Genomic DNA, 72,089 nt, shown 5'->3' with positions numbered 1-72,089 from the left:
CGTCAGTAGTGACCGACGAATTGGGATATCACTTAGAGAGCCCTATCATCTTCGTGTAAACTAAAACAAGCCAATGGAATTGGCGTGCGATATTTGCATAATGCGCACCGCCCCCGACAGGTGTATATAAATAGGAAGCAGATGCAATCGCACTCTGTTTTTCGCTGAGGAGACAACTGGTGTCCGCACTACAGCGAGGGTACAGAAACTGTGGCGACGGGACGTACGTCTCCGTTCCCTCCTTCAGGGAACGAGGGTTACATACGTAACCGAGACGTTCCCTTTCAGTCGGTCACGTTCGACGTACGTCAGTAGTGACCGACGAATTGGGATCCCAACTAAAGCGCCACAGTTACGAAACCCCTTCCAGTGCCCAGCACAAGCTCAGCCGCCCATAGCACCGGCTGGCGGTGAAGGGGGCGAGCTTACACCGAGAGAGTCTACTGCTGTCTAACCACTACCCACTAAGTAAACTAGACACACTGGGGAAGCGAACCCGTAAGGGACGCTGCGGAGACCACTACCTACCCAATGGGGGAGGAGTTTATGTGGGAAATACACACATGGACTGGCCCGGGGGGGCAGTACGCATATGGAGTCCCTGGGATGGCTCCACCTGGTTAGGGGGAGACTCATCTGACAGGTGACAGCAGAGCTGGCTCTGCTGAGGGAAAGACACGGACTCGGCCCGTAGGGAGTTTTAAACCGTGGAAAATACACATATGGGACCGCTCACGTAGAGGGGTCACGACATATGGGCCCCAGCCAACAGACAGCGTCAGCGACGGATGTAGGCCTGGCATCAGACACTCCGCAATGTCCAAGCCGAAGGGGGAGGCGGAGGAACTCGACAGGGTTCGCCAGCGGGGAACACGACTGGAGTGAAAGTATGCACGTATCCGGCCAGTGGCGGGAATGGCATTGCAAGCCGACACTTAGAGCGGGTACAACACGTCTACCGACTAGTGGATGCGAGTACACGCGAGGATACCGGCTCTACACGTAGGCTATAAAACCTAGCGAACGTGTTAGGTGTCGCCCAGCCCGCAGCTCTACAGATATCTGTCAGCGAGGCGCCATGAGCCAGCGCCCAGGAAGAGGCCACCCCTCTGGTGGAGTGGGCTCTCAACCCGAGCGGGCAAGGCACGCCCTGGGATTCGTACGCCAAGGCGATGGCATCCACTATCCAGTGGGCCATCCTCTGCTTGGAGACAGCCTTTCCCTTCTGCTGGCCTCCGTAACAGATGAAGAGCTGATCTGAGGTCCTGAAGCTTCGCGTTCTATCCACGTAAACGCGCAGAGCGCGGACGGGACAGAGCAAAGCTAGGGCTGGGTCTGCCTCCTCCGAGGGCAGCGCTTGCAGGTTCACTACCTGATCTCTGAAGGGAGTGGTAGGAACCTTGGGCACGTATCCAGGCCGGGGTCTCAGGATGACGTGAGAAGCACCGGGCCCGAATTCTAGGCACGTTTCGTCGACCGAAAATGCATGCAGATCCCCTACCCTCTTCAGGGAAGCCAATGCAACCAGAAGAACCATCTTAAGAGACATTAGTTTCAGGTCGACTGATTGCAAAGGTTCGAAGGGATGGCCCCGGAGAGCTGTGAGAACCAGGGTCAAATCCCAAGAGGGTACGGAGGAAGGGCGAGGAGGATTCAGTCTCCTGGCCCCCCTCAGGAATCTGACGATCAGATCGTGTTTCCCCAGGGACTTACCCTCAACTGCATGGTGATGTGCGGCAATAGCGGCAACATACACCTTGAGGGTGGAGGGAGACAGCCTTCGCTCCAACCCATCTTGCAGAAAGGAAAGCACGGATCCGACCGAACATGATCGGGGGTCCTCTCGGTGAGAGGCACACCATTCGACGAACAGGTTCCACTTCAACGCGTAGAGATTCCTAGTGGAAGGAGCTCTAGCGGAAGTGATGGTGTCTACGACCGCTTGCGGGAGATCACTCAGAACCTCCGCATCCCGTCCAGGGACCACACGTGGAGGTTCCACAGATCGGGACGCGGGTGCCACAGGGTGCCCCGTCTCTGAGTCAGGGGGTCCTTCCTCAGAGGAATTGGCCAGGGAGGTGCTGTCGCGAGGAGAATGAGGTCTGAGAATCAGGTCCGAGTGGGCCAGTACGGAGCCACTAACAGAACCTGCTCCCCGTCCTCCCTGACCTTGCACATGAGTTGTGCGAGAAGACTCACTGGGGGAAACGCATGTTTGCGCAGACCCGGGGGCCAGCTGTGTGCCAGGGCATCCGTGCCGAGCGTGCCGCCGGTCAGGGAATAAAACCACTGGCGGAGGGCAGTTTCCGGGGAGGCAAACAGGACTACCTGGGCCTCGCCGAAACGCTGCCAAATCAGCTGGACCGCCTGGGGGTGGAGCCGCCACTCGCCCGCAAGTAGATGCTGCCGTGACAGCTCGTCGGCTGCACGGTTGAGCACACCTGAGACACGAGTGGCCCGAAGGGACCTCAGATCCTTCTGACTCCACAACAAGAGATGGCGGGCGAGTTGCAACATGCGACGGAAGCGTAGACCACCTTGACGGTAGGTGTACGCAACGGCCGCAGTGCTTAGTGAGCGGACTAGAACGTGCTTGCCTGACAACAGCTCCTTGAAGCGGGCCAGCGCAAGACGAACCGCTAGCAACTCGAGGCAATTGGTATGCCAATGCAGCTGAGGCCCCGTCCAAAGACCTGTCACTGCATGCCCGTTGTACGTGGCCCCCCCATCCCGTGGCAGAGACATCTGTGGAGACCACAGCGTGCCTGGACACTCGTTCGAGGGGTACTCCGGCCCACAGGAACGAAGGGTCCAACCACCGGACAAGGGTGCGACGGCAGCTCGGTGTCCCGGGGACACGGAGCGTGCCGCACTGCCACGCCCATCTCGGGACCCGGCCGCGGAGCCAGTGTTGAAGCGGTCTCATATGAAGCAATCCGAGCGGCGTTACCGCGGCTGCAGATGCCATATGCCCCAGGAGCTTCTGAAAATCTTTCAGTGGAGCCGCTGTCCTGCACTTGAGCGAGCTCAGGCAGTTCAACACCGACTGGACGCGCACCTCGGTGAGACGCGCAGTCCTAGCGACCGAGTCTAGCTCGAGACCGAAACAAGAGATCCTCTACCCGGGGGCGAATTTGCTCTTGTCCCAGTTGACCTGAAGACCCAACCGGCTGGGAGCTACAACCATGTCGGGTAGGACTTTGTACTGACATGCCCGACCCTCGAACACAGACCGACCTAGGAAGGGTCTGTGTCGAGGCAGAATCGAGACATGAAAGTACGCGTCCTTCAGGTCTATTGCTGCAAACCAATCCTGGGGACGGTCCAGGATTGGCCGTAGCCCACCGCCCTTTTTCGGTACAATGAAGTAGGGGCTGTAGAACCCTGACTTCATATCGGCTGGAGGGACCGGCTTGATTGTATCCTTCGCCAGGAGGACAGCAACCTCCACCCGGAGAACAGGTGCACTGTCCAACGACACCTGAGTGAAGTGGACAGCCCTGAAGACCGGGGGACGCCGGGCGAACTGAATCGCATAGCCGAGTCTGATAGTACGAGTGAGCCCACTGGACAGGCTGGGGAGTGCTATCCACGCTTCCAGACACTGAGCCAGCGGGACCAAAGGCACCACAGACGCACCGGGGGTGGGGCAGCAAGGCAGAGAGGGACCCGACTCGGACGGCTTGAGGGCGGCCCGGAGTGGGGTCGGACTCTGCGAGGCAGCAGTGTGCATGGGAGACGGCGCACGGGACGCAGTCTGCACCATCACACTGCCACCTGCTGGCGAATGGGGAGGGAGCTGTCAGCGGCGAGGCGGAGTCTGGCACACTGGCAGACACCCCCTGTTGTGACCTGGAGTTTGAGGAAACTGCTCTTTTTGTGGCAAAGTGGGTACCGCTGGACTCCGGAGAGCCAGCGGCGGTAGATGGACAGCCGCCACAAAATCCCCCCCGGCCCTCCTCCGGGGGTGGGAGAGCAGATGGAATACTCTCCCAAAGGGCAGGAACCTTCCGCTCCAGGTCGCCCGTCTCAGGGCCGAGTTTTCCCCGACCGCTTGCCACCTGGCTGGCAGAGACGGGCTGGGCACCACGTCCGCGCCCGGCACCCTGCTGTTTGGCTGGTGTAGGCTGCTGCTTTGCCAACTTAGCAGGGGCGGAGGAAGACGCAGGCGGGCGCCCTCGGCGACAAGCGGGCTGAGGCTGAGCCACGGGCGGCTGGGTGGAGGCAGCAGCGGACCGCCGTGGCATGACATGTCTGATAGCCTCAGCCGGCTTCTGTGCAGCGGAGGACTGTTGGGCACAGCTCTCCACCGGGTCGCCGAAAAGGCCGACCGGAGACACGGGGGAATCCAGGAACCGATGTTTGTCGGTCTCCCTCATGTCTGCCAAGGTCAGCCAGAGGTGGCGTTGCTGGGCTACCAGAGTAGACATTGCCTGGCCAACAGAACGCGCTGTCACCTTCGTTGCCCGGAGGGCAAGGTCAGTGGCAGCGCGCAGCTCCCCAAGCAGCTGTTGGTCAGGACCTTCCTGGGGCATATGCGACAGCGCTTTTGCCTGATAGACCTGCAAAAGGGCCATCGCGTGCAGGGCAGAGGCAGCCTGCCCACAGGCACTGTAAGCTTTCTCAGTCAGACCGGCTGAGAATTCACAGGCCTGGGACGGGAGACGCGGCTCACCGCGCCAGCCAGCGGCCGTTGGACACAACTGCGTCGCAACAGACCGCTCGACTGGCGGGATCTTCGCGTACCCCCTGGCTAGCCCGCCGTCCAGGGAGGTGAAGGCGGACGAGGGACCAGGCCCTGTACGAGCCCCATGCGGAGCTTGCCAAGACCTGGTCACCTCATCGTGTACTTCCGGGAAGAAAGGCATTGGGGCGGGACGCTGGATTTGACCAGCGCGACCCCCGCCAAGTACCAATCGTCCAACCGAGATGGGCCGGGACAGGGTGGAGGGTTCCACTCAAGCCCGACGCACAAGGCGGCCCGGGAGAGCACAGCCGTGAGCTCGGGATCCGACTCGGGCAACGCTACCGTCCCGGGCGGCAGCGCGTCCGAATCCTCCCCCGAGGACTCAGGCTCACCTTCCGATGCAGCGATCGACATCCGATCCGCCGCCAGCACACCAAAGGTAACGGCTGGACAGTCCGTAGAGGGCCCAGCGGAAACCAACGGTGGCACGATGGGTTGCGGTGCTGATGAGGCGGCAGGGGCCCGAGGAGCGTTTCCGCTCGGCGGGGAAGCCCTGACCGTAATCCTCCGGTCACCCTTCCTATACAGCGCCGTACCGTCATTCTGGTTCCCGGGGCCGGAAAAAACGGTCGTACGCGGCATAGGAGAGGGGACCCCCGCTTCCTGAGACTTCAGGAAGGAGAGTCTCGACCTCAGCATCGCGATAGTCATGTTCCCGCAATGGGAACATGAACCATCCACAAAAGCTGCTTCAGCTTGCAGAATGCCCAAACACGAGATTGTGCCCATCAGCAGGGACCAGGGAACGACCGCACCCATTAACGCACAGACGAAATGACATACTGTCAGGGTTCGTCTGTAAAGCTCTTTTAGAAGGGGAAGTCAACTCACTCGTGCTGAAGCACCCAGGGAGCGACGCGATGTGTCAGGTACACCACTCCCTGACACACCGAGGAACCGGCCCAAATCGCTACACACGCACACACTATTTGTGTTGCTGTGAAAACAGCAGTTTTCGAGCTTATAGCTCAGCTCCTCGGAGACTCGCGACCTCGCTGAACGTGCCCTTTCACCAGCACTGAAAGCTCGCTGTAAATCCTCTTCTGAGGCAATGTTTTAGAATAAAACCCACGAAGAAAGGAGTCTTCTAAAACAGGACACCAGTGAATGGCTCCGAAGCGAAAGACAGAGTGCGATTGCATCTGCTTCCTATTTATATACACCTGTCGGGGGCGGTGCGCATTATGCAAATATCGCACGCCAATTCCATTGGCTTGTTTTAGTTTACACGAAGATGATAGGGCTCTCTAAGCGATATCCCAATTCGTCGGTCACTACTGACGTACGTCGAACGTGACCGACTGAAAGGGAACTGTTATTTCAAATTGTTATAATATTTCACAATATTACTGTTTTTACTGTATTTATTTATCAAATAAATGCAGCCTTGGTGAGCATATGAGGATTCTTTCAAAAATGTTTTTAAAAAAAAAACTGAAAATGTACAATCACAAAATGGACTGGCAACTCCTGATTCCCAAGAACATGTAAAATGTAAAACTCGAACTTACAACCCGAATTCCGCAAATGTCGGGATGTTTTTTTAAATTTGAATAAAATGAAAACTAAAAGACTTTCAAATCACATGAGACAATATTTCAGAGAAATCAGAGAAATATTACACTTTTATCCACTAAATGAGCTTATTTCATATTTGATGCCTGCTACAGGTCTCAAAAAAGTTGGCACGGGGGCAACAAATGGCTGAAAAAGCAAGAAATTTTGAAAAGATTCAGCTGGGAGAACATCTAGCAGCTAATTCAGTTAAATGATATCAGGTCTGTAACATGATTAGCTATAAAAGGGATGTCTTAGAGAGGCAGAGTCTCTCAGAAGTAAAGATGGGCAGAGGCTCTCCAATCTGTGAAAGAGTGTGTAAAAAGATTGTGGAATACTTTAAAAAATGTTCCTCAACGTCAAATTGCAAAGGCTTTGCAAATCTCATCATCTACAGTGCATAACATCATCAAAAGATTCGGAAAAACTGGAGAAATTTCTGTGCATAAGCAACGTGGGGCCCCCAGGAATACTTCCAGAGATCACTGCTGGTAAACACAATCCGCCGTACCATCTACAGATGCCAACTAAAGCTCTATCATGCAAAAAGAAAGCCATATGTGAACATGGTCTAGAAGCGCCGTTGTGTCCTCTGGGCTAAGGCTAATTTAAAATCGACTGTTTTAAAGTGGGAAAGTGTTCTATGGTCAGACGAGTCCAAATTTGACATTCTTGTTGGAAACCACAGACGCTGTGTCCTCCGGGCTAAAGAGGAGGGAGACCTTCCAGCGTGTCATCAGCATTCAGTTCTAAAGCCTGCATCTCTGATGGTATGGGGGTGTATAAGTGCATACGGTATGGGCAGCTTGCATGTTTTGGGAGGCACTTTAAATGCTGAAAGGTATATAAAAGTTTCAAAGCAACATATGCTCCCCTCCAGACGATGTCTATTTCAGGGAAGGTCTTGTGTATTTCAGCAGGACAATGCAAAACCACATACTGCATCTATTACAACAGCATGGCTTCGTCGTAGAAGAGTCAGGGTGCTGAATTGGCCAAATTTGAACCAAATTTCAAAACCAAAACTCCAGAAACCTCGAGGCCCAGACGTCTTCACGCTATTTTGAAAAGAAGAGGAGATGCTACACCATGGTAAACATGCCCCGTCCCAACTATTTTGAGACCTGTAGCAGGCATCAAATTGGAAATGAGCTCATTTTGTGCATAAAATTGTAAAATTTCTCAGTTTAAACATTATGTTATCAATGTTCTATTGTGAATAAAATATTGGCTCATGTGATTTGAAAGTCTTTTAGTTTTCATTTTATTCAAATTTAAAAAACGTCCCAACATTTCTGGAATTTTGGTTGTATATAACAAATATAATAATTGATTTTTAGAACCTAATGCTAAATTTGATAAAGCATATAAAACATCTTGAAGGTCTATTGTCAGCTATAAGGAAACCTGAGAAGAAGTTCAAAGCAGGATCAGTTGAATGTGGTAACACTGACAGCACAAGTCCTCAGACAGATCATAAAAGGAGATGTGGTCGCAAGTCAGAGATCAATGACAGGGACGAGTGGACATTTTACAGGACAGTCGCTAAATGCCACCAAAGTGCAGCTTCAAAATTGCCACTGAATTGAAGCAGCACCTCTCTGACCTGAACTCAAAAACTATATGTTGTGAGCTTTACAAAGCTATAATTTATGGCAAAGCTGTTTTCAAGAACCCATTCGAGGTCAGTGTGCAAAACCTGGACCCTTGGATAATGGGAAACAATGAAATTTTGTGATGAGTCATCTCTCGCGCTATTTACTGCACAGTACATACACTTGAAGAAAACCTCCAATCTCCAATGTCTTTATGACCTCATATATTATAGCTTTGTTCAGACTGTCAGTCCAAATCCAATTTTTGTGCATATCCGATTGGAATCTGTTTTTTTTTTTTTTTTATTTTTTATTTTTTTTTAGCAACTATGAACAGCAAAAACACTTGCACAATTTTTATGAATCTGTTTTGGGCTTTATTCATATGTGGTTTGAAATCCTATTCAAATCGCATTTCTGGAAATCCATTTCAGTCTGACTGCTCTAATTGGATTTTGTGTGGTTTATGTCACTTTCTCACACCACATAAAACGTAAACATGTCAGACATTGTTATAGGAAACATAGAAAAGTTGCAGCAGAATCTTGTTGCGAAGTGCTGGTCGAGCAGAAAATTACAATATAATGGACATAGGTTGAATTTAAAGATTTACGGAGATGACAGCATGAAACAAAACTACGCATACCAGCATGCTACATTTCTGTCGCTGCCTCAGAAGACGTAGACCCTGTTTCCACCTGGTATTAAGATGCATTTTGGTCAATCAGATCACAAGCGGACAACACTAAATACAAGTGTAAATAGGCCTTTATGAGCTCAAACATTATGAGCATGTCCACTTTCAACCACTTCCAGAGGTAGCCAAAAATGCATTTGACCAGATTGCTTTCGTATTGTAAATGCTCATGTGGTCGAATGTGTTCAAACAGCCACAAAAGACCACCTACTCTCCACCTACTGACCTAATGCTTAAACATTATGGGAAACACACTAACCAGACGGAATTTAAACTTTGTCGGATGAAGACCCAAATTTGGTTTGAAGACGAAAAATGTACCAAGCACAATGTTCTCTCACCATTCTTGATTTCTAGCTCGTACTCACAGCGTTCGGGTTGTCTTAGAGCTGTCAGAGTGGAAACGAAAGTGGATGCTCTGACAATTTACACATTGTCATGTTGTAAATAAAACGTCATTGCCATATAAACCGATGATATTCCGGAAAATGAAAGAGCGCCATGGGATACACAAATCAGATCTGAACAGTTGCGATACACAGTGTAGACAGTCAATAACAGATCAGATTACAATTGGAAAAACAAATATTCAGATTTGGACTGACAGCGTGAACACAGCCTTTGTTTCCTGGACCATGTGCGCACAATTCTGCAAACTTTATTCATTCACAATGGCCTAATTTTCAAGAGGATAATGCTGTTATACACTCTGAACATCTGAAAAATGGTCTCATAAGCAATATGACATCAAATATCCTTTTAATGCATGAAACCAAAGAGAACAGGAACCTAATGTACACTTTTTTTTTCTGCATGTAATAAATTTCAATCATTGTAAAACTAGCAACATCCTCTAAGCAAGCAAAATGGTTTCTGATTAAATAAATTATGATCTTGCGTGCATGTACAGTAAATATGTTAAGAAGGCTTATGCAGAAATGTGTGAAGTCTACTGAATTAAAAGTACTCAGCTGGGTTTCCATTAGTAGCATGAATGAACAGCCTAGCATGACAGTCACAAACAGCATGTTGCATAGTGGACGTTATAAATAGTACACTGCACAATGTGAACTGACATTAAGGATGAGCAATACATTTGTTACAGTATTTAATCTTTGTTAAAGGGTTAGTTCACCCAAAAATAAAAAAAAAAACTGTAATTTATTGCTCACCCTCATGCCGTTCCACACCTATAAGATGACAAATGAATCAGTCTGTCAAATCAGCTGTTTGGAGCGCCAAAGTCACGTGATTTCAGCCATTGGCAGTTTGACATGCGATCTGAATCATGATTCGATACGCTGATTCATAACCCTCCGAAGCTTCACGAAGCAGTGTTTTGAAATCGGCCATCACTAAATAAGTTGTTTTTTTTTTTTGGCGCACCAAAAATATTCTCTTCACTTTATAATATTAATATTGAACCACTGTACTAACATGAACCGATTTAAATATGTTTTTAGTGCCTTTATGGATCTTGAGAGAGGAAATGTCATTGCTCCCTAAGCAGGCCTCACGGAGCCATCGGATTTCAACTAAAATATCTTCATTTGTGTTCCGAAGATTAACGAAGGTCTTACGGGCGTGGAACGGCATGAGGGTAAATAATAAATGACAGAATTTTCATTTTTGGGTCAACTAACCCTTTAATGTTAACAAAAATACAGCTGGTTATTGTTGGTTCATGTTAGTGCAGGTCCAAACAAATGAAACCTTATTTTAAAGTATTACGAAAATTGTATTACACAACATAAAAATAGTTCATATTAATAATAATAAAATAACTCATTAGAACATTCACAAATTGTTATACTGATTATTTAATTTATAATAAAAAAGTGCAAAAAAAATTGAAAAATGCAAATAGAAATGTTTTACTAAAAGTCACAAACTTTTGGACACTACTATATAGCAAATTCTCTACAGTGCAGATGCGAACATGGTTGTCATTGTAACTCTGTTCAGTAATATTTATAAGGTGAAGGCTATTAGAGATAATGGGAAAGTTTGGCCTCAATTCTTCCCCATTAGCCTCAATTCTTTTCAAATAGTGACCACAACAATTGATCTACATTCTGATTTGGGAAACAGTAGGTACTTCATCAGAAAAGAGTGTACAATATGTTAAGATGGTCTTAATAAGTTAAGATGGTCTTAGAGTGAAAAATCTGAAAATCTGACTCCGAAGAAATTTTCTTGTTGAAATCTTTCCCCTGGTCTTACCGCAAGTGTTGCTAACAAAAGAAAAATTGCTGAGTGGAAGCTAGTTACAGCGGCTGTCAACACTTATACTTCAGAACACCAAACAGTTACTGAGATGAAAACAAATGGGCCGATCTAAAAGTTGTTGACTGAGGAAGTATTGGCAATATGAAAAGCTTTTACGTTCTGTCAATAATGGCTGTGCAACACAGCAAGATGAAAAAGGGTTTACATGACATGTGCCACACTGATGGAAATCAAAAACAGCATGGTAAAAAAGATATTGTGCATTGTATGAGCTTACAGTATTATTCTATTCCTATGTCACTAGAGTGCAGTTTTGAGCAGCAGGTCAAGATAGCCTACTGACATTAAAATACAATTTAGCAGCAATCACACCAACATGTTTAATGCTAGTCACCATGAAATCAAAATTGACCATTCCCATTTTTATGGAATTTTGCAGATTTAATTATGATTTATCCATGCACATTTTTTTTTTTTTTTTAATTCATGTGCTCGTAATTTAGAAACAAATTAACTTTCCCTCCCTCTTGCAGCAACATCTCTTCTCTGATGACGTGTTTAATGGCATGAGGGCGGGACAGCCTGTCACTCACATGAGATCAACCAATAGCAAACCACAACCATCAAATCAATTCCTGATTGACAAAATCAAATCCCACCCTTTATTTTTTCTTGTTCAAGAAGCCGTTTCACTCGGATATTCATCAAAGTAGGGAAGAAAAGGCTATCGCAACTTTCTTTTCATGCAGACTTTAATACTAATCTCACACTGTGCATTCTTTTTTCTATTAAACATATGCATGCGAGATTTACTTCCTGTTAACATACACGTGCAACTAAATTAGGAGATCATATACAAAATAGCATATTTTGACAATAATATGACTGCATTTTTGAGCTCAACTGTTCAATGTTCATAGAAACTGTGAAATCTACTTTTGCCATTGTGTGCAGTTGAAGGATTATGGCTTTCCGTTGTTACTGTGACACCATAAAATTTATCTGACACTGTAAAATTAACATTAATTCTTTCTGTAATAGAAAGAAAAGGAATTTTCTTCTGAACACTACAGGATTTATGGCCAGTCAGAAGTGTAGCAGGCCAAACGTATGTGAAATAATGAGTAAAACTCAAAGTAATTTACCAAAAAGAGGGCCAACCAAACTTTTGGAGTTAGCTTTTAGAAAAACATTACTGTTGAAGTATAAACACAAGCAACCATTCATAGAGAGTTATGCATTTTCAGTTGTTTACTGTGGTCTAATGCTAACATTGACAGTTTGCACAGTGTGCTAATTCACTATGCTAGTTATCTACTTTTACAGCATACCCAAGCAAAATACTGTTAAACTTATCCACACAAAGCTGGTTTGTAACAGGGTTGCATTAAAGCAAATTGGTTCATATAATCGCATGGATGGCCATTTTACTTTGTGCTGCATTAGCTAATGTTGGCACAAATTTGAAAGTTTGTTTTGTAGGCTTTTATTGTTTGGGGTCTCTGGGACGCCAAACAACGAGGATGTAAAATCTAAACAGAGCATGCTGGTTAAAAGTATTGTTAGAAGGCTGCTATAATGGAACATTCAAATCTTCCGTATAAACTCTGACATGTAAATAAAGAGATTTAGCTTATATATCTTTGGTTTGTTCTTACATCTGTTTCCCCAACAGTCGCTGCCCGGCTCAACCCCCGGCTTCCTGTGAGCGTCTCTATTTCAGTCCCTCATTTCTTTCTGCTTCCATCTGACCACATGGCAGTTGGCTTTAATCAGCATAATCTCAATTTTAATTCCCTTCCCATTAACCTTCTGCTATCATTTGTTTTACCATTACAGACTCGCTTAATTGCTTTCAGGACTAAATTAGAGTTTATTTCCAAATCATAGCCAAGATAGCTTTCGTTAATTAGCGGTTTGGTATTTTCCTCACAGCTCATAGATTGGCCTAGAGGTTTTGAGTAAAGCCTGAAGTGGGTTATCTGAGAGATGGATTTACTCAGCTAAACTCTGAGATGGAGGCCTTTTAGACGAATAGTTCACACAAAAACGTACATGTTGACATCATTTGCTCACCTGAATGTCATTCCATGTCATACCATATAGTATGTCTTCAGAAATTTTGAAATAATGTACAGTGAGTTATATAGACTTTAATGGATTTACATGCAGATAAGTGAATGATGCCAACATATTCATTTTTATGGACTACTTTTATTCCACTACTTTTATTTTTTAGCTTAATTCTGAAAAGAGCTGTTTGGAGATTTTGCCTAACATCTACTTTTTTTTTTTTTTTTTTTTTTTTTGTGAAGTTCCTAAACGTAATTTAGGGAGGAGTGAGCCCATCTAATCTTCCAATCAATAGCCAGAGTATATAAGCAGCTGCTTACCTCTCTTCAGTCTCAGCTGTTTCAGCATCCCTCCACCTCCCCAAACTCCACCTTCATTTCAGGTACCTTGCCCTATGTAATCACATCCTATTTATTCACTGTGGGGTGTATCAGAGCTCGAGTTGAAGATGCTTCATCGAGCCCCTCCTCAGTGGACAGCAAGCCAAATTAGCTAACCTAATACCCTAAAGATTATATGGGCAAACAAACTCGTTAAACAGAAGAAAGAAAATAACACGGTTTCAAACAATGAATCTATATCTATATTCTATATCTATATCTATATCTATATCAATCCCTTAGAATAAAAGACCTTGGGAATCTGAAACGTTGAATGTTTTATAGTCTGTGCCACGAATATCTATAACATCTTACAGCACTGGAGAGACTTTGTTTAGCAGATGAAATGTGCAGGCAGCTGAGAAGAAAGACTTTAATCCCACAAAATAAACAGTCTAATCGATTTTTTGCTCCCCCTTGAAGTGGCTCCCATGAAATACACTCATACCTTCTGTATAATCAATCAGCTTCACAATTTACACTTTGCTTTGCATTTTATGAGGTTATGAATAGATTTTAAACTGTTGTTCAATAGACGCTGACTTGAGGATGAAACACCCATTGATCTAATGTTGAACAGAGAGTACTGACATCATCTTCCTACTGACCGCATGTCACTTCCTGTAGCTATGGCTTGTCTGGCCCTGGTATATAGTCAGACAGTTTCTGCTTCCTGTAGTGACGCTACACAGACATTTCTGACATTTTCATTAAGCAACAAACACACCTTCCTGTACTGCTTAATACAGCACCACCATACAAGAATAAGGTTCAACATAAACCATTTTATCAGTTTTATTTTGATAAACATGACACAGTATAACATTATGGTTACATGTAAGAGCTTTTACTGTTACTGTTTACTGGCATTAGAGGAATTGCAGGTGTCAGAATAAACACAAAACACACATCATCATTGTCAATGGTGAATCCAGCCAATCGTGTTGACATAAGAGCTTGTGCAGCCATTCTGGAGAAGCTGCACTAGCTGAGTCAGCCTTGTGCTCTTGAATCACTCTTGTGGAACTTTGATGCCATATGTCACATCATCGGTCTGCTCAGTGCAGCATGAAGTCAAACACACTATTAATTCAAAATGAATTGTTCAAGAACACTGATTCATTCAGGAATGAACCAAGTGATTGCCTTTAAAAGTGAGTCATTGAATAATTCACGCAATAGATTTGTTCAACGACACTAATTAATTTAAAGAATAAAACAAGGGACTGTCTTTATAAATGAGTCATTGAATCATTCACAACTGATTGGTTAAAAAAATGCATAAATGCCAATACTGTGTTGCTCGGAGACAGATTAAAAATTACTAATTAAAAAACAAATTAACAAATTAAAAAAACAGAAGTTCATTCTGCTTCTGCTTTGCTTGGAACTATTTTAGTTAGTGGAGCAAAAATAGAAAATGCTTGTATGATGTACATCTAAAAATGTAAATTTCTTGAACTGTTGTACAGTATATAAGCAATATCACACTAGCAATCGTGCTGTTGGTCCGAAATCCCATCCAGCAATTTTTGCCCCAATAAAGTTTTTATTTTTCTAAACATTAGTGTATGTGGTTACAGCTTGAAGCAAATAAATAAATAAATAAACAAATAAACAAAAACAAAGTAGTTCCATTTCATACTGATTTTTTAATGCTTATTTCATTTGCATCACAAAATGAGTGGTGGGAATTTATTGTTCATGATGGTTATGAGTAAAAAAACAAACAAACAAAAAAAACATATTAAGTGTATAGACAATTGTTAGTAGACAAAATAAATACATTATGTTTTAAAGTATTATGTAGTAAAGTATGTTTTAAAGGAGTTTAATGTATAAAGGCCCACAGTGCCAAAAGTGCTCATATAATTGAAAAAGAGAGAGCCAGACAGAGAGAGAACAAAAATATCATTATTAACAGCTGCATATAGAGGTTTCCCAGTTCAGTCATCAGAGCAACACAAACCTGTTCACCGCCTCCACTCACTAAATTACAACTTCGGGTACGTTTTGTAAAATAATGATTTTTTTTGCAAAAATCTGATATTTTTCTCCCTCATTTTGGTAAAACACTGTCATTACAGTTTTAATTTTCAGATAAAATCAATAATGTGCTCAAACAGAGAAAGTAAAACTATTTTTTTCTCCCCAGTGGAATAGGACTAATGTGGAGGGTTCAATTACTGTATGATCTGTTTTTGTACTGTTTTACAAAAAACAAACAAACAAAAAAACACATCACAATAGGGAAAATATCACTTTATATAAGATCTGTCTCTTACCATCTCAAACAAATCTCTTATTACTACTAAGGCTGCTGCTGTTTACACTAAATGTTAATAGCGACAACAATATTTTCTTTACACTATAAGTGAAAATAGCATAATATGCTACAATAGCAGTATCTTCTTTGCATTGTGTAAGTAGCTGTTAGATGCTATTTATACTTAGTGCAAATATAGCAGATACTATTTGCACCTCAGTTGATCATAGTATGTTATAAAACAAGCAAGAATAACAACTTATTCTGTGTATATGTTTATATTTATTAAAATCATAAGTGGATGCTGACTTATTGGGACAATACTACTTGGCATTACCTCCCCTACACCTACTCCTTATCCTGTTAAACATTTTATTCCCGCTATATACAGTACAGTACAAAAGTTTGGAACCACTAATATTTTTAATGTTTTTAAAAGAAGTTTCGTCTGCTCACCAAGGCTAAATTAATTTAATTAAAAATACAGTGAAAAACAGTAATATTGTGAAATATTATTGCAATTTAAAATAACTGTGTACTATTTAAATATATTTGACAAAGTAATTTATTCCTGTGATGGCAAAGCTGAATTTTCAGCATCGTTACTCCAGTCTTCAGTGTCACATGATCCTTCAGAAATCACTCTAATATGCTGATCTGCTGCTCAAGAAACATTTATGATTATTTTCAATGTTGAAAACAGTTGTGTACTTTTTTTTCAGGATTCCTTGATGAATAGAAAGTTCAAAAGAACAGCATTTATCTGAAATACAAAGCTTCTGTAGCATTATACACTACCATTCAAAAGTTTGGGGTCAGTAAGAATTTTTATTTTTATTTTTTTGAAAAGAAATTAAAGAAATTAATACTTTTATTCAGCAAGGATGCATTAAATCAATCAAAAGTGGCAGTAAAGACATTTATAATGTTACAAAAGATTAGATTTCAGATAAACACTGTTCTTTTGAACTTTCTATTCATCAAATAATCCTGAAAAAAAATTTGGTACACAAATATTTTGTACAATTGTACACATTAAATGTTTCTTGAGCAGCAGATCAGCATATTAGAATGATTTCTGAAGGATCATGTGACACTGAAGACTGGAGTAATGATGCTGAAAATTCAGCTTTGCATCACAGGAATAATTATTTTAAATTGTAATAATATTTCACAATATTACTGTTTTTACTGTATTTTTAATTAAATAAATGTAGCCTTGGTGAGCAGAAGAAACTTCTTTTAAAAACATTAAAAATCTTAGTGGTTCCAAACTTTTGGACTGTACTGTACATTATTTCCACTTTTCGAATATTTTCCCAATTTCAAATATTTCAAATAAATGCCTCTCCGAGCTGATATGCGATGACAAAAGGGAGAAAAATGGGTTCTGTAAATGGAAGATTTGAACTCGGGTCAGCAGTGTCAAAAGTTAACGCCACCTGCCTTACTCTCCACGCCATTATCAGTGGGATTTCTTCTGTAATTTAGTCTGGCTCAATCAGACAATGGTGGGCGGAAGCGGGCTATTTGCACTTTTTGTAAAACTAATGCTTTCAAATGTGTTCAATTGTTCTGTATTGAACCATCAGGTGCATGCTCATATTAACAGAGATGCATTGCCTCCAAGAATATGAAAGTGATTTATATTACTAAATGCTTATTCATTTGATTGCATGTGAATTTGCTCTTGCGCGTTCACATAATAAATCAGGTAAAGCCACACGTATGATGTGTGTGAATGTGAAAGCGGGCATTAATGGAGCATGCACATCTGCCTTAATGTATGTTTGTGTGTGTGGATGGATGCAGTGTTTGAGAATGAATCCACAGACAGAGGCTGATAAAAGGATGTATAGAGGACAGGCTGAGTGTGATTGAATGACAGTTTATGCTGCTATGATAAGCCTCATTTATAATGGCTGCCCAAATGGGGCCCCTGGGTCCTCCCTCCTTCAAAAGAGACCCCATCATTACAGACTGACTGATGACAAGACGAGCTGAGCAGACATCATCCTCTTCATTTTAGATTTATGATACGGTGGAGTCACTCATTCTTCTGTCTCCTCTGATGAAGGGAAAGCACATAGATGATATTCATGGAAGGAGCACAGCATATCAATTTACAGAACAAAAGTATCAGGTACTGGTACTCAAAACTGTATGAGTCTGGTTACTGATAGGTCTATGTGAATATACACACACGCACACAGTAACGAACAAATTACGATGACAAAGCTGAATTTTCAGCAGCCATTACACCAGTCTTTAGTATTGAAAACAGTTGTGCTGCTTGTGCAAAGCGTGATACGTTTTTTTCCCCCAGATTTTTTGTAACATTATAAATGAACATTATAAATGTTTTGATCATATTGATGCATCCTTGCTGAATATAAGTATTAACTTCTTGAAAGATAAAAAACTTTCTGACAGCAAACTTTTTAAAGGCAGTGTGTATATTTGTCTTTAATATAATTATCAGAAGTGCTCTTCTAAGCTCTTTCCCTCTCTCATATTAGAAGGTCCAATTAATTCTATTGGATCAGTTCGAATCACATTGTTCATGTAAATGACTTGTAAACAAGTCCCTGCATTGTCTTGTTTGTTGTTCATCATCACTTTGTTTTGGTTAAATTAGCTGTCACCCTAATTAAAATCTTTTTTTTTTTTTTTTTTTTGATTTTGCTTTTTACACAAATGCTTGTTTTCTCTAACAATGGTTTTGTATGTTGATTTCAAACATCTGTGGTATGCTAATTCAAATAAAATATGTTTTGTGAATTATGTCCCTTAAACTAAAATATCAATATTACCATATTTTAATAGCTGTTTGGTAAACAATTGAACACAACAAAACCACCCTAGCATACAATTAAGCTATGATAATTAAGATAGAATCAATGCCAGTTAGATAATTAAGATACATTTTGTTCTTAGGATGTAGGTATTTTTTATCAATGTCAGGCTGGGGCAAGTTGTCACATGTGGAGATGTTCAAATGCTTTTTGTAGCCACGATTTTAAGGTATGTGTTTATATAGAAATTGACTTAAAAAATAAACAAACCTTGAGAAATATTCACTGGAGTGAAATTTTAGACTGGAGTATCCTTTACACACATGTAGACAGGCTAAATTGGATTCACCTTAATAACCCAATTTGCAAATAAAGCCGATGGGTTAATTTTATCTAGCTACAATTTCACACTGTATTTATAAGCTCACCTCATCACACAGAATATTAATGATTCATGGAACAACCTGTTTTAATTCACTCGCACTGCAAACAACATATTTAATCATGCAGAGAATTGTGTTGTGCAATGGACAAGCTTTATTGGACTATTGGACTTTAATGGACTAGCTTTCTGCTATAATCTCACAGCGACACTTTGTTCTATTATATGTCTGTTCTGAGATCAAAGGTTTAGGATGTGTTATCTGAAAGCACCAATTAACTGTCTCTTTTGTTTTGGAAAATTCTACAGTTCATGTTAGCAAATAAGATTTCTGTTTCTACAACGTCACTCACGCTGTTATGCAAATGTGTGCTATTGCCCTTTATATGTTTATAGCAACAGAGTATTTTGCAAACTCATACACTGTAAAACTCAATAAGTTCAATACTCAAAACATTTAAGGAAGCTTATTACCCCAAAACAGTAGAACTTGAAATTTATGTGACAAGTGGGGCGGGGCCGAGAGCCGTGGAAGCAGAGCAAGGCCAGTGTGGTGCACAGGTGTCTCTCATTAACAATCACGTCACCGGCATCGCTTCGCTCCTACAATTCTCAGCCTCGCCCAACTCATCATGATGTTAATTACATACAGTTCATTTACATAAACATCACATAGAGATCTTGGTTAAATGTTAGATAGCAAATAACACATGCTATTATAACTATCAAAGAGACTGTTATTATATACTTGCATGTATATAATCAAACAAGTATATATGGTATATTTGGGGCCCTATTTTAACGATCTAAACGCAAAGTGTAAAGCGCACGGCGCAGGTGCACTCAGGGCGTGTCCAAATCCACTTTTGCTATTTTAACGACGGAAAAACGCGATGAGTCAGTTAATATATATGTGTGTGAATTGGCACGATTGTTCAATTAATTAGCCAATTTCGTTCATCATTATAAGTAGTAATAGGCTGAATTGAATTCTAATACACGCAATGACTATTCATCATTACATTTTTATATTTATGTAGCCTACACAATAATATTCTTTTACACTGTAATCCTTTTGTTTTTAATATTTGGCATGTTTGTGTGATGTGCATTGTGTGTAATAAGCAAAGTCAACGCGCACTGTGGACGCGCCCAGAGGTGCAGTTTCTACCAACGCACTCTAACAAAAAAATATTGCGCCATTGACTTTAGACTTTAGACCAGGTTTGAGTTGGTCTATGACGCAGTCTATTTTCAGCTCCTTAAAATAGCAATGCGCCAGCAATGCGCCTGAACACACCTCTTTTTTAGACCAGCACGCCCATGGGCGCACTAACTGGCGCAAATGCATTTACTAATTTAAGGACGTGGCGCTGAACGGGAAAACGCGAACGGCGCCGGACGCAAACTAGCAAACACACTTGCGCTGCGCCTTGCGTCGCATTGCGCCGGGTGTATTATAGGGCCCATGGTCTTAAAGTTTAACCTAACCACAGGCTCTCCTCACCACAATGGTAACCCTACAAAACTAACATAACAGAACCCCCTGTAAATCCTAACATAACACACATTAAACACTAACTTATGTCTCCCTATGTTAATCTTGTGCAAAAACACACACACACACACACACACAAAAACACTTAATTTTGACATTTATACAGTCTGATGCAAAGCATGCTGGAAATTAGAAATCTGCGGCAGCTCAACTCAATCATATTAAGTTCAGCTTACTACAATGAAATTTTGAGTTTATGCAACTTTTTTCTATTAAGTACAATGAACTTTCATTATTATTTGAGTGAAACAAACTAATTTCATTTAGTTCATTTCACCGTTTGGTTTTACAGTGTATTGAAAATGTTTTACACAGCATATATTTATTAATTTGTTTTAGTTTTAATTGCTTTAAGCTTCTTGTTGTTACTTCAAATTTCATGTTTAGATTATAGTTGCTATCTATCTATCTATCTATCTATCTATCTATCTATCTATCTATCTATCTATCTATCTATCTATCTATCTATCTATCTATCTATCTATCTATCTATCTATCTATCTATCTATCTATCTATCTATCTATCTATCCATCTATCCATCTATGTCTATATATCTGTCCGTCCGTCCATCAAAACTCCAAAAACGCACCTCTACACACAACTACACACAATTCTGATTGTGTGACACAAGCTGATTCTGACACAAATATGACTATCGATTAATAAACACTTATTTTTGCACATGATTTGCAAACTAATCAATTTTGATGTTTGCTGGGTTGAATATATAATCCTTTAAACTTTTCACAAAACTTTCAAGGAAGGCTTTGTCAAGCCAATATTCAGAGTTTGTCTTAACAAACTTTGTTTAGTACGAAATGACAGTTATATAAATTTCAATCAAATTTTAATTCCCCTTAATCGCATTCAAATATGAATTGCAATTCTGAATCGCAGAATGTTTGCCACTTCAATTCAAATTTAAAATCAAATCAGTAGGCCTGACTGCTATAATGCACAATTAGAGCAAAAGTTTGAAACAAATCTTGCTTTGCAAGTTAGCTAAAGCTAACTTGAACCAACCAGCTGAATAATAACATATCCCCGGTGTAATGGCACTTTAATAGAAGGCAACTATCAGATTCGACACTGCCACAGCAACACAAGACCAACTGAGCAATTCTAGCAAGTGGTGCAGCTCCATGCATGAAGCGACCCATGGATTGTGTGCTTATTTTGTTGCATGTCTTCTCTACAAAGCTGTGTTTGACACAGTAATTTCACAGCGTTGCCTCTACACTGATCAAAAGAGCCGAGAGCTGTTTGTGAGCATTTAAAGGGACGCCTCTAACTTTGTTTCTCTCTTTTCTCATTTGCGCAAGCCTCACAAAGGTTGTTCATTAGAAGGCGAATGTTCGTCTCTGGTGTGTGTGATAATCCGTTTGTGTCCGGATTTCATGCCTGCTATCTGTATCTGCCACGAGTCCACCCACGCTGATTGAGTTGGTGTGGTTAATCAGATCGGAGCTGCTTGTTTACAATGTGTGTTTAATTGAGATAAATGTGATGGATGTCCTTTCTGTGTGAGTGAGATCTGTAAGGCAGAACCACTGTGAACTGTCTCTTGTCTCTCTGTTGTGTTTAGGGCTCTAATCTACATATGATGCACTGTGTAACATCTATAAACTGTAGCATTCAACTCTATTATCACTGGAATTAGAGTAATGAGCAGGACTAGAGCAAAGAACCTTCAGGGAAAGTAATTTCACTCGGCAGCCGTCTTGGTGACGTCTTCTCCAGACAATAGTTATCCAAGAACAGCTCCATCTGAAATGTCAAATCTGTCTATCAAATTATATTTCCAATCACAAATTATTTTGTTTAATAATATATTGATTTTATATAATAATGAGGGATTCAAGACGGAAGCACAAACATACCAGCGCACAAATGAATGATCAATAAAGACAGTTTTAGAGACAGAGAGGGAGACAACAAACAGGATGTTTCTTGAAAGATAAACTTCTTAATCATACTCAGAATCAGATGAAGAACTTTCTCCTGAACTTCCTGCAGCTCAGTCCAGCTCTCTCTCTCATTACGGAGTCCCTGAGGTCCCCTGTGTAGTGCCGAGGTTGACGTGTTTAATTTCGTTGTGTCTTGAGCTCAGAGCTCCATGTCAAACAGGGTCAGTGTGTGGGCTCCTGGGGGCCACTAACTCCATATGCAAGATTCAGTGGGGCTGAAGTTTGTTGGAACAGGCTGTAATTAGCGAGTTAGCATACTCTCCAGTGCTGTTGCGCATTTGAGCACTGGGCTAGTCTTGTGTCATCCACTCGTCAAGACTGCGCCTCCATGTTTACACACTTGAGAAAGGCCTATTTGTATTAGTATTCATCTAGTGTGATTATGGACCAGTTCGATGGAGGCAGTGCAGTCTGAGACAGCACAAGTTGATCATTAGGACCAACCTGATCTCACAGCAATCCATATGTTTTTTAAGAGGTGGCTAATTAAATCTTTAGCAAAAAATGTACGAATTTGTACGAGTAGGGTCGTATTATTTCGTAATTTTTTTGCTAAATCGTACATATTGTACGAGTTGCCAAATTTGTATGAATTCGTACAAATAACCTACCCCTAACCCCGCCCCTAAACCTACACATCACTGGGGTTTAGACAAATCATATGAATTCGTACGAGTGCACTTTTCACACATGCAAAATTCCTGTCCATAGCTGTAATGAAAGTTTAATGGCAGTTGAGACATGTTCAGCTCAGGGCTTGTGTTATACAGGACACAGTGAGAAATTTAAAGGACATTTAGCGAGTGAGTGACTGAGTGAAAACCCAACGAGGGCTCCTCCAATATTCAGCATTTTACACTTGCACAAGGTAGATCACCTACGGAGCAGCTCAAAAGCCAAGCGTGAATCTGTGCTGGTGGGGTATTCTTACAGCACCGTCTCTGCAGGAGTCTAGTTTAATGAAGCACTTAACACGTGCAACATTTTCTTGGGAATACTGAATATTAATGGGTCAAGGAATTCACAAGCTCAGTCATATCATCAAAAAAAGAAAAAAAAAAAAAAAAAAGAAAGAAAAAAAAAACCTTGTATCAAGGCTTTGATTTCAAGCCATTGGGAATTTTCTCGTAAAAAGGCCATCACTGATGACAAAGTGACTAGGTTTTCATGAGTCATCATTGCTGAAATGAAAGCCTAGCATGTTTTGTTTTTGTCAAGACTTGGTCAAGAGAATGAAGAGCAACCAGCAGAAAAGAAAGGAGAAGTAATTAACAAGAGCCAGATGTCATACATCTTAAGAGTACATTTAACAAAAATAGAAATATGAATATATAAATATTTTAAACTGATATTTCTACAGTGTTAGATCTAATGTAGTTAAATTACTGTATTAGTACAATAATTTAACTACATTAGATGATGGCAAAGGAAATCTAAATGTTAAAACAGAGGAAATGAGCATGCACAATTGAATATTCAATACTGGCTGATTAACCAATAACTGAAAAATGGCAGATATATAAAAAATCTATACTATTTTATCTAAATAAACAAAACTGTAACATAAAAAATAAAATCTAAAATCAATAATTTTAAATGCTATAAGTTACATTACAATGTACCTAAAAGATTAGTGTTAAAAATGAAGATGGATGGATGGATGGATGGATGGATGGATGGATGGATGGATGGATGGATGGATGGATGGATGGATGGATGGATGGATGGATGGAAAGATTAGTGTTAAAAATGACAGACAAATAGATAGATAGATAGATAGATAGATAGATAGATAGATATATATATATATATATATATATATATATATATATATATATATATATATATATATATATATATCTTCCAAGGGGTTTTTTCCCTCCTAGGACTTTTTTTCCCAGTGCTAGCACGCTGGGTTTTTCTCCTAGGGTTTTTTTCCACCCCTGGGAGTCAGCCGACATTGACTTAATGTAGCACCATCTTGTATATGTTACATATTACCACGCTTGTTTGTACAGCTTATTTTTAACCACTTCCCTTTTTTTCTGTGCTTCTAATATGTAAAGCTGCTTTGAAACAATTACCAATTGTACTGTAAAAGTGCTATATAAATAAATTTGACTTGACTTGACTTGACTTGACATGGATGGATGGATGGATGGATGGATGGATGGATGGATGGATGGATGGATGGATGGATGGATGGATGGATAAAAAAGATTAGTGCTAAAAACGATAGATAGATAGATAGATAGATAGATAGATAGATAGATAGATAGATAGATAGATAGATAGATAGATAGATAGATAGATAGATAGATAGAAACATTAGTGTTTAGATGGATGGATGGATGGATGGATGGATGGATGGATAAAAAAGATTAGTTCTAAAAACGATAGATAGATAGATAGATAGATAGATAGATAGATAGATAGATAGATAGATAGATAGATAGATAGATAGATAAAAAATATTAGTGCTAAAATGGTAGATAGATAGATAGATAGATAGATAGATAGATAGATAGATAGATAGATAGATAGATAGATAGATAGATAGATAGATAGATAGATAGATAGATAGATAGATAGATAGATAGATAGATAGATAGATAACAAGAAAAATAAGTCTCTTGGTTCATACAAAAAGGAATTTCTTTCTTGCATTCAAAAACATCTAGAGAAGTGAAATGGAAAAAGAAGGCAGGCGTCTTTTAGCTGGACACGGCCCCGATCGGACCCTTGACCTGTACACTGATGGAATATGGCACCGGCAGCCAACTCTCCTCTCATCGGTGTGACCCGCAGTATTCCTGCAGCCGTCTCATCTTCATTACAAACGGCGCTCGACCGAGACGGAGCGTGGGCAGAGGGGGAGGCTTTTTAATTGGCCGGGTTGATGGAGGTAAGCGTTCCTGTTGGCTGTGTATGCGAGACATGGATCTGATGCAGTCCCAGGTGAGCACGAGAGGCCAGGAGCTTTTAAATCTCAGAGCAATTTAAGAGCCAACAGATGCAAGTGCTGCTGGATAACAGAGGACTTGCTACTGCTTACCCAGATGCCTATTAGTTGCCATTTCTCTCTCCCTCACATTTATCCTTCTCCTCTCAGTTTCTCTCTCTTTCAATACCAACACGAGCCGTAGGAGAATAATTCAAGAACGCTTTGAGAAACAGATATATTCACTGCCTCAATCACTCTCAGGTGCTGATGTGTATGCGCAAGCCCTTTTTCTGTCTGTCTCTCGCTCTCGTTCATTCGTTAATTCTGAGTATAGTGCGCAGGATGCACCTTGACCTGATTGATGAAGTGTCTGGTTCAGATGAACCTGATAGATGAACTGTCTGGGTTCTTTCTCTTCTAAGAAAAGCAAAACAGAATGATAACTCATGGTAAAGAATAGAGCTGGGCCGCCATGTGGGCTGCCTCACAAACCTTCAACCTGATAATAAAATATTTTTCTATTCAGTTTAAAAGAAAAATAATGAGTTGAGCTGATTAATTATTCAACAGCCTCCCTTAAGAAAAATCATAAATGAGATCTGTTTAATACCTCAATTTGTTCTAAACACCACTGAGATTAAATGTAGAGCAAATGGAGTCTTTTGCCTGAAATCAACATGAAACGGCATTCGTAACCTGTTTTAATTCTGTTCTGTGACTTTTATTTAACTAAATAAGGATATCCAGGACGTCCATCAAGAATTGACTGAATTGTGAAAAATTGATGATCTCTACATTCCCAACAGAAATCTAAAACAATGGGATCTGGTTCTTGGTGAACATTAACCAGTATCCATGCAGCTTATGTTTTTTACGTGTAGAATTTCAGAAATTCTCAATTCACAATTTTACAAATAATTACAAAGAACTGTCATAAATTTATCCACTAACCATTCATAAATGTCTAGTTGCATTCTAAAAGTAGTAACTTGTTCCTGAGTCTCAATCAGTGTCAACCAATTCCAAGGCAAAGCTCCGCCCTCTTCGAGAAAGAGGCCGCGAGCAGCAGTTCATTTGCATTTACATTTTTTTTTCAATTGCTTACATGCTTTTTTTCCAATCTGTAGTCACATACTGTAAACCCAAATAAGTTGTGCTAACTCAAAAATTGAGGTAATCAGTTTTTTGAGTAATGATGTTCCCAATTTTAAATAGAACTATCAAGTTTTGAGTTTGTAGTACTCATGCATGTTAATTCCTCCTAACTTGAAGTACTGAGTTAACATACTCATACATTTTGATATTAACATAAAATATTTAAAGATATTACATAAAATATTTAGTTAATTAACTTTTTTATTCTTGCAAATCAAATGAATTTTATTCAACACTATTCTAAATTAGCATAACAAAACACTAATCACTACTGAATGTCCCTTACCTAGCCTGACGTGGTCATACTCAATTCTAGTCAGAATATGAGTCTGATACTGCTCCATTGGGCTTTGATTATGGGGGCGTATTTCAACCGATCCAGGAAAGACCTCAATTGGATAGACCTACAACCAATCAGAGCTACAGAGTAAGTGACGTATGTTGAGCGACGCATAGTTGTCAACAGAACTCTTCTTAGCGACCATCGGGGCCAGCTGATAAATCAAACTTTTGCCGAATCCTGTAGGAAGGACGCCAAAGACATCTTTCCCATCGACAAATGCCTTGATCGCGGTCCTCTGTTCCTCTTTTAAAATTAATGCGCTGTCGATATCTTCTATAACGGACGCGATGGCGGAATCTACACATCTCAGTTCTTCAACAGCCATCATTGTTGTAAACTAATTGACCTTTTGCAAAGACTTGTCCCCCTTAGTTACTGTTGCTTTGTCCGACAAGCCGTGGCGCTGTCACGCCACACAGAGTGGAAAATACATCGCGGAGCAAAGAAGAAACTGACAACACATTGACAGACGAGACAGAGCAGGTTACTTATGATATTAAACAAAGTCCCAGCTTTCAAACTGTGTAGTTATTAAAAAAATTCAAACAATAAAAACCGTTTTGTGGCTCTTTAATGTGTTGAGACCATGATCGTGACAGATTGCTGTAGCGCCTCAGCTCAAGAGGCTCGTGAACCGATCATCTCTTCCTACTAGTCCATTTATAGCATCAAATAAACATGAATGAACATGAGAATGAATGTTGTTTCAAACGCGGAAAGACGTCAATATGCACAATTTTTCAAGTTTAACTCCACCGATGTTAATCTTCTAACTCCTGACTGCTTTGTTGGACAAAATGGCGGATGCGGCGTTCTGATTGGTTAGATCGCTTGTCAATCAAACTCCCCAAGCGCTCTTTGATGACGTGGGTGGTTACGTAACCGCAGATAGCCTGTCCATCATCGATTAAAGCCCGCCCTGGCAATTTGATTGGCTCGGCCTTCTGGGAGCCGAGCATAATTACTCCACAATGGATCGAGTCCAGACCGAACTTCCCGTCCAAAAAATGTTGTGGGCGGGGTTCGGGCTGGCACCCAGGCTATCCCTTACCATTAATCTTGCACAAAAAACAAAACAAAAAACAAAACATTATATAACACTATAATTTTAGCATTTACTCTCCCTTTTGGTGCCATGGGCAAAGCATGCTGGGAAATAGAAATCCCAGTCCAGTTTCAGTTACACTTAAGTTAGTCTAAATTAAAAGAGTCTTTTGCCTGAAATCAACATGAAACGGCATTCGTAACCTGTTTTAATTCTGTTCTGTGACTTTTATTTAACTAAATAAGGATATCCAGGACGTCCATCAAGAATTGACTGAATTGTGAAAAATTGATGATCTCTACATTCCCAACAGAAATCTAAAACAATGGGATCTGGTTCTTGGTGAACATTAACCAGTATCCATGCAGCTTATGTTTTTTACGTGTAGAATTTCAGAAATTCTCAATTCACAATTTTACAAATAATTACAAAGAACTGTCATAAATTTATCCACTAACCATTCATAAATGTCTAGTTGCATTCTAAAAGTAGTAACTTGTTCCTGAGTCTCAATCAGTGTCAACCAATTCCAAGGCAAAGCTCCGCCCTCTTCGAGAAAGAGGCCGCGAGCAGCAGTTCATTTGCATTTACATTTTTTTTCAATTGCTTACATGCTTTTTTTCCAATCTGTAGTCACATACTGTAAACCCAAATAAGTTGTGCTAACTCAAAAATTTTGAGGTAATCAGTTTTTTGAGTAATGATGTTCCCAATTTTAAATAGAACTATCAAGTTTTGAGTTTGTAGTACTCATGCATGTTAATTCCTCCTAACTTGAAGTACTGAGTTAACATACTCATACATTTTGATATGCTCGGCTCCCAGAAGGCCGAGCCAATCAAATTGCCAGGGCGGGCTTTAATCGATGATGGACAGGCTATCTGCGGTTACGTAAAAACATTATATAACACTATAATTTTAGCATTTACTCTCCCTTTTGGTGCCATGGGCAAAGCATGCTGGGAAATAGAAATCCCAGTCCAGTTTCAGTTACACTTAAGTTAGTCTAAATTAAAAGAAATGTGTTCATATAACTCAAAAACAATGAAAAAGTTCACTTTACTTGAAATATGTCAGTGCTGTGAACTCAAAAGAAAAATAAATTTCTAAATACTCATAGCAGTGAATCTAACTGAACTAATTTGGTCAATTGAAGTTTGTCCTACTCAAAAAATGCATTCGAATTTTAAAGACGTGGCACGGCGCGATGCTGCGCGGCCTGAGCTTCGCGTCCGGTGTGCGAGCCCCTTAACAAATTCATAATGGAGATACCAGCGCGCGCTAGTCTGACAGGAGGATGGCTGGACCAATCGCATGCCTGTCAGTCGAAACGGGGCTTCCCATTGATAAAAATCAGCGTTTATGTCAGTGTGTTTACATTTCTAAGCTTTTTGATTGGTTCTATACAACGTGTAACACCATATTTGGAGAGCAGAGATAGTTACGTTTCAGGGGATTCCGGGAAATGCTCATAAGTGACGAGAGGAGTTGAGAAGTTCATTTCCAGCGAATTTAGTAAAATCATGTCAAATTTAATAGCTATTTAAATACCTTTACTCAATTATCTGGACTACGAAACTTTGGGAGATTATTTTTGAAAGTCTGTTCTTTGAAATTAGCTTAAAAAAAAAAAAAAAATTTCATTGTTTTTCCACATTATCGGCCCATATCTTAAAATAGAACGTTGCGACTTCCGACTCATTTCGCCAGAGCGGGTCACATTTGTTCAATTGAAGTTTGTCCTACTCAAACCAATTAAGTATTTTGAGCGTTCAGGTTTACAGCAAAACTCTAAACACAGTTAGCACAACATCTGTCTGTTGTTACCATACCATTAACACAATTCATGTCATTTTCACACAAAATTCAGTCAATTAACACGTTTCCAAAATGCTTAAATTTTCTTTTCAAGCAAGCTTACCCAATATCAAAATCGTCGATCTTTCTGATCTTATTTATAAATGCTTAAACACAGCATGTCAGAAATGAAGACCCAATGTTCCAATCTTTAAATATAGTATAGGTGAGAACAGAGTTAGGGGAGAATGTGTGCTGTATGTTTTTCCCCTTTACACATGTGGAACCCATGAAAGCTTATTTCTGCCATGGAATAGAAAATTAAAAAAAAAGGTAAATGTGACTTTTTATGTCACAATTCTGAGAAAAAAGTCAGAATTGTGAGATAAAACATTAAAATGATCTTTTATACTTTTTTTTATTCTGTAGTGGAAAACAAGCTTTCATAGTAACCAACGGCCATGTATATTGGATTTGTTGTTGAGCAATTGCATCAATTTCATGTTTAAATTTCAGTAAAAGCTACATGTTAAGCTTTTACTACGATTCCACTACCACCGTTCCATCTATGCAGAATATGTGGTCAGGGTAGGGCACTAACTACCAAGGGGACACCTCCCACCCCCCAGACCTATCCAAAGAAAGCAATTTCAATGGAGGTTGCAACTGAAGTTCTACATAGGGGATTTTTATTCTACTTTATTTACTTTTTTTTACTTTTATTCTACTTTACATTCTATAAAGTAATGACAAGTAATGTAAGCATTTTACTTTTACTGCAGTAAAAGGAGACTGAATTATAAAAATAATGGATTTAATATTTTCGGCAGGTATACAACATGACAAGTAATGCAGTTTTTGTAATGCCATCAACTGTTAGTATTTTGACAGTCATTGCGCAATGATCGACTATATATCCATGTTGGATGGAAAACCAGTGCTAGTGTTTTGACAGAACGCGATTTTGAATCAGATGTGTTGTATTTTGATAGAGTTAGTATATGTAGAAAACAGCATGTTTTTACGTAAGACTTTCCACATTTATAGATCTATGGTCTATGAATTATGAAAGAAACTCATCTGAGTGTTTCTGCCCCAATATGTTTTCTAATCAATATCATTTGTCTCGGAGTTTACTTCACTTCTGTTCCATGAGATGTGATATATACCCACATGCAGCAACATTTACCTAATTCAGGTTTTAAATTCAACACCTTTGTCTTAGACGCCGCAGACAACGAGCGTGCTCTCGCTGGAGATGTCATCTGGTTTTCTGTCAGCAGCAGCACAGCCGACATTGAAATTCCCCTCGTTCAGTGGTCGGGTTTTCTGTCACAAGTCATTTGTACTGAGGGAATGGAAAACAGCAATCAAACACAGAGCAGGGAGCGGCACAAATTAAACTGAGCAAATGTAAATGAATGTGAAACAAGAGAAGCATTAAAGGGCTGCGGTGCTGCGGGAGAGATGCAATGAAAGTAGGACCCCTCACTTTAAAAAATTCAATGAACAATCCTACCAAACTTACTTCCCCACTGGGAGAGGGACAGCGGTTACCTTGACGACCACAGTGAAGTGTTTGTGGAATAACTGGAGAGCTGGGGCTTTGGTTATTAAAGGCTCGCTCTTCATGTCCGATTTGAAATACAGAACAATAATGGTGCCGGGCAGGGAACACTGCACAATGACCATTATATAGAACTCTGAAATCCAATAAATAACACAACCCAATCAAACACAAACAAGTCCTATATTTACACACAGCCTGTGTGTGTGTGTGTGAGTGAGATGTATATTAAACCGTGGGCAGAATTCCAACTGCTTATTTGCTGTATTTATGTACCTGCAGAGCTATAAGAAGGATTTCTGCACCACAGGACAGATTTCCAAATACAATTTAGTAAGAAGAAGAAAAACCCAATGTTCAACGCTCATTTCTTTTTCTGGAAAATTTATTATAATATACGGAAGCCCTGAACCGCATGGTGAAAAAAAAAAAAAAAAAAAACTTGGTAGGGAGGAAAAAAAAAATCGAAAAGTTATCTCGTTATTTCAACATAATAAGTCGTTATAACGACATAATATCTCGTTATTTCAACATAATAAGTCGTTGTAACGACATAATATCTCGTTATTTCAACATAATAAGTCGTTATAACGACATAATATCTCGTTATTTCAACATAATAAGTCGTTGTAACGACATCATATCTCGTTATTTCAAGATATTAAGTCGTTATAACGACATAATATCTCGTTATTTCAACATAATAAGTCGTTATAACGACATAATAACTCTTCATTATCTATCAAGTATGATAAAGGACGTACACATGTTAACGTCCCCTGTGGCGCAACGCTAAAGTATTGGACCGCCAGTCTAGCTTTTACTGCGATCGCCGCGGTTTCGAATCCGCCTTTTGCCGAGTTCGTTCTTCTCTAGTTTCACATCACATATCAAAAAAGGCATTTATTTTCAATAGAAATTAAAACAATGTTATAAAAGTGCAAATAACCTGCCTAACGAGTGTTTAATAACATTAAAAGTATTTATTGGGCAGGGTTAGCAGCATGTTCGATATTACCCACTAGAGGGCAGAATAAGACAGGGAATCAATTAAAGAATGCAATAGTTATGTTGAACTACTTGTTACAATTTGGTGCTCCAAAATCCCAGAGGTTTATCATGGGAATTTGCGTTCATCCCAGGCTAACCTTTATTGAGGTTAAATTTATTAGACCATAAATTTATTAGACATCCTATTTATACTAAATGACAATAGCAGCATTTTCACGATATGCTATTTATACTAGGTGAAAATAGCGATATATTCTATTGACACCATGTAAAAGTAGCCTATCAGTTCTTTGCAAGAAGTGTAAATAGTATTTAGATGCTGTAGGCTAGTATTGGCAGATACTGTACCTCAGTATTTTTGTACAGGATGCAATAATATCATATAGAGTGATTATATTTATTAAAATTATTAAATGGATGCTGCATTATTGGGAGAATAAAACCCCTCCACTTTCCACCAACCCTACTCAATGAACACTTTTAATATTATTAAACACTTGTTCACATTTTATTTCCACTTTTTGAACATTATTTTCATTTTATTGAAAATGTATATGATGAGAAAATAGGAGTGAGCTCTATTATTGGGTGAGCTCTGCAAAATGCTGATTCTACCCCGCAGCGATTGCTGTAAAAGCCAAAATCTGAAACCCTTCATGCTATTGTTACGCCACTGAATACATCGAAATACAACTGTCCCTTTTTAAACTTCAGTGGCCCAACCAGACACTGGAGCTATACTGTAAAGAGTGTTTGTCAACAAGGGACGCTATTTGCACTTACTGTAAATAGACACTCCGTGTCCTATTATTTCAATATATTAGCACCTATTTTGATTTTTATATCTTTAGAAAATATTACAAAGCAGTTTGTTTGCAAGCCCAGAATAAAAATAAAAAAAAATAAAAAAATAACCCCTCTTAAAAACGTTTTTGGCCCCTGGACTAGTGCATCTCTATGTTTTATTATAGTTCAAATCAGATTGGACACCGGGCTGTAAGTTTGACACCCCTGACATTTGCACTGTAAATTGTTTTATTTACTATGGTCTAATAAATTTAACCTCAATAAAGGTTAGCCTGGGATGAACGCAAATTCCCATGATAAACCTCTGGGATTTTGGAGCACCAAATTGTAACAGTAGTTCAACATAACTATTGCGTTCTTTAATTGATTCCCTGTCTTATTCTGCCCTCTAGTGGGTAATATCGAACATGCTGCTAACCCTGCCCAATAAATACTTTTAATGTTATTAAACACTCGTTAGGCAGGTTATTTGCACTTTTATAACATTGTTTTAATTTCTATTGAAAATAAATGCCTTTTTTGATATGTGATGTGAAACTAGAGAAGAGCGAACTCGGCAAAAGGCGGATTCGAAACCGCGGCGATCGCAGTAAAAGCTAGACTGGCGGGTCAATACTTTAGCGTTGCGCCACTGGGGACGTTATCACGTGTACGTACTTTATCATACTTGATAGATAATGAAGAGTTATTATGTTGAAATGACAGGATATTATGTCGTTATAACGACTTATTATGTTGAAATAACGAGATATTATGTCGTTATAACGACTTAATATCTTGAAATAACGAGATATTATGTCGTTATAACGACTTATTATGTTGAAATAACGACTTATTATGTTGAAATAACGAGATATTATGTCGTTATAACGACTTATTATGTTGAAATAACGAGATATTATGTCGTTATAACGACTTATTATGTTGAAATAACGAGATAACTTTTCGTTTTTTTTTTCCTCCCTACCAAGTTTTTTTTTTTTTTTTTTTTTTAACCAAGCGGTTCAGGGCTTCCGTAATAATACATTTATTTTAAAAAAAAAAAAAAAAAAAGTGTTTCTTAAAGAGGTCATACTGTATCGTATATTTTTTTCAAATTAGTCAATGTTTGTCCAATTTTAAGATCCTGATTATGATGATAATAATAACAACTAATTAAGGATAGTTAATGATATTATTATCAATTATGAATACACACATAATTATAATCATAACAAATAACTATTATTAATTAACATTTAAGAATAAAATTATATATTCCTAATATATCTCCTAATAGGCATTATTGATTCTGTTTCCTGAATCCAAACATTTCAAAACGAGCCACAGAGTGTCAGATGGAAATGGACAGTAAATGTTTTTTAAACACTGAATTTAAATAGATGTACTTTCTGTAAAATATAACTGACTTTCCCATGAACCTGCTTCAGCCTTTACATGTATATATTTCCCTGATATAGCCATGGGCAGTACTGAGGGGAAAATAAGTGATCGATCTGTTTCTGTGCCAGTTTTGCCACGAGCGATGAGACTCAATGAAAAACTGTGCCGAAAGCAGAACAGTTCATACATATCTCTTGTTTACAAAATTCAAAATCACTGTGTGGAAAGTAAACCATAAAGACATGCCACTACTGATGTCAGTGAAGTGTAATGCATCATGCTGAATCGGACCTCATGTTTAGCATTTTAAAGGGCCATTGTATTAAGAATCAAACTGTCCTTGATCTTTTGATATAAAAGAGCTTGACGTACTGTCTTTCAGAGTCAAAAATTCAATTGATCCATTCATTTAAAATCCACTGCAAAATCCTCTCATTCAGAAATCCTTGGATTCCTATTCATGAAACTCAGCACTACATGCTGGGCACAGATAACATCAACAGTATTCTAGCACGAAAAACAACTGGTAAACTGCTATGTTTAAAGGTGCCCTAGATTGTTTTTTTACAAGATGTAATATAAGTCCTAGGTGTCCCCTGAATGTGTCTGTGAAGTTTCAGCTCAAAATACCCCATAGATTTTTTTTAATTATTTTTTTTTTAACTGCCTATTTTGGGGCATCATTAACTATGCCCTGTTTTTTTCAGCACGGCCCCTTTAAGAGATGCGCTTCCTCTGCCACACGAGCTCTCAACTATATATACATGGCATTAACACAGTTTACACAGCTAATATAACCCGCAAATGGATCTTTACAAGATGTTCATCATGCATGCTGCATGCATGCTTCGAATTATGTGAGTAAAGTATTTATTTAGATGGTTACGTTTGATTCTGTGTTAGTTTGAGGCTATGCTTTGTGGCTAACGGCTAATGCTACACTGTTGGAGAGATTTATAAAGAATTAAGTTGTGTTTATGAATTATACAGACTGCACGTGTTTAAAAATGAAAATAGCGATGACTCTCGTCTCCGAGAATACAGTAAGAAACGATGGTAACTTTAACCTCATTTAACAATTGAGAAAGACAATTTACAAATATCAGTAAAAATATCATGATATCATGGCTCATGTCAGTTATTATTGCTCCATCTGCCATTTTTCACTGTTGTTCTTGCTTGCTTACCTTGTCTGTGCACAGATCCAGCTGTTAATACTGCCTTTCCTTGTCTAATGCGTCGAATGGGCTGGCATTATGCAAATATTGGGGTCATAACTATTAATGATGTTATGTCGAGATCCGAGTGTTTTCCGGAAGTCTTTTAAACAAATGAGATTTACATAAGAAGGAGGAAACAATGGGGTTTGAAACTCAATGTATGTCTTTTCCATGTACTGAACTCTTGTTATTCAACTATGCCGAGGAAAATTCAAATTCTGATTCTAGGGTACCTTTAAATGAGATGTTTGTACATTTTTCAATTCAATTCACATTTATTTGTATAGCGCTTTTCACGATACATATCATTTCAAAGCAGCTTTACAGAGAATGCATGTCAACATCACAATTTAAAGAATGCAGTTAGCAAATAATGTAATAATTTAGGCAATTAATTTGCAATCACTGTTAGCAGTTTAATTGAAGGTAGAAGCAATGAGCTCCTGTAAAAATGAATTACATTAACAATAATTAGGATATAGAAATTGGGCAATGTGCATGTTGACCCAGATGATTGCATCTTCTTAAGTCCTCGCAGAAGTTGACATTTTCTATTGATCACAGCTGGATATTCATCAAAAGTTGACCAAATGTTGGAGAAGAACATCATAATGACATATGTCCAGATGTTTGGTTCAGCATAAAACATTTTTGGGCCATTACTTGATTTGCATAATCCCATTTGTGAATCATTGCTAAAGTAATGCAAACAGCATGTGCACATAAATAATGCTACGGCCACAATTCAGTATTTGTGAACCCTGCAACATAAAGCAGGCATTGTTCTGTCTTCAAGTTCCTCTCTGAGTCTTGTCCCAGAACAGGGAGTCTGGGTTGAGTATAAACCCTCTGATGAGGCATCTTGGGATGCGTCACGTCCAGTGCTCTCTGCCATGGGAGGAACCAGGTGTTTTATTTGACACACACAAAACACAAGCACACACACATTTGCTCTCTTTTTCTCCCTCTACAGGCAACTAATATTTATACAGAACTCTAAATATTTCTAAAATGTGATGCGGTAATGACATGTATGACATTGTTTTAGCACTGCAAATGAGTTGGTTTACTAATGTAATAGATAAATTAGCCTTAATAAATGTTATTCAAAAATGTTATTTTCTCCCAGCTGAGCACTCATGCACTAATACATGTTCAAGATTGTATAATTCCAGCATAATTGCATAATTATAGCACGGTGAAAATGTTTGGAATTGCATGTGTGCAGTCCAACACAGCTGCACAGGAAAACTGAGACAGACTAAATCCAGGAGAACTGTGGCAACGTCTCCAAGACGGTTGAAGAAACCTACCTGCAAACACAGTTCTTCTGGATTAAGTCTGTCTCAGTTTTTTTTTCTGTTTCTTCATATAATCCCAGATGGACTCGATGATGGTGAGATCAAATCTCAGTGTAGAGCATACAGGCTGTTGACATACTTCTTGTGCATACAAAAATCTCATTGGATTATTACAATAAATAGCAAAAATAATTTTTGAAAATGTAAACGGATATTTAGTACTGACACACTAAATAAAAAATACAAAAATAACTGGCTTAAAACCATTTATCCATTACATACTTTCAAAGATAAATATAAAAAATAATACTATTATAAATTATTGATTAACTTATATTAATGAATTTGCATATATAGCATTACATCAATGAAAATCTAATCACCTAATAAAACTATGGGAATTACAAACATCATGGCAAGTAAAACAATGCAATTGTTGAGGCAAACAATTGCATTGTCCTGGAAAAAATGGAAATAATGTTGCACTGAAACTAATTAAAAAGGTTCTATAAATAAGCTTTTTTTAGAGACATGTTCATACAGGTTTTGTGAGATTCAACACAAAAGGAATAAATCTTTACTTTATCTTTTGAGATAAAACTGTTAATTGTACAATGAAAACATACTGTATCTTTCAGAAATGCTCCAGACAAATTTAACTTGGACATGTTCTTTACAGGTTTTGTGAGATTCATCTAGCTCTGGTATTTTAAGGTCAATGCCACCAATAGAGTGAGGAATCAAATTGTACTTGATATTTTGAAATAAGTGTTAATTGTATCATACTGTACCTTTCAGAAAAACGCCAATATTACCATAGATCCACAGATCTATTCAATATCAAGAACTGGATCCTGTCTATTAAATCTATAAAATCTGAGAACAGGAAGTAATGGCGCATTTGCTAGAAATCAATGACCCCCTAGAGTTTCCTTACATGTTGTCAGCTAAAGACAACATCTGATCACAGGAAGAGCAGAACAGAAGAACACTGTATCTTAAACCACATGGAAGAAACACTGTGAATGTGGAGAACACAGCTCCTCTAAGCAGAGCTACAGAAAACCACCCACTTTCCACACCTCGTGTCCATGCCTCTGTGGCTGATTGATTCATTTGAGCATTGACTGACTCTTCTGTCTACACACCAGTACCTCTCACACCTCAATCACTCACTTATAGAGATAATGGCAAAAAACTGCCAGCCATGCTGCCCTTAGTAACTCGTCTAGACAAGAATTCTTTTTGCTTTATCAGCTGTTAGTTTAACAGTTACACTAGCTGGAGAACAGGGTGAAAAAGTTTACTTGGCAATAATGACCGGTTTACTGCACATTATCCCTTACATGTTTGCGAACTAAGACGTGTCATGATTTAGACACAGATGGTGCAGGAACACACACACACACACACACACACACACACACACACACACACACACACACACACAGACAGATGTTCCTAAAGTTCATTCACAGAAATGCATCATGCACAGAATAATTTGACTTAGTGCACGTGAAATTATATTACCATGTGCAGGCTGATTGCGAGGGGCTTAAGACCCTGCTGTCAAGTGTCCCGTATTACTGAACAAACAGTGGCTTGAGAAAGCTGATGAGAACCGTGAAGTAGATAATTGTGGTGCTTATCAAGCACTTCAATGCTACTTGGAGACCAACCCACGTTCTTGAGTATATATAGGTAGGTTTCTGATTTCACTTGATGATGATTCATCATCAAATATCCACACAGACACACATACTGTAGTCATAATCTATCTATCTATCTATCTATCTATCTATCTATCTATCTATCTATCTATCTATCTATCTATCTATCTATCTATCTATCTATCTATCTATCTATCTATCTATCTATCTATCTATCTATCTATCTATCTATCTATCTATCTATCTATCTGTCGATTGATCTATCTGTTGTTAGGTTTAGTAACTTGCCATTTTGTGACATTTGGACATTTTCTACTCAAAATGACACATTCAGACTCAAAAACGATCCATCGAATGTTGCCGCCATTGTGTATTGTGTACCAAGTGATGTCTCTGTGTTCAGGTGCCATGTTACTTCTATTATGTAGATGTGGTATCTACACATCTATTGTACTATTTACTTAGATCTGTCTAAGTAAAGCATACACTTTAAAAGTGTGGTTTAATTCAGTGTTATATTGTTTGAGTAAAAAGTACTACAAAGGAAACTTTGACTACACACAAAAAAAATAACGAGAAAAATGGTCAAATTTGTGTGTGTGCAAATAAATATTTATTTATATATACAGTACATATTTAGCATTATTTGTTATGCCCCCTGACCCATGATTAATTGGTTTTGTGAGTCTTTAATGATATGTAACAATAACATAAATTATACAGATTAATTAGATTAACTTGTTAGATTAACTTGTTAGCATCTCAGATAAGTAAATAAATAAATAACATTTAAAATAAGAAATAAAGTAATATTGTGAAGTACACATTTTTAAATAAGTCACAATTATGAAAAATAAAGTATAAATTGTAAAAGTCAAAATTGTGAGATATGCCATTGCAATTGAGAAAAAATTGCAGTTATGAGATATAAAAGTCAAAATTGTGAGATATAAAGTCACAATTGCAAAAAAATAAAATAAAATAAAATAATGCAATTGTGAGATATAAAGTTGCAATTAGTTTATTATTATTATTTTAGGTGGAAGCAGGCTTGCAGAATTGGGAGATATAAACTTGCAATTGCGAGAAAAAAGTTTAAATCTCGCAGTTCTGACTTTTTCTCGCAATTTTGAAAAAAAGTCAGAATTGGGAGATAAAAAAGTAGCAATTTCTTTCTTCTTTTTTTCATTCTGTGGCAGAAACAAGCTTCCAGTAGGTTGTTTTGTATTAGGTAAAATGATTCCTTTAAGTCTGCAAAGTTTCCATTCAAGTGAACATAACTGTAATACCAGCATGCATGCACTCCACAGTCACAGTAACAGACAGCATGTCAGGGTTTTGTTTATCATTTCCAAACGTATTCAAAATTTCCGTCCATTCACAATCACTCCCCAACGCACACAGGCATGCTAACACAAACACACTTTTGAATGAATCCACAATGGATAATTTTCCGGCTGGCTGGCCAGAGGTCGGGAGCAGATCTCTGATAGGGCCTTTTGCTCCTGTGGGGAATGTGAGCGACGGGCCCAGATTACGCTGCCTTATTTACCTGCGGCTAACAATACCGTAAATAAAACAAGGATGTTCTATCAATCAGCGTACACAAGCTGTGATCTATGTTAATAGAAGCCGAGTGTGCGTGAGTGTGTCTACCCTCCGAGGCATGTCAATGTCACAGTTCCATTATAATGTGTTAATGGGCCTGGCCACAAATGCTAACACTCGTCTGGGAGAAATGATGCATGGCCTGATGTCATTACAGAGCAAATTGCTCTTCATCTATAAATAACTTCATGCACCTTGATTCCCTCCGAACAAAAGGCCAAAACCTGACAAACACATCCCTGAAAATCCAGCCTGAATATTTGCTTACCGTCATGCTTTGATACATGCATGCAAATGGATTCTATATTACAAAATTCACAGATGAATAAGTTCTCGGGTCTCATTACAGTAATCACCTTTGGGAAGAGTGAATGAAACCTTTGGCCCTGAGGTTAATCTTGTGATTAGCATAGGCTAATATGCGCATGGAATCTGTCTAATTACCATTTCACAAAGTCACCATATTATCATTTATTAATCCACCAGTGACAGATATCATCTATAATTATATGGCATGCCTATAACCGGTCAGTGATCATATGGATGATGGTAAAGAGTGTTGATTGGATGGAGGCAGATCTGAATGCGATTGTAGGAAAGGGGCGGAGTTTAAGAAAACAAGCAAAGTGACTACATTTACATTTATATTTAATACTGTTAAAATGTATATACTATATATTTATATAATATTTATATTTATGTTCAATGTATCAAATTTAAATTGTTATATACAAGTAAAAAGGGTGAAAAAAGAAATGCCCAAACACATTAAAGGTGTAAATAGGTGATTCTCTACAGAAACATTTTTTGTTATACTGGTTGAAAGTCTCCTCATATCCTGATAGCAATCATTTTTGTATTTTTATAAATGTATATCATTTATGGAAGGTGTAGGACCATAAAATGTACATTTGTTTATTATATTCAGTCCGAATGAAATAATACAATGTCCTACCTGCCTGTCAATGTATGTTTTTACATACCCTTGCAGACCCTGTTCGCACAGACATCATACATGCTGTTCATGCCATAACTACTGTACCATATATAAGAGATGGACAACCTGCGACGTTCTAACTGGAGATGTTCAGTCAGACTCTGAATGATGCATATCCATGTCAACAGAATCAACACCGAAATTAATGTGCAGCAGTCAGGTAGAGGCTCTTTAAGTTGTTTTCATTCAATATTATTGTAATGTTATGTGCTTTAAGACATGAAGTAGTTTAACACCGTCTCTTGTGACACTTTGCCAAGAGCAGCTGGGTGTGTGTGCGTTCCTGAGTTTTGGAGGAGGCGTGACTTTGGACAGCGATTTGCAGAGAGGGTAGGATTGTATGCTTTCAATGCTAGCAGGCTAACATTAGCATTTCCCAGATCACCAAGTGCACCTTTAAATAATTTAAATTGCTTTACACCAGGGGTTCCCAAACACATTCCTGGAGTCTCCCTAACACGTCGGCTGCGTCCGAAAACTGGAAAATGCTGCCTTCCGAGGACACATTTCAAGGTAGTAAGGCATCAAGGCACGTCCGAATCCAATGTTAGCTTCACTTCCTCTCTCATGAGATACCTTCCTCAGATCGATTTTTGAAGGAAGCATATATGTATCCTTAGCTGCCTTTGATATCCCACAATCCTGTGCTTTCCATTCTGTGACAGTTGAGCTAGAAAAATAAAGATGGTGTCCGAAGGTTGCGTTTGCTGCTCAGTTTGTGTATAAATGTACAATTTTGATCAACATATTTCAATTTTGATATCATTTCTATCGAGAAATTACTACTGTAGTAATTAAATATTTGTTTAGTTCTCACCAAAGCTCGCGCTATATTGCTGTAGATCATTAAACTGTTACGCTGCCTCAGAAGTCTGTCCTAAATCAATTTCATGAGGTGCCTTCATGCACAAATGCTGCCGTACAAGTCATTCTCTTATAAGATAGCGAGGCAGCAAGACAGCTACCTATGTTTTCGGACGCAGCCTGCATGTTTTCCATGTCTCCTTAATCAAACTCAGATCATCAGCTCATTAGCTGAGACTCCAAAACCTGAAATGGGTGTGTCAGACAAAGAAGAAATGCAAAATTTGCAGTGCTGGGGAGGCTCCAGGAATGTGTTTGGGAACCTCTGCTTTACACGAACTAGGAAAAATAGGAAAAATATGTTTAAAAAGATGTACATTCACAGGTGAGGTGAATATCATTGATCATCTCCTAACAAGGCCACATATTAAGGCCTGGATAGATTAGATAGTAAGCAGTCTATCAGTTCTCGTAATCAAAGTGTTGGATGCAGGAGAAATGGGCAGAAATAAAGATCTGAGTGACTTTGACAAGGTCCAAATTGTTATGGCATTGTGACTGGGTTAGAGTAGAGAGACAAACCACAAACTGGCGACAAGGTGTTGGGCACCCCAGACTTTGTTGCCCAAAAGTCCAAAAGGGCAAAGAAGTCTATCTGGTCTGAGCCAAAAGAAGGTCTACTGCAGCACAAGTTATACAATTTTTTAATGATGCTTATGGGAGGAATGTGTCACAACACACAGTGCATCACCTGCGTATGGGGCTGTGTAGCCGCAGACCAGTCAGAGAGCCTATGATGACACCTGTCCACTGTCGAAAGAGCCTACAATGGGAACACAAGCGTCGGAACTGGACCTTGGAGCAGTGGAAGGTCGCCTGGTCCGATGAGTCCCGTTTTCCTTTACATCACATGGATGGCCGTGTACATGTGAGGCAATTATCTGGAGAAGTGATGGCGCCAGGATGCACTGTGGGACGACAATGCTCTGGGCAATGTTCTGCTGGCAAACCCTGGGCGTAAATTTGACACGTGCCACCTACCTGAACATGCACCCTGCCACACTGCACACATTGTTCAGAAATAATCTAAGGAACATGATGACGAGTTTAAGGTTTTGACCTGGCCTCCAAATTGCCCAGATCTCAATCCAATTGAGCATCTGTGGAATGTGCTGGACCAACACGGAGTTCGATCCACGGAGGCTCCATCTCGCAAACTACAGATCTTGAAGGATCTGCTGCTAACGTCTTGGTGGCAGAGACCACAGGTCACCTTCACATAATGATTTGGCTCTGTGTAAATATCTATTTGTAATAAATAAATAAAGCTTAAGGATTATGGATAATAAGGGGAACATTGATGACGGCCAATCAGAAGTCTAAGAGTAGTTGTCATGAAATGTATTTTTGTTTCACAGGCTGTGCTTTGTTGGTTGTAGTGGTTGTTGTTTTAAAGGTGATTAATTTACAGATGCAACTTCATAGAAAGAGTTTACCATGCTAACAGTCTGTCACACTGCTGTCAGCATGTTACAATCATCTCTGAGAAGCTGTCTCTAACTACATGCTCCTTAAACCCCCAGTGCTAAAAATATCAAAAACAAAACAAAAATCTAAATAAACTAGTCAGGCTCATTAATCAACTCTTTACAGTCTCAAAAGGTGCTCAGCGAGACTCTAGCTGCTGTACACAGACAGTCACGATTCTGGAGCATCAATCAACAGCCTTTAACAGTGCACTGCTGAGGAAGTGTGGTTACTACGGTAACACCTTTCAAAGCTCTGATCAGAGGCATCAGCACCAGCTGAGAGCAGATGATAGAGGGCCGTTTCTACAGAAGTCCCCGCTGACGGTCAGTCGAAAGTCCACGGGAAAGTGCTGATGAGAAACTAGGGTTGCTAAAGCAAAGAGTCGATGAGTACAGCTGGATGGAGGAAAGTGACACACGTTACACATTTCTGCCCGATCACTGAGAATACTTCATTTCAGCTTACATTCAGCACCTGAGTGAGGCATTGCGAAAGAAAATAATCAAAACAGACCAGTTCGCAAAAGGACGCATGATGCCTGAGATCACAAACTTGTATGATTTCTTTGGGGGAAAGAGAGAGAACTATTGTATTGCTGAAGCATATAAAACAATTATTTAATTAGACATGAAAGGTGATGTGTATAATTTATTATTTTACAATAATTTCTCCTATATTTTGGATTCTATATGCAGGTTGATTCCCGAAAAAAGTGTAACATAGTGACTCTGTGATGCTAACAAAATAGAGCTGCTAAAATTACACATTTACTCACATTTATATAAAAACAATTTTGCAGAGGTTTATTTGATCATTCGTCACCAAACACCCACAGGAAGATTTTGTTGCTCAGATGTTGATTAATGTTGTTTCACACCTGTAAGACCTTCATTCATCTTCGGAACACAAATTAAGATATTTTTGATAAAATCCGATGGCTCAGTGAGGCCTGCAATAAAAGTTAATTTATACTTTCAAACACCCAGAAAGCTACTAAAGATATATTTTACAAACCCAATTCCAAAAAAGTTGGGACACTGTACAAATTGTGAATAAAACAGGAATGCAATAATTTACAAATCTCATAAACTTATATTTTATTCACAATAAAATATAGATAACATATCAAATGTTGAAAGTGAGACATTTTGAAATGTCATGCCAAATATTGGCTCATTTTGGATTTCATGAGAGCTACACATTCCAAAAAAGTTAGGACAGGTAGCAATAAGAGGCCAGAAAAAGTTAAATGTACATATAAGGAACAGCTGGAGGACCAATTTGCAACTTATTAGGTCAATTGGCAACATGATTGGGTCTAAAAAGAGCCTCTCAGAGTGGCAGTGTCTCTCAGAAGTCAAGATGGGCAGAGGATCACCAATTCCCCAAATGCTGCAGCAAAAAATAGTGGAGCAATATCAGAAAGGAGTTTCTCAGAGAAAAATTGCAAAGAGTTTGAAGTTATCATCATCTACAGTGCATAATATCATCCAAAGATTCAGAGAATCTGGAACAATCTCTGTGCGTAAGGGTCAAGGCCGGAAAACCATACTGGACGCCCGTGATCTTCGGGCCCTTAGACGGCACTGCATCACATACAGGAATGCTACTGTAATGGAAATCACAACATGGGCTCAGGAATACTTCCAGAAAACATTGTCGGTGAACACAATCCATCGTGCCATTCGCCATTACCGGCTAAAACTCTACAGGTCAAAAAAGAAGCCATATCTAAACATGATCCAGAAGCGCAGGTGTTTTCTCTGGGCCAAGGCTCATTTAAAATGGACTGTGGCAAAGTAGAAAACTGTTCTGTGGTCAGACGAATCAAAATTTGAAGTTCTTTTTGGAAAACTGGGACGCCATGTCATCCGGACTAAAAAGGACAAGGACAACCCAAGTTGTTATCAGCACTCAGTTCAGAAGCCTGCATATCTGATGGTATGGGGTTGCATGAGTGCGTGTGGTATGGGCAGCTTACACATCTGGAAAGGCACCATCAATGCTGAAAGGTATATCCAAGTTCTAGAACAACATATGCTCCCATCCAGACTAGTGTTGTCACGATACTAGAATTTCTAACTTCGATACGATACCATGAAAAATATCGATATTCGATACCATTTTCGATACCACGGAGAAAAAAACTGCCACAATATTAAGGGGTTATTTTTTTATTTAAAGCTAAATATAACAAGTCTAGAACATATATTTTACATTAAAAAAACTGTCCTGAGGTAGTGCACTTGTTCAAAAGCCTGTCAGATTGCATTACATTCAAAAACCAATAAATTGCAAGTAAAAAAAAAAAAAAGTGCAATCTTTTGTATTTCCAAGTAAAATCAAATCACAATGTCAACAAAAGATACTTAAACTTCAAGCAAAAACAAAATCAGTGCAATCTTATGCATCAAGTATCAAATTAGTAAACAAAATAATTAAATAGAATCTGTTGCTGCAGTTTTATGCAGATTTTCTCTACAGAGGTGAGTAAGATTGACACCCATTACTGTAATGCAATGAAAAATACTTACAAACATTTGTTAATCAAAGTTAAAAGTTGATTTAAACTAACATTCACTAATACATGTACTAATTAAAATCCAAAGTTCTATTTGTTAATATTTTTTTCATTGGACCGGAGCTAACATGATCCGCTATATTTTTATTACCTAATACCTACTGTTATCAAAGATTAAAATATACTGTAACAAATGCATTGCTCATCGGTCATAAAAAATTATTTTATGAACAGATTTAAACGCAAACGTGCGTGCATCACACGCGAAAACAGTGCTCACTGGATCGACATGAAGTCGTCAAGTCACCTTTATTTATATAGTGCTTTTAACAATACAGATCCGGCTGTCGGTCTCTCAGGTGCTTTGATATATTAGTGGTGTTAGCGCCTTTTGTTAGCACTGTTCTGTAGCATCTCTTGCATATTGGCTTATAAATATTTCCAGATAGCACTTCTGCTGTGTTCCTTATCAACCAAAGCCGGTCGCGCGGGCGCTGCACTCGCCATCTTTCCATTCACTTCACTTTTGCTAACCAGAGCAAATTAGACGAGTGCGAGTGCGCGTGCGCATGTGGTGGTCGTCAACGCGCCTTTGGAGAGAAGTGAAAGTGAAAGCGCGGCTAGTATCGATACTTCGGGAAATTAGTATTGGTACCGTTCAGATATTTCAGTATCGATATTTATCGAAATATCGATATTTTTTACAACACTAATCCAGACGTTGTCTCTTTCAGGGAAGACCTTGCATTTTCCAACATGACAATGCCAGACAACATACTGCATCAATTACAACATCATGTCTGCGTAGAAGAAGGATCCGGATACTAAAATGACCAGCCTGCAGTACAGATCTTTCACCCATAGAAACATTTGGTGCATCATAAAGAGGAAGATGCAACAAAGAAGACCTAAGACAGTTGAGCAACTAGAGGCCTGTATTAGACAAGAATGGGACAACATTCCTATTCCTAAACTTGAGCAACATGCCTCCTCAGTCCCCAGACGTTTGCAGACTGTTATAAAAAGAAGAGGGGATGCCACACAGTGGTAAACATGGCCTTGTCCCAACTTTTTTGAGATGTGTTGATGTCATGAAATTTAAAATCTACTTTTTTTTCCCCTTAAAATGATACATTTTCTCAGTTTAAACATTTGATATGTCATCTATGTTGTATTCTGAATAAAATATTGAAATCTGAAACTTCCACATCACTGCATTCTGTTTTTATTCACAATTTGTACAGTGTCCCAACTTTTTTGGAATCGGGTTTGTAAAAAGTTCATGTGACTACAGTGGTTCAACCGTAAGGGCATGGAACGCACAGCATTTTTCAATGTGTTGACGTGATTTCAACTGAAACAGGGCAATATATCGAGCAGCCCTGCTCCTTTTTTTTTTTAAATAGCCAATAGTGTTTTGTTTCACAACTTGGCCAGAGCCGTTAAACTCAGTAAAACCTCTGTTTCCTTTTAATATCTAACCGTTTCTCCTCCTATTCTCCTTTATATCACTTTAAAATACAGCATTCTGTGCAGAATTCAAATGGGTCTGATACCTTTCGTGGTCTGAGCTGACTCACAGATATGATCCGCTCTGTGCTCTCGTGTCCCTGGGCCAGAACAGACTGTGCTCACGCTGCTGTGGTTCACGTTATACTAACGTGAAAATGGACTTCATTCACGTCAGTGGAAAGCATATTTACACTGTCTGAATTGTTCCCTATTGTGCCATTCACCATGTAGAAACTAGTAAATGTGTAAACAAATGACCAATTTCAGCCGCAGCTTCAGTGTCTGTTGACAGTGTAGGAGGGGGTGGGACTTCTGATTCTAGAGTGCATTTGATTGGACAAAAGATTTGATGAGAAGCTGAAGTGCGATGTGATGTCATGTAAATCCGTGATCCATTTTAGCAGAAGTGGGAGACTGTAAGTTTTGAATGCTTATATCGCCTAAATGCAAATTTTGTCATTGTTTTGGAACACCAGCTTATTCATAACATTAAGGTTAACATATACATACTAAAAGCTAAAAAACTTAAGTTTTAATTTCAGGGGGACTTTAATGTTATGAAGCGATGAGAATACTTTTTGTGCACCAAAAAAACTAATTAACAACATTATAGAACAATATCTAGTGATGGGCGATTTCAGAACACTGCTTCATGAAGCTTCAAAGCTTTACAAATCTTTTGTTTTGAATCAGTGGTTCGGAGCACCAAAGTCACGTGATTTCAGTAAACAATGTTTCGTTATGTCATACGAGTTTAGAAATTGTAATGGTTCACGTGACTTTGGCAGTTTTATACGCACCGAACCAGTGATTCGTAACAAAAGATTCGTAAAGCTCCGAAGCTTCATGAAGCAGTCTTTTGAAATTGCCCTTCACTAGATATTGTTGAATAAAGTTATTTTGTTTTTATTTTTGATGCACAAAAAGCATTCTCGTCACTTAAGGTTGAACATTAAGGTTGAACCAACCGTTTTAAATATAACTTTAGTACCTTTCTGGGCGTCTGAAAGTGTAGATTAACTTGCTTTCAATGCAGACATCACTGAGCCATCAGATTTTGTCAAAAAATATCTTAATTTGTGTTCTGAAGATGAACGAAGGTCTTACGGGTGTGGAACGACATGAGAGTGAGTAATTAATGACAGATTTTATGACAGAATCCTTTAACATTGTCTCATATGTTTCTTAAGCAGAAATAAAAATAGACATGACTCAATTGTTAACAGACTAAAAGATTATATATTGTGTATATATGTCTCAAATGTTTCTCCTAAGATTAGAGAAATAAAAATGGACATTTAAAATTTGACATTAATGACAGAATTATTGACATACAGAATGAATATAATGCAGATAGAACAATTGGATAACAGCTGTTGAAATTCAAATGAAATAAGTTTTATTGCAAACTTTGGTCTCTTGGCAAATCAGAGCTCACTTTGAGATCTCTAGAAGAGATGCATATGAGATTACTAGTTTTTTTGGACAAACATCTGATTAGGAGACATGCAGAAACTCTCCTTTTACTCTCATTGCTGTCTAGGAGAAATAATTGAGAACCTCAATTGTGATTTTTTTGTTTCGAATGGGTAAATAAACTGGGTGGTTTAACAAAAAGGACAAGAGAGTTTAACAGAAGAGTGCTGACGAATAAATCCGTTTGTTTAAAGGATTGGCACACAAATCAACACATATCCTAAAGGTGAAAACATGGAACTGTTTAACGGTGAAAATGTCAACAGACCATAGGCTCCAGCTACTATATTTTTTCACACCTGTCATTGTACCAAATATGCTGTTACCCTAGAGTTAAGACCATGTGTAATTGCTCGTAGAAGAGTAGACTGAAGTTTAAACACCGATAAGACCCGGGAGGAAAATGATTATCTTTAGAGCTGAGATAAGAATATGAATGTGATTATTAACAAGAATAAATCAGGCATGCCCATTACGGTGTGCTAGACGGCAATGCGGCAATGCCCTCAATCTACTAATATACAGTATAAGTCATTCAAACAAACTGGCTGCGATATGGACTTTGACCTCTTGACCTCTAGACGCTTCTTCATAGAAATGTCACATGCTATCCAGTGTCATTTTAGTGTTATTAACATAGCTACTATAATTTAATTTAGTAATATCATGAGTTAGCTTGCCAGTTTTCATTTTCTGTTTAGTTTTAATAATTTTGTTATGGTGTTTTGTCATTTTAATTATATATATATATTTTTTTTTTCTATATATTTTTTTTATATCTTGCCAAGGCAATATTTCTGTTAAGTTTATAAGATTATGTTTTAATATACAGTATATCCATTAACATGTTAAAAAAATGTATTCATTGTGCAGAAACTTGGCCGGACCAGTGACGGTAAGGTAATGAGGAGGAAGTAAAATTCATATTATAATGATTATTCCTATATACCAAAACATATTTCTTTTTGTTTAACATTTAACATTATAAGTGAAAAAAGGTACAATGTAGCCTGATTAAGAGACTTTTTTCTTTCTTTTTTTCAAACTCAGGATGCATTTAGCTAATTATACATGCTATATGTTTCTTTGGCAATTAAATGTGGGGAGGTAAAGTCAAAATAATGATCTCTACCTTCATTAATTTGACCTCTGAAGTTCATATGGATAGTATTGTTCTCTAAAAGGGAAGTTGGCTCATGTTGAGGAGTAATTGATCTGCACATGTTTTAAGCTGAACAACATTCTTGCCATACTCTGTTTTTTTGGCAATCAAATATGGGAAGATTAATTCAGTCTTCGATTTTCTGACATTGCCAGAAAAGTCATACAAGGATTGCATGTTATTCAAATGCTCATCAAAACTAACTAATTAAAACCAAAGGATCTTTATCAGAATGCACCATTTCACAATCTGCATGCAGACGTTCTTGTTTTAATTGCATTTTCTATGCTAATTCCAAATATAAACTAAATATTTAATAGGAGGGACTCCCTTCATTTGACGGTGAGTTGCTCTTGATTTTAGTTGGGGAGAGTTGTGCAGAAAGTGTTTGAGAAACATGGAGGGTATGTGTTGATGGGTGCTCTAATTATCAACACTCTCCTTCTCGGTCTCAAATACTCGGTTTAATATGTTGGAGGCATCAGGATAGCAAACTAGTGGTGTAAAATCACATCGTAACAGCATGTAGTAATGAGCAGAGAGGCTGAGAGCCAGAGCAGGGGTGTGGACATGTCTTCTGTGTGACTGAAACACTGAAATCCTCATTACTATTGGCATCAGGAGCTCATTACTTGCTGTGTGTTCAGTGGTATTATGAATTAGTTAATATCAAGTAAAATGTCTGAAGTGCTAAAGAGGCTTAAAGACAACACAGAACAGTACTTGCAATGCATTTAAATCAATTATACACATGCAAATGAAAATTAAGCTACTATATACTCAACCTTTAAAAAAAAGAAAGAAAAAAAAAGAAAGAAAAATAGTAGTACTTTTAGTACTTTCCTTCTTTAGAAAACAAAATGAGTTACTTAACTCTTTCCCCGCCATTGACGCAATAATCTGGCAATCCATATTTTCACTGTCATATGGTAGGGGGCACTATTACGCATCTTCTGAAAGAGTATAGAATCTCCGGATCAAAACACATGCGAAGAAGAAGCAGAAACAAGTGATAAAAGCATTGCTTACACATATGTAAAATAACACAATCATCAAACTTTCAACAGCATAGAAATCCAAACTGCCTAACATTACCGAATGAAATGTAGCCCCAGGAAGAGGTACAGGACTGTGAAGTTTTGGTGGTGTTGATGGACTTTTTATGTCCATCATATGATCAAAATCTATGTTTTGATCATAGTTCTGAAACGATCCGGATGTAGTCTTTGTCGAAAAAGTGATTTTCTCGGCTTTTTGTTCAAAATGTTTTTGTTTTTTTTTGTTTGTTTTTTATGAAACTTAACCTTACCTCAAGTTTTGATAAAAAAGAATGCATGAAGCTAAAATGTTTTATTTATTTTTTTTAAAGCAGATGTTTTTTCTTTTGATATTGCGTGTTCACATATTCATACAACAAGATATTCTGGGGGCCATTCTAATATATTACAGACAATAAAAGTCAGTGGTGACCATAGCTGTCAAGGATGATTTCCAGTGAATAGCAACTTAAATTTCAGTCTGTTCTTCACTGCCTGGCTTCAGAAGACTTGGAATATAGCACATTTATACTGCTTTTATGGTGCTTTTTGCTATTTCACTGTATGGAAAAACACTTATGGATAAACTTTATCATGAACAGAATGTTTTATTTTTTAAGTGAAATATCCAAGTGCTGTAATATGAAGTATTCTCAAGGTACCGTTTATTGTCTCCCTTAGGAGAAATTTGTTTTGGGTGAGAGAACTGCTGCTCATCAACATACACAAACATACATTCCATACATACCACAATTCATGAAAACTCTTGACTCCAAACATGATAATTCCTTATTAAAATACCCATAAAAAAAAATAAATAAATAAAAAATACTTATTATATAAAAAATAATTTAATTTAATACATGATTACCATACTAGAGTTGCTCATTAAGCACTTTTATCGACAACGGGACAAATGAATATTTATAACGATTATTCTTGCACAGAGGAACCCTATATCTCCTTCCAGAGTTCATCAACGCATACTCGGAGTACAATACATGTGAGGGGTCCAGTATAATCTTGTTAACCTGCTGTGTCATAGATGTATCAAAAATATCTTGTATAGAATTTAGTGTCCATACTCCCATAATTTTTCCTGCAACCTTTACCAAGTTGCTTATTTGAGCTCTCATCTTCACCGTCAAATTCCCAAACCAAATAATAAATCCATAACGCAAGACAGACTCAATTGTAGCCTTATAAAAGATATGCATAATATTGCTACTGACTCCAAATAGTCTTAACCTTCTTAAAAAGTGTAGGCGCTGATGGACTCGTGAACAAACATTTAGGACATGTGTGTGCCATTTGAGCTCACTGTCAATGTGAACTCTCAAATATTTGTAAGAAGCCACCTGTTTAATCTCCTGACCATAAATTACAACAGAGCTCCTGTCACCCACTGATCTGGGATCTATAATAACCTCTTCGGTTTTTTTAACATTGATCAGGAGGTGATGAGCATCACCATGTTCTCAAGTGAAACTGAAATATTTGAAAATGAAATAATGCAGGGTGGTAGTTTGATTGTGAACTGTAATAAGCTTAATATGCTAAAAACAGCTCAGTTTCTTTTCTCATCACATTCGATTACTTATCATGTAAATGATATATTTTAAATTCAAAATGGCAAAATTGACTAAAAAAGTCAAGTAGTTTGTGGATTATGGTGGTTCACTTTGCATGTTTAGATACTGTATATCCTATATCTTACCTCACACTCTTTCATTCTTAAAACTGAAGCATTGTGCTGGAATTCTTGTTTGGGGTTCAGTAAAACCTGCCTTCTTTGATTTGATTGGCCATCTCAATCATGTTGACATTGATGAGCGCTGTTAGACTGCTGAGGCAGACCAGCCTATAAAATATACTTTTTAAACTTTTTGTAATTCTAACAACATATAGAGTGGTGCAGTGCAGCAGAGCAACATTATAAATATCAAATATTGTGGATATGTCTATGGATATTGAGTTAAATAAAACAACAAGCATCACACAATTATATCATTCATTTTTATTTTATTTTTATTCAAGAGTATTTAAGAGAATTTATTCAAGAGAATTTCCATGAATAGTGTGTTATTCTGATGATAAAACTATAAAAAGAGACCAAATAATGTTCATCACAGTAGTGACTTAATATTTGTTCTTTAATATTTGTTAATTATCATTTTTTGGTTGTGTGGATCCTCAAGACATAATATCTTACTTTAATGGCCCTAATTCAGTCTGAAGATCAGTTACAGTAAAGACTTTGATTTAGGAATTTTAGGAATTTTTTTAAGCACAGCAACTGATGAATATATTTAATGTTTTAATTTGGCTAATTAAAAGTCTTACACTTTGCATCAATAGAGAGAATATAAGAACTTCTTAAAATCTCAGCAGCCGTTGAGATAATGTGAGATCAGTGTGTTCTGGCAAGTCAAGCTGCTCAACAACAGGAAAAAACTGCCTTCCTACCTGCCGTCTATGCAAATGTCTGACTCATTGAAATCCATGAGCTTCTTCAATCAATACACTCCTGGCAAACTGTTAAGACACACTCATTAAACCTTATATGAAATGTCCATTTCTGAAGGGGGAAAATTTAGAGAACTCCATTAAAATAAATTCATTATTCTCCCTGTCTTCATTAATATGACCCTTGGAGATCATATGGATAATATTGTTCTCTAAAAGGGGAGTTGGCTCAAAACCTGAGGAGTAATTGAACTGAACGAGCTCTAAGCTGAATAGCCAAAAGTAAATTCCAAAGAAAGATGGAGAGAAAGTCAGCCAGATGACAAACAATTCTGACCTGAAATAATATGTATATATATATATATATATATATATATATATATATATATATATATATATATATATATATTTGCCAGAAAGATTATGAATAAGGGTTCATTTCAGGGGAATGAGAGCAGTTCACAAGAATTTTGGCAAGGTGAATGATCCAAACCAAGACGTCTATAATACATGGAGAATTTGCATTCGCATTAATCTCATTAGTAGTTGCTTGCCTACTGAATGCAGATGCTGTTGAAAGTGGATCTTACCGAGAACCACAACACACTTGTAGCCAATCAGCAATCATGGGTGTGTGGGGGACATTTGAATAAAGACTGTAGAAAGAGAGATGGCTAAGAGAAACATTACAAAAAAGAAAAGGTCAGAGGAATATTACTGGAAAAAGAAAGGCTACGATAAGGCTAGGAGCTTTAGGACCTGTGTTAATATTAGAATAGCTTTCCAGCACTGGAGAGACCTAAACAGGAAGGCCTGAAAACGAATGCCAAAGTTGAGATGTTTCTGCTCCATTCATGAGTAACATTGGTTTTAACATTGGTTAAAAAGAACCATGATTTGTTGTAATGTTAGCTATAGTGACAAGACAGGTTTGAGTGTCATTGTGTGTCTGAAGCTGCTGTTGGCGACTAACAACAACTCTTGCTTGCATATACTCTTGTATACTGTATGTTAATTTTTTATTTTTCCTTGCTGTTCATTTATCATCTTCACTTTATTTTTACTTTTACTTCTTATTGTTCATGCGTTTTGGGGGCGGAGCAATGAAGGGAGGGGCGTGTTTGTTTGGGTTGATTTCAAATATCAACAGAGCACCTTATACACTGCACCTTATATATATACTAAGTGGACAATTGACTGAGATTAAAAATGAGCCAAAATATGATCTGAGGTCCTTAAAACCCCCTTAGTATGATGCATTAGAACATATGCATCAGAATTCCCAATTATTATGATAATAATAATTATTTGGATCTGAATGCCATAGAATATAGAACAAGATGTTCTACATACTTTTGAACATGGCACATTAGTCTTTTCAATTCCTGGAAAAGAAAGTACTAATAATTGTAGCCTGTAATTCTTTTTAAAATATTCTGAAAATTATGAAGATAACAAGAGTTTCACCTTTTCACCTTTTAATAAGCAAGAGCTGCTTTATTTAGAAACAAAAAATCCAGCTACTGAGCAGAATAATTAGCTTGGTTACCGTACTGCTGAATGACCTTTCATGCAGCTTTAATGTTAGGTTAATGATTTTAAACTTGCAGAATAGTGACAGAGAACGCCATGTTCTTTTTATAGAGATCTGGCTGTTCGACAGTCGTTCACTTTCTATTTGTGCTTGTTTCATGACGACCTCCACAACAGGCTTCAATCATTCAGTCTAATGGATCTTGATGTTTCCTTCACTAAACCCAACTGCTCATTTGAGATCTGATAGTGAGACCTCCTCTCTAAAGTTGTGCTGTGAGGGACAGATTAGTTATGGTTCTGGGTCTCAGAAGGGACCACAACATCTCAAAATCCTCACACTTTCTGTCTGGGGTTCTGAGGCATTGCCACCAGACAGACAATCACAAGATGAGCTCCTATCACACCAGCGACGGCGAGCTGCAACACAACTCACGTAAGAAGAGAAAAACATTGCTTTTCTCTAGAACGCGCAGCCCATTTCCCCAAAGCTCTAACCGAGCCTGTTTTTAATATGCAATCGAGAGCTGAGAGTCGCCCTCTGCTCTGCCTGACAATCAGACGATATGCCGTGGAGAGGAGTGGCCCCTTGTGTTTCCTTCTCTAACGAGAAGACATATACACCCAGCCCTCCTATGTAGATACATCTCATCTTCTCCGTCTTTTCTGCATATTCTTCTTTTGCATGTCATGAATATATTTTCGTTGACAGCTGACTTATTAAAGCTAGAAAATGTTTTTCATAAACACTTTTTGTTATACTGGTTGAAACTCTCTTCACATCCTGAGAGCAATCAATAATTGAAGTGGTCTAAATATTGAAATAATAATAATACATATATCCTCTGTGGAAGTCTCAGAACAAAAAAAACAACAAAAAAAAACGATTTATGCATTTCTATGGCAACACTATCAACGTTGAAATGAATCTGCAGCAGTCATGTGGTACAAGCAGAGCTCTGTAAGTTGTTTACATTGTGCTTTGATTGCTCATCTCGTAATGCTTTGCAGTCTCTGCTGTGTGCGTTCATTTGTGTTTTGAAGGAAGTGTGGCTTTGGAGATGCTTTGAAGGGAGGGTGGGATCTGATGGTTTCAAACCTACATTGCTATTGCCAGCCCCTCCGAAATAGCCTACCCTAGCTTTAGGTTCAACTCTTCTAATAGGGCTGAGGAATGTTCCAGAATCAATGCATATATTAATGGATCACAAACTATTAGTAGTTTCCTCATGGGAATACACTTGAGCTTACGGCTCATGTTCCCCAGAACCTCAAAGAGAACGTTTCAGCAGATAGAATACTAAGTTGTCTAGTATAATTATTCAGACTATATATAGCTTACAGTGGGGCCAAAAGTCTGAGACCATTCATGAAAATGCTTTTATTCTGCATTTTTCTATTTTAATAAAATATTTCATTACAATGCCATTCAAAAGTTTGGGGTCAGTAGGTTTTTAAAAGAAGTATCTTATGCTCAGAAAGGCTGCATTTATTTGTTCAAAAATACAGTAAAAACAGTAATATTGTGAAATATTATCATTTAACTGTTTTTTATTTTTTATTTTAACACATTAAAAATGTAATTTATTCCTCACTCCAGATCCTTCAGAAATCATTCTAATATGCTGATTTGCTGCACAAGAAACATATTCTTATTATTATCAATGTTTTTTTTTTTTGTTTTTTTTTGTTTTGTTTTGTTTTTTGTTTTTTTGTGGAAACCAAAGTTCTACAAAGTTAAAAAAAAATGTTTTATAGCCTTTATACATTTTTTGTAACAATGTTAATGTCCTTACTCTCAGTTTTGATCAATTTATTGCCTCTTTGCTGAAAAAAAAAGTATTAATAAAAAAAAATCTTACTGAGGCACAAACTTTTGAAAATACCACAATCATAACAATTTAAGCTATAATTATGAACTGAAAAATCAAGATTTTAGAACTGATGATCATGTTCCAAAGAGCCTTTGTGCTTTAATGGAAGCAAGAAAATCTGAAAGTCAGTACAATAGAGACAAATGATCAATGTCACTAATTTACTTACTGTACATTTGATAAGTGACTCAGTTACTTAATTTTTCCCATGAGAGAGGAAAAAAATGCCAATGTTTCTGGTCAGGTAAAAACCATTTAATCATCATTCCCAGAATTAATTTTATCATCAGACCTAAAAACAAAACAAAACAACGCAAGATTTTGAGAAAAAAAATTTCTCATTTTGTCAGGATATTCTGATCACAACATAAGACCAATAAATAAATAAATAAATAATTATAAAAGGGGTAGCATTCAGTGTCGTTGAGCATCTTTGAGATTCACAAAACATTGTTTACTCATCTTTATGAAAGACTGAATAACAATAGTTCATATTGTTCATTATATTGTTTAAATAATTTCAAAATTGGAATTAAATCTGATGGCTTTTTTTTTTTTCTAATCTTTTTTTTTTTGTAAAGAACGGTGGCTGGTACATAGGGTATTTCTGCTCTGGTGGTCGAAGGGTTTGACCTATAGAAATAGGTTTTGCTCAGTAGAAACCACAATTAGAGGAGACATTACTCATACCTCAATGGCACTTCCCCAAACACTGCAAATTTAGCTGTGGATTTGGACTGTAGCCCTTTATAAACCCACCACAATGACACCCTCAGCCCCCACAAGTGTCAGAATCCAGAAAACAAAATGTCTGCACTCGCTAGTTTATGCCACAATTCTTGATTAAAAATGATGTGAGGTGTCACCTCACAACCAGTGCTGGAGTGGACCCTCACAAACCTTACACCTTGTTACCACCTTGTTATCACCTCACAGCGCCTGCAGCCTGCAGCTTCCCCATGTATGAGCTGCTGTCTCCGGCACAGCTACTGAGAGCTGGAGCCGGACTGAGCCTGGAGCAGATGGAACCGTGTGTGTGTGTGTGTGTGTGTGGCTGACTGACTGACTGACGAGTCATCTGGTTGACTGAGCCTCAACATGTCCATTTCAGTCCTTCAGACTAACCCACACATATGAATTCACTCTCACACACACACACATAACGGGTAACAGGTTTAAAAAGAGCCCTAGAGGTTTGCTGCAGTAAACACAGCAAGTGTCTACAGTCACAGTTTCAAGATAAACTACTGCCTTAAAGAAAATGTGTCCATAAATATGAATCTCAGAAAAAATAAAAATAACAAATAATGCACTGCTTTTGCTTAATCTTTTTGTCTTCTTTTTCCCATATCAGTCACTGTCTGATGAGTAAATTGAAAATAGCATACTACCACACTAGTTATCAAATTCATTGTACACTATGGCAAATTCAACAAGAGTGATCAATCACATGGCATTTATGACTCAGGTGATTGGCTATAACTGTATTTTTCTTCTCATATCAGAGAACAACCAATCAAATGAGCAATGTGATTGATCTGGTTGAATTCCGAACAGCATACTATGCATATTATATAAAGATATGGCAGAAATAGTAGAAGTAAGGGGGTATGCTATTCTGAATTTAGCCTGTGTTTTAGAATTCATTTATTTCATTAGAATACATAATGTCCGTCAGCAGAGAAACATGCTTCTTGCCAGCATGATGGTGTAGTTCAGACATATACCAGCAGGGGGTAACTGCCTTAACCAGCCTAACCGATTACATCATTTGGAGCCCGAGTCTGCGCAGTAGTGATCCTGAGCTGGAGCCGTGGTATTCAAGGTCCCACCCATACTCCCACAGACTTGAACGCAAGCACAGCTGTCAATCATGACATTACACCACGTTTTTATAGCATCAAATTAGTATCTTAAACCAAACTAATTGAAAAAAACAAACACTTGAACATATGTCTAGGTGATAAGAATTATCTGAAAAAAAAATTTTAATTGGATTTTTTTATTTGGCTCATGTCCCATTTGATTACATGGAGAGGGTGGGGTTTATGACTTATACTGCAGCCAGCCACTAGGGGGTGATATAAATGCTTTGGCCTAACCTTGACCACCTGCTATTGCCAGACAAAAAAAAATAAAAAAATAAGCCAATTCTGTTTATCAGGAAGATATTGCATGGCTTCAAAAGACTTGGAATATAACAAGTCGAGGCTATACTTTTATGATATTTTCATGTAAATTTTAAGGTGTTTTGCATAACTTTGAAGGCTTTGAAAGCTATGCCACACATTGTAACTTCATGGAAAGAATGAGCAGTACATTATTCACAATTTCCCCTTTTGTGGTTCACAGAAGAAAGCAAGTCATTTGGGTTTGAAAAGACACGAGAGTGAGTAAATGATGATGAGAAATGTTCGTTTTTTTGGTAATCCTTTTAACATTAACTTCACTTCAACACATTTCATTCTTCAAAGTTTTACTTTTAAAGTTTTGAGAACTCATTTTTGTAAAAACAGTTGGAAGATGACTGTACTTTTGATGCCAAAACCAGAGAGATATCGTCATACATGAGATGTGTTCATATCACCCATTGTGACAGTCAGCATGTAGGATAGAGAGAGATATTAGATAAATATTGGAAAATTATATTTTCCACAAAAATATTAAGCAGTACAACTGTCTTTATATAAATTAGAAAATATTCTTGAGCAGCAAATCAGCATATTAGAATGATTTCTGAAAGATCATGTGACTGAAGACTGGAGTAATGATGCTGAAAATTCAGCTTTGACATCACAGGAATAAATTACATTTATTCAAATAAAACAGTTATTTTAATTCACAATATTACTGTGTTTTTGATCAAATAATTGCAGCCTTGGTGAGCATACAGCTTCTTCAAAAACCATAAACTTAAAAATTATTAGATTAAAATTATATTTAATCACTTTATGTACCAATTAAATAAAATACTCAAATATATACATTAAATATAGATTCACTTGGTTTATTATAAAGCTAGAAAAACATATGTTACCTTGGACTCTTTCACATTTCCATTGTTCTCAGAAGCAGAAATCATCATAGTTGGATATACTTTTATAGCTGTAAACAAGAGACTGCAGCAAATATAATTTTTGTATTTCCATTTGCTCCAAAAGCAAAAGAAAAAAATCTTTGAACAAGTCTTCATGACTTTTCAAATATAAATGTGTATTACATTTTTTTTTAAATGAAAATATGAACAAAAACTTTATTAGATTTGCAATGTTGATAACTGTGGAAATGCGTTATCTTCTCAGTCTGTGGAAAGGGTCCATTCAACCAGATGAAGATGTCTTGGTAGATATGATTGTTAACAATGGATTTGGATGTGCCTTGATGCCTTCCTAGCTCTGTATACTTCTAATGAAAGCAGCATTTTTCCAGACACAAGCAGGACTGACAGACTGACTGATTGACTGACTGGGCAGCAAGGCAACTCTGCCTCTCTCACTTTCTTCCCCTGTCTCTGAATAGACATGGTGTGTATTTCAGCAATTTTCAGGAAGTGAGGTGCTAGGGCGGGTATGTTAATTTGCCAAGGCAATTAACACTTAACACCCAGAGGACATTTAACTTTCTGGGTATATTAATTATGCACTTTGTACATACTAAAATATCCTCTTATCCTTAAGAAAATGTACTAATTAGGCCCAAAATACAGCAGAAAGTTGTTGTTGTAGCAGAAATGTTGAAAATAAAATATTTGAAAGTAAGCCAAGAGTGTCGTCACTCAAGCCTGTTCTAAAGGCACCTCTCCTTCATTTTCTGTCGTTTATTTCTCTTAGTTTCTCTCCAGTCTTGCACACATGATCATGATGCAACCTGTTATTTAATATTAATAAATCTCTGGAACATTGAATGGTGCATTAAAGAAATAGTTAAGCCAAAAGTAAGTTTAAACTGAAGCACCACGATTAATACTGGAAGCAAATAAAAAACTAAAACTGAACTAAAACTGAAATAAAATCAAACTTAAATGGTAATATTTAAAAAAGAACAAAAATTAATACAAATGACAAACAAAATACCAAAAAAATTAAAACTGAAAATATAAAAATAAAAGTATATTTTATTTGAGACCCATGTTGCTTCATGGTTTATATATATATTTGATTCTTTGGAGGAGTCAAAAATTAACAAATGATGACTCAGAATATAGTGCTTTATACCAACTTTTATCCTTTAGGCATGACAAACGTAATTAGAAACTGTTGTTTTATGGAAAAAAGTTTGCTTTCCCTCTCTCACACAAACTCTTTCTCTCCTGACTTTTCCTGTCATGTTGTCAATTGGCCAGACATTTTTTTTTTTTTAATAAAGCACACAGCACTTGCCTGTGCATAATCACCCGGAATAACACTTCATTAAACATTACTATCCTACAGAAACACACTGCAATTAATCACTACTTCTAGTAGTTCACGTCATGCAATAGCAAAATACCAGGATTTCTGTCCAGAACTGCTCTGTAAATCAATGCCTTATCACAAGAGTTGTGGACAGATCTGTAAATGAACACGGCTCCATCATGTCAGCGCTAAGCAGGACAGTTAAGAGACGGACACACAGAGTGACTGACTGAGATCCCTTTAAAGTAAATCATAATAGGCTGCAATAACTGTTTTAATGGCAGGACCGAGCTCAGCCTGTGGGTGTTTTCTGGGGTGATGTAACGTGTAGGACATATTTTGAAACATAAGGAGAAATCTCTGAAACAGGAAGTGTTTAAACAGCAACACGCCAGCTGAAACTGTTTTACTAAAGCATATTAGTCTGAGACTTACATTTAATTTAAAGGTCATGTAAGTGATTTTTTTTCCACCAGCATCCAACATAAAATGCCCATTCCTGTGTAAGATATAACACTAGACTCAAAGGCAGCACACAGGGAAATACTGAAAAGCTCCTGGTTAGAAGTATCGAAATTGCAATTGGGAATGATGTGCATTCATGTGATTTTAGTCGGAATAAAATTGATGCAAGTTGTGGTTGTTTTATCAATTTATTTCACATATTTGCTACCACAGAGAATGATGGGGAAAGTCTATCTCCTTATACACCAGCTAAAAAAGTAGTATTTTCCAAAACATTGCATCACTATTCTTCATAAACAACACAAAATGTGTACAAACTAAACTGTACTTTTGTATTATGATCAACAAAAATTTGCTTCTGCCACCATTCTTGACAACAGACACACTTCCAAGTCAAAAAAGTAAAAGTCAGAAGTGAATTCACTGGTAAATATGACATTATAGCGCCACATGCATCTGTCACTCATATGAGTTAATCTCAAAAACAATATCATTTTAACATGAATTGAATGCATTGTAAGTCCATTTTATGTTTTAAAGGGGACCTATAGTGCCCGTTTACAAGATGAAATATAAGTCTCTTGTGTCCCCAGAATGTGTCTGTGAAGTTTCAGCTCAAAACACCCCACAGATCATTTATTATAGCTTGTCAAATTTGCCCTTATTTGGGTGTGAGCAAAAACATGCCATTTTAATGATGTTTTAAACATGTCCCTTTAAATGCAAATGAGCTGCTGCTCTCTGCCACTTTCCAGAAGAGGGTGGAGCTTTAACAGCTCACACTTCCATTGCTCAAAAACAACAACAAAGCTGGAGAATCTCACGCAGCCAAAATTATGATTGTCAGTAACGGTGTTCAGCCTTATATTGTTCAACGAGTCGGATGCTGATGGAGAGACTCAGGAAGAAGTTACAACTTATGGAATGCAACTGGACGTTTCTGAATGGTTAGTGGATACATTTATATAGTTGTTGTTGAGTTTAATCGACTCATCGATGCATACACACATGCATACAGAAAGAAGAAAATACATACAAAGAAACAATGACAATGAAATGATTTCTTTCTTTTGAAAATGCACCAACTTTTGAATGGCCATCAATGGAAATGGCAAACCAGAATGGTGTAGTTGCAGCATCTGCCAGCAGGTGCTAATTGGACCATGCTAATAAGTCAAACATTAAAACTTTGCTGTAAACAGTAAAAAAGCTGTTGGAGAGCAGCCATCATTTTGCCCATTCAAGTTTGCTGACATATTCTTGGATGGAAGGTTTTGGAGAAAAGCCGTGTGGTTTAAGTTTGCAAAATATCTAAATGGCTGAAATCATGTTTAGCACTGAGTCTGCTGAGAACTTGTCTCTTGTTAAAGTTAGTGGATATGACACAGCTGTCTGCTGGGAGTGAATGTATTAGATATTCATTCGCATCATTATGAAGACCTTCAATTTCAACACGAGTGTAGATGGCAGATGGTCCTTTCTCACAAAAATTATGCTCTCCTCTTCAGTTCTGTTGACATTGACAAATTCCACCTGCAAATCAGGTCTGGAGACCATTGTTCTGGTCTTCTCTCAAAAATATATTCATATATAACAGAAGTAGGTTGGTACTCCTTACGGAATTCTAAGCATCCGCTCATGGAGTGAGAGATCTATCCATGAGATTTCCAGGGATGAGTTCTAAACTTAGAAGATCCGTTTACAATTCCAGTCAGTGCAATGGCTGACGTGAGGATCGCCTGAGGGGACAAAAAGTCTGTCTTATTCTTTGTGTCATCAGCCAAGGTCAAAGTTCAGGTTTATTTATGTAGTAGCACTCAATTCATCTATGTGCTGTTTACTCTCGGGCAGCCCTGGACAGTCACAGTGTGAGATACGGTCAGAGGTACATCATCTCACCACCAAGGTTATTTGTCCAGTGCAGGTGGTTGTGTCAATCACACTCACTGCAAATAAAGAGAACAGGCTCAAGCTAACAAAGAAGAGAAGACTGGCTATGATTGAGTTTATTTTAAATGACCAGGACTGAAGTGTATGTGAAAGTTTGCTCAGCAGCTTTATGGTTCTTTATTGATTCAAAAATTATTTTCCATTAGACTGTGTAAGGTTTTAATCTAAAGTTTAAAAGTTTACCTACTGCATAATTATTTCCCATGTCCATAAATATTTATATATGCCAAATTCGGATCTGCTTTTCACCAGGGTATGATTAAGATGAAAACACAGCCAAACGTTCTAAAGAAAAGTGCTTACTACAGAGACTAATTTGCAGAGCCGTAGCCTATGTGAACTAACATTCTGTGGGATGGGAATAAGATAGTTCAGAAGATGGGGCAAGTTGAAAAGGGATGTTTCAGGGCTGCCCATACATACAGTATGAATAAAATTTTACTCATGAACAAAAAATGAAAACTGTAGCTTAATTCTCATTATTTTAATTTCTTAAACAAAATGAAAAAATAAACAAACATCAAAATAGTTATCGTTCCTCTTTTACTTTTTAAGTAGAAAATCAAATGAGGTACTTCAGATAAGTGTTAATGTTTCAGAGTTCTTTACAGCACCAAAAGATGTTTTTTTTTTTTTTTTTTTTTCTCTAAGAAAACTATAATATTATTCCCTGTTTTCACAGACAAGGCTTAAGCTAGTCCCAGACTAAAAAGCATGTTTGAGCTGTTTTAACTGAAAGCAACTTGAACTGATATATCTTAAAATATGTCAGTGCCATTGTTTTGTCTCAAGATGCACACCAGTAATGTTTTATTATATTTATTTATTTATTTATTTTTCTAAGGCACGTTTATAAAAGCTACTTAAATGTCCTAATTGAACTAATGCCTAATCCTGGCTTAATCTAAGCCCTGCCTATGAAACCAAGCCTATAAGTCTGTTTTTTTTTTTTTTTTTTTTTTTAAGTTGTGTAGTTGTGTTTTTATTTATTTTATTTTATTATGCTTATTAGTAAATCACATTGTTAGCTTAGAGACATGTTAGTGACAACGTCTATTGGAATCAACTGAGGGGCAATTTCAATGCACATAAGGGCTTTTCACGCTGCAGCACTTGACCCTGGGTTATCGTCATTCTAAACACTGATTTTAACCCCGGGTAAAGGAACATTTCACACTTGCAATTTAGAAACGGGGTTAGCACCATATTTTGCGGTGTTAAACCTGCATTGTGGTGCCAAACTTGTGCAGCGTGAAATGACGCGGTGTTAGAATGTTATGACTAGATGCTTAGCAACGGCATTGTATATAAACAGTAAATTCAGTGTTTGAGAGGAAAAATGACAAATGCTGACAGAAAATGCTACAATTTGAGTGAAGAAGAGACTGTTTCATTCTTACTTTTATAGTCTGAAATGTCCATTCAGTATAAACTCAGCAGTACAATCGGCAATACAAGGATGCGCAATGCTAAAGCTATGCAAACAGGTTGTGTGCTGCGTTTATCCAATCAATGACACTGACACCGCAAATATGCAAATAAGAACGGTAACCCAGGGTTTAGGAATGTACAATGAGAAATGTCATCTTAAAACCCAGGATTAATTGTTAACCCCGGGAAAATTATGAGCAATGTGAAATGTGAAGCATGATAACCCAGGATTCCATTTACCCGGGGGTTTAATGACCCTGGGTTAAAAGCTCTATAGAAATGTAAAAAGCTGCTACTGTACATGATTAAACAAGCTAAAACCTGGTGAGCTGCCTTGCTCTCTGTTGCCTACATAGGACAGTTCCTCAGAAGTGACTGATTTGGAATGTTCTGCAAAGGCAGCAAGCCTTTGTAGAGTTCCAAATTGGTCACATATGAGGTTTTGTGTTTGATCATCTAAAAAAACTAAAGCAGATGCAGGCCAACAACTCCTTGTTTTTTACTTTTACTTTATTTTTGTTGCAGAGGAGAGGCGTAATGAAAGGCGAGGGGTAAATGCCTGTCCTCTATCCACTGCTGGAGGTGTTGTGTGGAGGAGACACATGCTGACACAAGCTGCCTGCCACAGAGACACACTGAGCCCGGTCTGTTCAGCAGCGGATGGGCACCTCAGTTGGGTGCCTGATTAGAAATATGGTTAATTTTCAGCAAAATCTGGCTCCCTCCTAGACAGCTAAAACAGAGCTAACACACAGTAGTGGGATGACATCAACAGTTTGAGTTTTACTTGTGTAGAATATACATTAATGGACATATGGGAAGATGCTGAAGTACAGGTGCAGGAGTCAATGTTCGATCACTGTCAGAAGGCAAAGACTTCAGAAACTTTGAGAATGCACAAAATTATGGTACACATGAAAAAGATATGCTAACCAAACAAATATAGGTACTTCAAAAGCATTGCTAGCATGTTACATCATTCTGCTCCTCTTGAGATGTATGACTAATGTCAGATTAAATGTGTATGTTTTAAAGTAAATATGTATAGCCGATCAGAAAAACATTTTGCACATTCATTCTTGCTGACATCAGGTTGAATGATATGTCTTTGGAGGAGATATATCATCAGCAAAACAGCTGGAATCACTTATGGCACCTTTAACCTTGAAAATAATGTATTTCTGCAACTTTTAATAGAGATAGTGAGAAAAAGAGAAAGAGGGGGAAACGGGATTTGGAAAGAATGCAATAAAATGCTGCTCTTTTAACCTTTCTATTCAACAAAGAATCCTGAAAAAACACACACAAATATATCCACAAAATGAGCAGCACAACTTTTAATAAAAAAAAAAAAAAAAACATAAAAAATTACGGTAACACTTTAGAATACTACACAGGAACAAATGAGTAACACACTATTAACACTCTAGTAGCTACTATTAAAGGTGCTACAGAGGATGTTTTGTTTTATACATTTTTGCAATATTACTTGAAACTGTCTTCACTAACTGATAAAGACTATTTATTAGGTGCACTGAAAGTAATAATATTAATATACATAATCTGTGCATGAGGTAGGGCCTTAAAAAATTCAGCCAATCGTTTACGCGATCATCGCGTAAACGATTGGCCCTCCGGCTTGTCAATCACTGCCATGACGTTCCTTGTGAGAGACGAGCGCGGCTGTGCGCTCCTGTAACTTTCCACACTCTACAGGCGCCGCATGCAATGTTTTTGTCTGGAGACAGGAGTAACAACTGCAGATTATGAGTTACCTGCGGTGAGTCCGACATAATGAATCCACTAACACGACACACCGAATGTCGGTGTTAAACACTCGTGTTCCAATACGAGTGTTTACGAGTTTTGGGAGGCGTTCCTTCGAAGGAGAGGGTTGTTCTCACGCATGTGCTCATTTCAAAAACTCAGTAACAGTCTTTGGATTCTCAGTCGACAAAAAAAATCCTCTCTATCACTTTTAAGAAACTCTGATTAACATTAGTAAGTAATAGTGCTTAGTAGAAAGAGGTAGTTCATCACTATTAGCTGTTTTTTTCATACCTCCCAGAGGACTACTAAGAACTAAATACAGGTTAATAATTAATATGATTAATACATAATATCTAATTAATTCTAAAGTGAAGATTGTGGTATCTTACTAGTAATACCAAATTCTTCAGAAGGAATTACTAATTATTTGGATCAGTATTCTAAAGTGAAAAGCATGATAACTGCATAGTAATGACTCAAGTCATTGTAAGCTTTTGGACAGTAATTCTTTCAGATGGATTTGGTAACACTTGAGTCATGACTAATGGGTTACCATGAACTTCACTTTAGAATACTGATCCAAATAATTAGTAACTCCTTTAGAAGGATGTAGCAATGACTAACTTGAGTCATTACTATAAAAAAACCTTAAAAACTTCAAAATTGTACAATGACTTCAGTCAATATTAAGGAGTTATCAGTTATAAGTTTGAATGATAGTGTTGTAGGACATGTTGCATTGTTGGGTTAGCACCTGATGATTGAATCAGTGTCAACTGTTGATGTCAGCTGCTGATAGTTTCACATTTGTGACCATCTGCTGCCCATCATAAAAAGCACCAACCTTGAGTCTGGCAGAACAACTAGAGCAAAGAGCCAGAACAGAGTCACCTTAAAGGGATAGTCCAACTAAATGAATAGTCTGTCATTATTTACTAACCCTCATGTCATTATTTTATATTGGGACAAAAAGGGAGAAGTTTTGAAGAATTTACGCTACTCTTCAACATACAACACAACGAAAATGTTCCATGGATGTTAAAGGCTCTTCGTGGAACTATTGATTCCAATAAAGATCATTCTTAGGAGAATACAAATCAAATATGGACATCAAATGGTACTATATTTAAACCTGCAACTGAGAAGATTTCTTGTTAATAACAACCTAAATCTAAGTATTTTCTACACAAAAAGCTATTGTTTCAGCAGACTAGGAAAATAGCATAAAATTGTATAGGTTACTTTTATGGTGGTTTTTAGGGTGGCTTGACAAGTATGGAACTATAGATATTCTCCAAAATCTCTGCTTTTGTGTTTTACTGATAAAACAACAGCACACGAGTTTGGCAAACAGGACATGAGGGTGAGTAAATAATGACTGAATTTTCATTGTTGGCTGAACTATTCCTCTAATCACCCCCAGCAGAGATCCGTGAATGCAGGAGAAAGGCAAGTAAGAGGTGAAGAGGAAAGGAGAAAAGGGCTGAGAAGCGTCTGGTTGCAGACATGATTCCCCAGCTTTTCTTAATTACATTGTGCAGTACAACGTGAAAAGGTGTCAGATAGCCAGAGAAGCAGATCTGTCCTAATGAATGAAAACAGATGGACTGGACTGCAAGTTGCAGAGACTGCCAAGAGATTTGGGGAGGCGTAGAGGAAGAGGGAATACTGAGAGAGAAACATATACAATATGAGAATGAGAATGAGGACGAATAGACAGTAAATGAAATGAGCGAGAAAATAAGAAGGTGGAGGGGAGGGGGTTGGAATAAAATGGAGAATATGTTCAGTCTCATGAGAATATCCAAACAGAATAAGGAAACGATACCAGATCCCTGAGCCTCTGGGCGAGAGAGTCACCTCAAAAACATGCATTGAAGGAATACAAAGTGATGAAGGTGATGGAGTGGATAAAGGACTAAGGGACGGAGGATGTGAGTCAGAGAGCGGCAGAAGAAAAGCAGCCCCTGAGAATGAGGGAGGAGTGTGAGCGAGGGGCATCAGTGATGTGAATTAGCTGTAGTTGGGTGACTGCAGGGATTAGGACACCCGGAGAAATGGAGCTGCTGTTTAGATGAGGATATAGTATTTTGACAGCATGATCCTTCATGGCCCAGCTCCTGAAACATGCACATACACACACAGTGGTACTGTTGAATTTCAAGGATTTACCTGTGTAAATCTGGAGACACGCTCTGCCTGCCCTGCAGTGTTCTTTTACATATTAGTGGTGTTTTCCTTGTGAATGACTCATTCTCATTCACTTTCATGCAATGTCATACACTATATCGCCTGCCTTTACGTGCACATGAACTTTAATGACATCCCATTCTTAATCCGTAGGGTTTAATATGGAGTTGGCTCACCCTTTGCAGCTACAACAATTTCAACTCTTCTGGGAAGGCTTTCCACAAGGTTTAGGTTTATGGGAATTTTTGACAATTCTTCAAGAAGCTCATTTGTGAGGTCAGGCACTGATGTTGGACAAGAAGGTCTGACTCGCAGTGTCTGCTCTAATTCATCCCATCGAGAGTCCATATCTTTATGGACCTTGGTTTGTGCACTGGTGCACAGTCATGTTGGAACAAGAAAGGACCATCCCCAAACTGTTCCCAGAAAGTTGGGAACATGAAATTGTCCAAAATGTCTCAGTATGCTGAAGCATTAAGAGTTCCTTTCACTGAAACTAAGGGGCCAAACCCAACTACTGAAAAACAACCCCACACCACAATGCCCCCTCCACCAAACTTTACAGTTGGCACAATGCAGTCAGGCAAGTACCGTTCTCCTGGCAGCTGCCAAACCCAGACTCGTCCATCGGATTGCCAGACAGAGAAGCGTGATTCGTCACTCCAGAGAACACGTCTCCGCTGCCCTAGAGTCCAGTGGCGGCGTACTTTACTGTATCCGACGCTTTGCATTGCACTTAATGCTATAAGGCTTGGATGCAGCTACTCGGCCATGGAAACCCATTCCGTGAAGCTCTACGCACTGTTCTTAAGCTAATCTGAAGGCCACACAAAGTTTGGAGGTCTGTAGCTATTGACTCTGCATGAAGTTGGCAACTTCTGCGCACTGTGTACCTCAGCATGCGCTGACCCCGCTCTGTGATTTTACGTGGCCTACCACTTCATGGCTGTGTTGCTGTTGTAGTAGTGAGAAAATTTCATGAATGGACTTATTGCACAGGTGGCAATCCATCACAGTACCACGCTTGAATTCACTGAGCTCCTGAGAGCGACCCACAAATGTTTGTAGAAGCAGTCTGCATGCCTAGGTGCTTGATTTTATACACCTTTGGCCATGGAAGTGATTGGAACACCTGAATTCAATGATTTGGAGGGGTGTCCCAATACTTTTGGCAATATAGTGTATGTTTAAAAAAATAAAAATACAGTACAAAACAGTAATATTTTGAAATATTATTTCAATCATTCATTCAACATCTTCTTTCTACTATTTAAAATATCAATTTAATATCTAAAATTACATTAAATACAAATTTAATATAAAATATTAGGATTATGAATTATTACATACAAATATTACATTTAAAATAGCTGTTTTCTATTTGAATTTATTTTTATTTTTTTTTAATGTAATTTATTCCTGTAAGGGCAAAGTTGAATTGTTCAGCCAATTACTCTAGTCTTCAGTGTCACATGATGAAATCATTTTTATGAAATCATTCTAATAGAAATAGAAATCTATTGCAATATTATAAATGTATTCACTTTTGATCAATTTAATGCATTCTTGCTGAATATTTTTCTGTGTAAGGCCTATTACCTTCAAACATTTTAAACTTTTTTTTTTTTTTCAAATCTTTCAAACAAGCTTTTGTAAAAATAAACATTCAAAGCTTGTCTTGACAAAATTTTATTTTTTAGTTAAAAATAATAGTCATGCGTGTCTCTTTGAATTCAGTTCAAATCACTTTCTTCAATTCACATCCTTACTGTATGTTCAAATTTGAATTGCAATTCTATATCCTGTCTGCTGCTTTCAAATTCAGGGTTTAAATTCAACTCAATTCTGAAGTTCGCACAGCTCTTAAAAGTGTTAAATGAACTTAATTAAAACTAGGGCTGGGCGATGTATCGAATGCTTTTGTCACGCGCATTTCTTCAGTAAAGCCGGTTCCCTGATTGCCGCTAAATCGCCATCACCTGCTTTCAAATGAAGCGGCATTTAATAGACAGAACCGTAGTTCACTGATAAGACACGCAATATCGCGTTCAATATCGATATGTATCGCCGTCGATATTGAACGCGATATTGCGTGTCTTATCAGTGAACTACGGTTCTGTCTATTAAATGCCGCTTCATTTGAAAGCAGGTGATGGCGATTTAGCGGCAATCAGGGAACCGGCTTTACTGAAGAAATGCGCGTGACAAAAGCATTCGATACATCGCCCAGCCCTAATTAAAACCAATTAAAACCTTTTGGAGTCACAGCTCAGTGTAGTCGCTAGTGAAGGGTTTGGTACTGTTTCATGGCTGATTGACTTTTTTTGGTTCTTTCACTATTTGCAGGTGTGACAAAAAAACAAAACAAAACAAAACAAAACAAACAAACAAACAAACAAACAAACAAACAAACAAACAAACAAACAAACAAACAACAACAACAACAACAAAAAAGCACCCTGGACCGGGGAGATCTATCAAGACTCACTTGTCAGCAGTTAATTCTTCCAGTGCCTAGTAAAACAATGCATGCAGATGCAGCCTAAGTGAAGCTGAGAGCAGGTAAGACAGGTCATTTGCCTCTAGACTGTGCCTCAACCAATCAGTGACTGATTGAAGTGATCTGTGCCTAATGCCACCTTGAACCGTCAGAGAAGACTGAACTACAGTAAATGGCCCATTTCCTTCTGAACAGAAGCTCAGATGCAAATCACAGCTCTGAGCTCAATAATACCATCAGATACTGGGACAAGGAAGAGACAAGGTCTAGGGGAGAGATCACAGACATGCTCATGAATAAATAGCTAAGTGTGGGCCTCATCAAAGTTGGTAAACACATATTTTTGTCCCCATAATATAGGGTTTAAAATCAGCAATAA

The sequence above is a fragment of the Chanodichthys erythropterus genome, chromosome 5, assembly GCF_024489055.1.
Source record: "Chanodichthys erythropterus isolate Z2021 chromosome 5, ASM2448905v1, whole genome shotgun sequence".
Lineage (NCBI taxonomy): Eukaryota > Metazoa > Chordata > Actinopteri > Cypriniformes > Xenocyprididae > Chanodichthys > Chanodichthys erythropterus.
This window is presented reverse-complemented; position numbering follows the sequence as displayed.